This window comes from Schistocerca piceifrons, chromosome 2, assembly GCF_021461385.2.
Source record: "Schistocerca piceifrons isolate TAMUIC-IGC-003096 chromosome 2, iqSchPice1.1, whole genome shotgun sequence".
Lineage (NCBI taxonomy): Eukaryota > Metazoa > Arthropoda > Insecta > Orthoptera > Acrididae > Schistocerca > Schistocerca piceifrons.
In genome coordinates this window covers 53,094,868-53,166,956 of record NC_060139.1, presented here as the reverse complement: position 1 = coordinate 53,166,956, position 72,089 = coordinate 53,094,868, and positions in this window count along the sequence as shown.

Sequence of the window (72,089 nt, the reverse complement as noted above, 5' to 3'; positions counted from 1 at the left end):
ATTGCTGACAAAAAATACTCAGGTGTGCAAAAGTTAAGGACAGAAGTAACTTCAGTATGATAGGCCACTAACAAGTAACATAGCTCGACGAAACTTGCACCCTGCTGCTTTAAGTACCGTGAGGGATGGAAACAGGTAATGCACCCAGGAAGACTGTTGAACATGTTCGCTTTGGTGATCGAGGTGACACGGCTGTGTTCAGGCATAATGTTGCATGGCGTACTGACCTCCAAATCTTTTAACACTGTACACCCAAACGTCACCGTTAATGTGGCTGTGTAAGCCTTCCCCATGTAAGTCTTTCCTGGGCTGTATTCGAGCCGGACTCATTTTTCGTGGATGATATTGCGAGACTGCAGGGGAGTTCTTGGAAGAAGAGGATATTCGGCGAATGGACTAGCCTGTCTGTTCCACGACTTCAGTCGCACCTGCCACGTGTGGTATGCGTGGGGGGGGACGTAACGCAGCACGTCGACATGCAACAACCATCTTACAGCGGCTGTAAAAGCGCTGGTGGAGGAATGGACGCCCTGCCACAAAACTCATCAGGAGTGCTTGTGGCCAGCATGGAAGCCACGTTGCCGAACATGTATTGCTGTCCGTGGTGATCACAAAGTATTTGTTAGTTTAGCCAATTAAAGGAATGCAGAAAGCTGTACCTATCAATTCAACCAGTGTAGTCCGTGGACATTATTCTGACTGGGGACAAACCACGTATGGGGGTCCACAAAGCTCAATATTATCTCCACTACTGTTCAGCATACACGTAAACTCTCTTGCGTGTAATAAATAGTACAGATTTAGTTCTTTTCGTTGATGAGTTGGAATCGATCCAAGCATGCATACAGCAACAAAACAAATAGTAAACATTGTTCTTAAAAGTGCCATTGACTGGTTTTCTGGCAATGGTCTTGCCCTCAATTTTAAGAAGACACAGCGTATTCAGTTCTGTACATCTATGGTACGACACTAAAGATAAGTGCAACACAAGGCGAGGAAAATAGTAAGCAAGGTGCCAGAATTCTTAGGTGTTCTTAGTTGTTCACATTAATGAGAACGTAAACCGAAAAAAAAAACACATTTTGATCTCCGAAACTAACTTATTTCAGCCACATTTGCACTTATAATCATTCAAAATCATGGGGAGAGACCAATCAGTAAGCTAAATATTTTACATACTTTCATTCAATAGTGTTACATCGAATTACGTTCTGCAATAACTCATCTTTAAGAAAGTAAGTCTTCAGAAACGTGCTGTATAGGTAATACGTGGTGCATACCCACGATCGCCTTATAGACATCTCATTAAGCAGTTGGGCATTCTGGTTACTGCTTCACAGTATATTTATTCCCGCATGAAGTTTGTTGTAAATAATTACAATACCAGAAAGAGAAATGATGTTGATTAATCAAATAGGGGTAATGCAGGAGTAGGTTTAATAATGAATAAATAAATAGGAATGCTGGTAAGCTACTACAAACAGCATAGTGAACGCATTATTGTGGTCAAGATAGATAAGAAGCCCACGACTACCACAGCAGTACGAATTTATATGGCGACTAGCTCCGCAGATGAAGATTAGATGGGTAGATCACAAAACTAATGAGGAGGTATTGAACAGAATTGGGCAGAACAGAAATCTGTGGCACAACTTGAGGAGAAGAAGGGATCGGTTGGTAGGACATATTCTGAGGCATCATGGGATCACCAATGTAGTATTGGAGGGCAGTGTGGAGGGTAAAAGTCGTAGAGGGAGACCAAGAGATGAATACACTGAGCAAATTCAGAAGGATGTAGGTTGCAGCAGGTACTGGGAAATGAAGAAGCTTGTTGAGGATTGTGTAGCATGGAGATCTGCATCAAACCAGTCTCTGGACTGAAGACCACAACAGCAACAACAACAACAACAACAGTCACATTAAGGTTGTCTTCAGCATAAAAAGGGGTGTATAATGCTGCAACAAAAATTTTGATAACTTACCTAGTGATATACAAAGTATGACAGATGGGAAAGTAAAATTTGGAAACGAACTAAAAAAGTTTCTCCTTGACAACTCGTTCTGTAATGTAGAAGAATTTCTATAACAGTAATGAGTAAAAGATTATGGATAGGAATTACTAACTCACATCTGTAGATATTAAAAAATAAATAAAAATAAAAAGTTATATTCGTATTCGGCAGGTAGCCATATTAAACGATTATGCTGCCATGTGTATGCGAAATGATTCGTTCCACATCATTCCGATTTACAGTCCACAAATACCGTGGAACAGAAAACTATCTAACTAGTGCATTTGTGCTTGTCGAGTGTTGATACTATCACAATGGCGTTGTGGTGAGATGAATGGTGCAGTTGGAAAAATTACAGGCAGTTGAATAGGTCCCATTAAGATTTTTGTACATCGAGGTTTTTCCACTATATTACGAAACGGTTCTTCATACACCACAAGAACCAACTCCTGGCAAATTCTATATGCTTTAAGCAAAAAACGTACACGCTAGGCTCTAAGAGAAAGCGATAATTAAAACTAAATTTGCTGTAATTGAAATTAGTTTGAAGCTTAACGAACGCTGTCACATCTGAGATTAAGTGAATGAGGTCAAGCATAGAACACTTGCCGTAAGCGAAATGCACTTTAATTAAAATAAGCTGTCACTTGCATCTTTCGCCTTGTGAATTTATCGCTAGAATCACTTATGGTGTACCAAATTTAGAAAGCGCACATCGTAAGGGGTCGGACTAAGACTGTAAACTATTTAAGTCAATAAGATCAATAAGTTGACTCACCTGAGGACTACGCTTAATCGTTGCGATTTACATTTATAATTTTTTGATTGGGTAGACAATGAGGATGAACATTGGTTCTCCATCTTTTTATATATTAATATCTCTTAAATATAAATAGTGTGCCTCTGCCTTCGCAACATCCAGTCAAGTTCCGTTACGCTCAGTTCAGTTATCCTGTTCGTACTCCATTGATATCATGGTAACATTTATCGGTTAAAAGATCTGCATCACAATTACTGCCCCTGTAAATTTTCACTTGACGATTCAGCTAAGTTTGTACCTACAAATTGAGCCATCAATCTTCTGACTAGTCCGACGTAGCCGACCAAGAATTCTTCCCGTGTGACAACCCTTTCATCCCACAGTAGCACTTGCAACTTACGTCCTCAGTTGTTTGGTGGGAATATTCCAATCACTGTCTTCTCCTAAAGTTTTTACCCTCTACAGCTGTATTTAGTACTATGGACATTATTCGCTGATGTCTTAAAAAGTCTGCCATCATTCCGGCCCTCCATATAATCAACGTTTCTCATATATTCCTTTATTCTCCCATTCTGCAGAGAACCTACTAATTCCTTATCTTATCAGTCCATATTCCTTTCAACATTCTTTCGTAGCACCACAATTAAAATTCTTCTATTCTTTTCAGTTCCGATTTTCCGGCAGGCCACATTTCACTACCATGCAATAGTGTCTTTCAAACTATATTGTCAGAAATTTCTTCCTCAAATCGATTCCTATGTTTGATATTACACGAACGTTTTTTCAGGTCGACAAATCTGATGAATATGTCTTGATTTTTCTTCAGTCTCGCTTCTATTATCAACCGCAAAGTAATAACTGCCTCTGTGATGCCTTTATCTTTCCTATAGCCAAACGGATCGTCACGTAACTGATATAAATCATGTTGTTGTTGTTGTGGTCTTCAGTGCTGAGACTGGTTTGATGCAGCTCTCCATGCTACTATATCCTGTGCAAGCTTCTTCATCTCCCAGTACCTACTGCAACCTACATCCTTCTGAATCTGCTTAGTGTATTCATCTCCTGGTCTCCCTCTACGATTTGTACCCTCCACGGTGCCCTCCAATGCTAAATTTGTGATCCCTTGATGCCTCAAAACATGTCCTACCAACCGATCCCTTCTCCTAGTCAAGTTGTGCCAGAAACTTCTCTTCTCCCCAATCCTATTCAATACCTCCTCATAAGTTACGTGATCTACCCACCATATCTTCAGCATTCTTCTGTAGCACCACATTTCGGAAGCTTCTATTCTCTTCTTGTCCAAACTAGTTATCGTCCATGTTTCACTTCCATACATGGCTACACTCCATACTAATACTTTCAGAAACAACTTCCTGACACTTAAATCTATACTCGATGTTAACAAATTTCTCTTCTTGAGAAACGCTTTCCTTGCCATTGCCAGTCTACATTTTATATCCTCTCTACTTCGACCATCATCAGTTATATTACTCCCTAAATAGCAAAACTCCTTTACTACTTTAAGTGTCTCATTTCCTAATCTAATTCCCTCAGCATCACCCGACTTAATTTGACTACATGCCATTATCCTCGTTTTGCTTCTGTTGATGTTCATCTTATATCCTCCTTTCAAGACACTATCCATTCCGTTCAACTGCTCTTCAAAGTCCTTTGCTGTCTCTGACAGAATTACAATGTCATCGGCGAACCTCAAAGTTTTTACTCCTTCTCCATGAATTTTAATACCTACTCCGAATTTTTCTTTTGTTTCCTTTACTGCTTGCTCAATATACAGATTGAATAACATCGGGGAGAGGCTACAACCCTGTCTCACCTCTTTCCCAACCACTGCTTCCCTTGGTGGTGGTGGTGGTGGTGGTTAGTGTTTAACGTCCCGTCAACAACGAGGTCATTAGAGACGGAGCGCAAGCTCGGGTTAGGGAAGGATTGGGAAGGAAATCGGCCGTGCCCTTTCAAAGAAACCATCCCGGTATTTGCCTGAAACGATTTAGGGATATCACGGAAAACCTAAATGTGGATGCCCGGAGACGGGATTGAACCGTCGTCCTCCCGCATCATAGGCTGTGCATAATGGCTGGTAGTCTCATTAGTGATTGCGCACTTTTATACGGCTCTTACAGATTTCGCACGCGGCACAAGTGACGATGCAGCTGTGCAACGACCATAAAGACGTGTCATGACGAGCTGCCATGTCTTAACAGAAGGCACTTAAAAAGCCTGCCACTGATGAAGTATAATCTATACGAAGCAATCACGACCATTACGAGGGCACAGTGCATACAGAAGAAATACTACGAGTGAATTTTCCCGAATTAATCGTCTTTTTGTAGCTGTACCAAGTCGTTAAATATACCGCGCTAGTAAAAATGGAACAATTTAAAGTAAAAGTCAGCGAGTAGCACCAACTGAAGGAGCAAAAAGTGCCACTCTATACGAAGAACATTTTATAAGTTGAGAGGCCATGAAACGTGTAAATTGCAACGCTACTGGGGAGTCGTTAACAATTTGTGACGCGACATAATTGCCAGTCAGCATTAATTCGTCGCCACATAACGACCAGAAGGCAAATACACGAACTTAAACAGAGGTTCGGCTATGTATTGTTGCTTAAGCCCTTGTACAAGCCAGGATTTATCATGAGGTGCCTTCATTTAGCACAGTGATCTAAACAAACAAATAGATAAGCGGACTGAGAACGTCAAAGCTAAAACTGTTGACAATATGATCCCAAAGGATAGTAGTACGCGTTAGAAGCGAAGGACTAATCCTGACTTGGTTTATTCAAGTCCGAAACAAATTTATTTCGAATGGTGGCCTCATAAAAGTTGTTACTGAATAGAATACAAAACAAAAAATCAAAATGACTAACCCTGCCGAGCAAGCAGAGCGTTCGCAGGTGGCAACGAATGTAAGCTACAGTCGTGCAGCCGTGTATTAAATCACTTGAACTGTATGCGAATCCTAAAGTTCCACAAGTCCGTGCGAATTTTTATACGACGAAACCTGCTATGCCAATCTATTTAAAATCTAGGTAGTTTAAACCACTGCTTCACTCAGTGCAGCGACTTAGAATACAAACTTCGTTCGTAAGACTACGTAACTTGTAATGTGTACATTTTTCCAACATATATGACCCATACTTTTGGCTGATTAGCAGTCTCATGATACATTTTCCAATGTTGTACGTATCTAAATATCTGCTTTATTTGAATATTATACAGCACAAACGCTACTGCTGGAACTAATGAAGTTGAGGACTTCATTCAGCTTGACATTGCTGTTCGATGTTACTCAGTTCACATGCTTACAAACATTATGTTACAAAAAGTCACATTAAATTACATCAGGGTAATGGGATAATGGGACAAACAACTAATGTTGACGATTATCGTAAGTGTATATGTGAAGAAATCTTTGTTTCGGTGTTATTCCATGAATTGTTAAAAATAAATTATGTACAACAACGTGTATGTGTTTAACACAAATATAAATATTGTCGTTCTCAAGTTGACATGATGCGCTGACCAACTAAGGGTGGTAAACATACACTGTGTACCTTTATCATTTGGTACTAACCTTATATATAACGTATAAACAGTACTTTAATATAAATAATAATAACATAGTTATTAATGACTATGTCTAATTTCTAATAATTTTGGTGAACTCGTCTAGCTATCGCGAACTCAATACAATGATAAAATTTTCCATAGTATGTGAGGAAGTAGTCTTCGTGTTTTCAGAGAATAAACAGTACTGAATTTCACTTTCAGCGTATTCCGTTTCAGGTGATACTGCTTCACTTCTTTACTCATGTGATGCCACCTATTCCTCCATCACCTGTAGGTTTTCCAAGTCGCTAGCCATGCAGCTCAACAGCTTCATTCACAGCTCACTGAAATAATTCACGTACGCTGCCAACAGCCGGCTGATTTAATTGGCCCTGACTCTGGACGGCAACTTGCCAGCGACACATCGCTCAGTTACACACACTGTTTTTGCATACAGATGCATAACAGACTTGCCATCCGAAGTGTCACAAAATGTATTACTCGACAAAGTGAACAGCTGCGGAAACTGGTTTGGTCACGAAACTAGGTACACCCACTTTCCTGTTCCAAGCAATGCGAGCTGATACCTCGCAGGGAGTATCCTGGTGTGCGTAGGCCCCTGCAGCTTCCTGCCAACATAAAATGTATTGACGATTAGAAGGAGAAAGCAGTGACAGTGCTGACGGACAAGGTTATAAAATGCATCATGTTAAAGTTGAGTAGGTCCATAGTGTTTAACTACGACAGGTGGGACACGATTCTGAGTGAAATAGTGTTCAGATATCGACTCCAAACGGGAAGAAAGATATGTATACCACAAATATTCCAATGAAACGTAGGTAAATTGGTTTTTACGCATCAGTTTCTGCAATATTATGAATCCACAGAAATACTAACTTCGTAAAATATTCATGCTTTCGTCGCACAGATCTGGAGTTTAAGACTTGCAATGAACCGGGGAGAAAGACAGCGATTTAGGCTACTCAGTCATTTACACCTAAACACGAAAGGTGTGTCAGTTAGGTTCAATAAGATTAAGTCCATAATTTTATGTTTGTGTCAGGTTTCAATAAAGAAGACTGATATACAAAACAAAATTCGCTTGCGTACTTCAGCCATATTGGAATATGTCGTGTAAACGTTGGTGATATTCTTTGACCTGGCACTTGAAATCCAGGATGTTACTTGCACTTCAGCTGCTGACGTGGCTGGCAGTGCTTGATTGTGTACCACGTTTCATATTAACTGTGTCTGATAGTGGATCCAAGGGAAAATATTTTTCTTGAAATGGACTATTTTACTATTTCATTTGATTGTATAAATTTGATTTCCGAAAGCATACTGCAACCTGTTGCTGCTACACATACAAATTAGACCAAAGATGAACTAGACACATTATTTGGGTGTTTCAGTCCAATTTCAGTACCCAATTTTCCCACTTGGGTGTAGCAAAGTGGTATACAGCAACAAATAACACTTTTGTAGACAACGCTTAGTCTTAAACAATCAGTGGGCTATACAGTCACAATGCACAATAAATGGAAATAAAAAATATGGTAACTTACAGGCTTGGGAAGACAGGTTCATAGAAAGATTATTAATGAAAACAAGATACAGTGTTTTAAGAGTAAGTAAAAATGGGTGGTACAGGATAAGGTATATACGGCAGAGGTGTTAATTTAAGCTGTTCCATAGTAAAGTCGCGTCAATATTTTAAACTCACTTTCTCCAACATAATCCACAAAAGCCATTAAAACCAAGTAAACCAAAGATAACTAAGTAAATTAATATCTCATGTAAGAGTGAGAGGGGAGATTTATACAGCTTCAGAGTAAACCAAGATCAGGCATTATGTGCATACAAAAAAGTATAGTATTTTAAGGTAAGTCATTAAAATGACCAGAAGTACGCACCTCCCAACAGAAATGAATAACACAAGTAGTAAGATTAAAATTATATGAGGGACAGAAGATTCAGACAGCGTACAAGATATCACTACAGTTAAACTAAGTGACAGAGTTGCGGCTGATAATCGACAAGTTGCAACTATTTTTAACAACCACATTCCAAATGTAGCAGCAAAAATAGTACACTACGTGATCAAAAGCATCTGGACACTTGGCTGAAAATGATTTGCAAGTTCATGCCGCCCTCCATGGGTAATGCTGGAATCCAGTATGGTGTTGGCCCAACCTTAACTTTCATGAGAGCTTCTACTCTCGCAGGCATACTTTCAGTTAGGTGCTGGAAAGTTCCTTGGTGAATGGCAGCACATTCTTCACGGAGTGCTGCACTGAAGGGAGGTATCGATGTCGCTCAGTGAGGCCTGGCACGCTGTCAGCGTTCCAAAACGTCTTAACGGTGTTCTATAGGATAAAGGTCAGGACTCTTTGTAGGCCAGTTCATTACAGGGATGTTCTTGTCGTGTAACCACTCCACCACAGGCCGTGCATTATGAACAGGTGCTCGATCGTGTTGAAAGATGCACTCGCCATCCCCGAATTGCTTTTCAACAGTGGAAAGCAAGAAGGTGCTTAAAACATCAATGTAGGCCTGTTTGTGATAGCGCCACGCAAACCAACAAGGGGCTCTAGCCACTCCATGAAAAACACCACCACACCATAACAACACCGCCTTAGAGTTTTACTTTTGGCACAACACACGCTGGAGATGACGTTCACCGGACATTCGCCATAACCACACCATGCCCTCGGATCGCCATATTGCGTACCGTGATTCGTCACACCACACAACGTTTCTCCACTGTTCAATTGTCCAATGTTTACGCTCCTTACACCAAGCGAGGCGTCATTAAGTATTTACAGGCGTGATGTGTGGCTTGTGAGCAGCCACTCGACCATGAAATCCAAGTTTTCTCACCTCCAGCCTAACTGTTATAGTACCTGCAGTGTATCCTGATGCAGTCTGTAAATCTTGTGTGATGGTCTGGACAGACGTCTGCCTATTACACATTACGACCTTCTTCGACTGTCGGCGGTCTCTGTCGATCAACAAAGGAGGTCGGCCTGTACGCTTTTGTGCTGCACGTGTCCCTTCACGTCTCCACCTCACTATCACACTGGACGTAGGGATGTTTAGGAGTGTGGAAATCTCGCGTACAGACGTCCAGACGTATGACACAAGTGACATCCGGTCACCTGACCACTTTAGAGGTCCATGAGTTCCACGGAGTGCTCCATTCTGCGCTCTCACTATGTCTACAGAGGTCGCTGATAAGGAGTACATGGCAGTAAGTGGCAGCACAATACACCTAATATGAAAATCTATGTTTTACGCGGTGTCCGGATACATTCGATCACATAGTGTATCAAATGATTCAGTCGAAGAAGCAACATACTATATAAAATATTTCATTCCACAAAACGTTAAGGATGTACAATTAGCACCAACATCATCCACTGAAATCAATGGAATTACAATAATTCTTATAAACCAAAGCCCAGGTTGTGTTGATGGAATGTCAAACAGAATTCTGAAAAGTCATTGTAAGTTGGTAAGCAATATCCTTATTGATATACACTGAAGAGCCAAATAAACTGGTATACCTGCCCAATATCGTGTACTGCCTCCACGACCACTCATAAGTACCGCAAGAAGACGTGGCGTGGACTCGAATAACATCTGAAGTAGTGCTGAAGGGAACTGACACCATGAATCCTACAGAGCTGCCCATAAATCCGTAAGAGTACAAGGGGTTGGAGATCTCTTCTAAACAGCACTTTCCAAGGCATCCCAAATATGAAGCTTTCTGGCAGATTAAAACTGTATGCCGGGCCGAGAGTCGAACTCGGGACCTTTGCCTTTCGCGGGCAAGTGCTCTACCATCTGAGCTACCCAAGCACGACTCACGCCCCAAACTCACAGCTTCATTTCTGAAACCTGTGAGGTAGCTCTGTTGGCAGAGCACTTGCCCGCGAAAGGCAAAGGTTCCGAGTCCGAGTCTCGGTCCCGCGCACAGTTTTAATCTGCCAGAAAGTTTCATATCAGCGCACACTCCGCTGCAGAGTGAAAATCTCATTCTGGAATCATCCCAAATATGATCAAAAATGTTCACGTCTGGGACGTTTGGTGGCAAGCGGAAGTGTTTATACTCAGAAGGTTATTCCTGGAGCCACTCTGGGTGTGTGGGATTTCTCATTGGCCTCCTGGAAGGTCCAAGTCTATCAGAGTGCACAACGGACATGAATGGATGCAGGTGATTACACAGCACGTTTACGTACGTTTCATCTGTCAGATTTCTATCTAGATGTATCAGAGGTGCTATATCACTTCCATTGCACACGCCCCACATCATAGTGTCCTGCGGACATGCAGGGTCCATGGATTCATGAGGTTATCTCCATAAACATATACGCCCATCCGCTCGATACAATCTGAAACAAGATTCCTCCGATCTGGCAACATACACTCCTGGGAATGGAAAAAAGAACACATTGACACCGGTGTGTCAGACCCACCATACTTGCTCCGGACACTGCGAGAGGGCTGTACAAGCAATGATCACACGCACGGCACAGCGGACACACCAGGAACCGCGGCGTTGGCTGTCGAATGGCGCTAGCTGCGCAGCATTTGTGCACCGCCGCCGTCAGTGTCAGCCAGTTTGCCGTGGCATACGGAGCTCCATCGCAGTCTTTAACACTGGTAGCATGCCGCGACAGCGTGGACGTGAACCGTATGTGCAGTTGACGGACTTTGAGCGAGGGCGTATAGTGGGCATGCTGGAGGCCGGGTGGACGTACCGCCGAATTGCTCAACACGTGGGGCGTGAGGTCTCCACAGTACATCGATGTTGTCGCCAGTGGTCGGCGGAAGGTGCACGTGCCCGTCGACCTGGGACCGGACCGCAGCGACGCACGGATGCACGCCAAGACCGTAGGATCCTACGCAGTGCCGTAGGGGACCGCACCGCCACTTCCCAGCAAATTAGGGACACTGTTGCTCCTGGGGTATCGGCGAGGACCATTCGCAACCGTCTCCATGAAGCTGGGCTACGGTCCCGCACACCGTTAGGCCGTCTTCCGCTCACGCCCCAACATCGTGCAGCCCGCCTCCAGTGGTGTCGCGACAGGCGTGAATGGAGGGACGAATGGAGGCGTGTCGTCTTCAGCGATGAGAGTCGCTTCTGCCTTGGTGCCAATGATGGTCGTATGCGTGTTTGGCGCCGTGCAGGTGAGCGCCACAATCAGGACTGCATACGACCGAGGCACACAGGGCCAACACCCGGCATCATGGTGTGGGGAGCGATCTCCTACACTGGCCGTACACCACTGGTGATCGTCGAGGGGACACTGAATAGTGCACGGTACATCCAAACCGTCATCGAACCCATCGTTCTACCATTCCTAGACCGGCAAGGGAACTTGCTGTTCCAACAGGACAATGCACGTCCGCATGTATCCCGTGCCACCCAACGTGCTCTAGAAGGTGTAAGTCAACTACCCTGGCCAGCAAGATCTCCGGATCTGTCCCCCATTGAGCATGTTTGGGACTGGATGAAGCGTCGTCTCACGCGGTCTGCACGTCCAGCACGAACGCTGGTCCAACTGAGGCGCCAGGTGGAAATGGCATGGCAAGCCGTTCCACAGGACTGCATCCAGCATCTCTACGATCGTCTCCATGGGTGAATAGCAGCCTGCATTGCTGCGAAAGGTGGATATACACTGTACTAGTGCCGACATTGTGCATGCTCTGTTGCCTGTGCCTATGTGCCTGTGGTTCTGTCAGTGTGATCATGTGATGTATCTGACCCCAGGAATGCGTCAATGAAGTTTCCCCTTCCTGGGACAATGAATTCACGGTGTTCTTATTTCAATTTCCAGGAGTGTATTTCCAGTTATCAACAGTGCAGTGTTGACGGGCCCACGCGATGCGTGACGCTTAGCGTCGTGCAATCATCAAGGGTACACGAGTGGGCCTTCTGCTCCGAAAGCCCACATCAATGATGTTTCGATGAATGATTCGCACACTGACACCTGTTGAAGGCTCAGCATTGAAATCTGCAACAATTTGAGGGAAGGGTTGCACTTCTGTCAAGTTGAACGTTTTTCTTCATTTGTCATTAGTTCCATCCTTGCAGGATCTTCTTCCGGTGGCCGCCTTGTGAGAGATTTGATGTTTTACATGATTCCTGATATTCACGGTACATTTGCGAAATGGTCGTAGGGGAAAATCGCCACTTCATCACTACCTCGGAGATGCCGTGTCCCATCGCTCGTGCGCCGACTATGACACATCGTTCAAACTGACTTAAATCTTAACCTGCTACTGTAGAAGCAGTAACCGACCTGACAACTGCGCTAGACACTTGTGTTCTTTTATAGGCGTTTCCGACCGCAGTGCCGTATTCTGCCTGTTAACGTGTCTCTTTATTCGAATACGCATGCAGTTTGTTTGGCGCTTCAGTTTATTGGCGAGTCTTTAGTAATAATGTATCGCTAGTTGGTGCTTTTTGTGATCTGTCCAAGACCTATGAATCACGTTTTATGGAACTGATACGATTACACTCATATCATACTTAACGCAGAGAATACAATATGTTCTGCTGAATAAATCAGAGAACGTTGGAAGGGTAGTAAATTTTACTGACTTGGGAGAAATCGCAATGGGAGTCCCAGAGCGAGTAATTCTGGGTCCACTCCTTCTTTTATTTGTGGATGACCTTCCACTTAACACTGAACAAGCAGACTTGTTATTTTTTGCAGATTGTACTAGTGTTATGGTATATCCCATTAAAAAGGTAGCAGCAGATGGAAAGGCTAATGATATTTTTCTAAGAAACATAATGTGGTTCTCAGTAAAGGGACTCTCCCTAAATTTGGAAAAAATTCACTATACTTGGTTCTGTACAACAGAGTCCTACGAACAACTAATGTAGGACATGAGCAGGAGTTAGTGAATATGGTAAAATACTCCAAATGTTTGTGTAGGTATTGATGAAAACTTGAACTGAAGAAGTACATTACTGAGCTTATCACCCAGTTATGATGAGCTACCTCCATTGCTAATCTTGAAAACAAACGAATCAGTCCCCTGACACATTTTGCATATAATTTTTTGGGGTGTCTCATCATTTAGAAATGAAGTACCGATTGCAAAAAAGCGAGGAGTGGAAATAATAGGTGGTGCCCACCCATAAACGTCACGTAGGTACCTCTTCAAGGAGCAAGGTATGTTAACTGTGTCATCACGATCCATATGTTCCCTAATGAAATTCACCATAGATAATCCATCACAATTTGAGAACAGCGATGTCAATACCTACAACATTAGAGGGAGCTGTCAGTGGCTCAAAAAGAGTTCAATATGTAGCAACAATACTTTTTAATCAATCTCCCAGTAACATAAAATGTCTAACAGAGCAAGCTCTATATCTTCTTACAATCATTTCTTCAGGACAAGTTCCGTAATTCCACCGACGAATTTCTGCTTAAGAAGTGGTGGGAAAGAACTCGTTTTTAAGTGAAGTTGCATGAGTAGAACTAAAAATATGTGTTCACTAATGTTAACGCTAATCATATATAAGAATCGTAGAAGTGATTTGTGGATCATGTACTTAACTTGTTAACGAAGTATAGTTTCCCGTTCGGTACTTTATATTCTGAATTTGTCAGTGATTTTATCTGGTGTCATTTTGGTTTTAGTTTAAGGCAGAACAATCTTATTTTTGGAGACTAGTTCTGACTTCTGGACGCTTACACTTTTATAGAGCCAAATAAGCAACCTGAACTCTCACTCACTTCCTTCAATTCAAAAAACTGACTGCTCTAAACGAACCTTTTAAAATCGTTTCGCACCTTCTTTTCTTTTACCATCGCACTTGCTGTTGGTGTAATGCAGAATAATGTTTAGTAGTCCACATAGCTTCTCATATCGATTTTCGTGGCTGCCGCCGTACGAACGAAGCTATCTGAAAGCGCAAGAGCCGGTCCATCACGGCTGGCGACACAGCCGTATCCTGTTGCTCCGTAATTAGAAGTCATGCCTGATTAATTATCTGGCCAGTGCTCTTCATTAATATGAGAAGCATACTCCACAGTGACTTACTTGGTAGGCGTTCAGATGGAAACAGCGGTATCATTCACCAGTGTTTGCCAGATAACTTCATTTCACGCCCTCCACCTAAAGTGTCATGACGCATGATGTCGTGCGTGAGGTCATCAGTAGTCTGCAGCTGACAAGCAACATTCGGCTGTGGTACACTGACAACTGTCCTATCTACCAGTGAACTGACGTGACGCTACAGTAAAACATAACACGCTATCTACGTCCTTGTCGCTCGAACGCTGCAGGCTCTACATTTCACCGCAATTCACTTTCGTGGCTGATGCATGCTAGGCAAATTTAGCTTTTACAAGCATTTTTCTGGAAATAATTACTAAAGGAGGGGAGATCTCAGTATTAATATTAGTCTTATGACTCTTGTTGTGATACACATGTTTACAGACAACTGACAGAAACAACGAGGCATAGGAGATGTTAGGTGACCCTTGCAAATAATTCGCTCTATATCCTGATCAGTCACCTAGATGGCAATATAGTATTGGAAGCATAAGCAAATGCTTGTATTTATTAATAAAATATATTGTACTTCGAGAGATAGTAATAAGTATTACTCTAACTGTAAAAATTCAACATCGTTATGTACAATATAGTTAATTGTAAAACTTAAAAAGCAGATATTTTCTTATTCAGGTATATTGTATTTTTCAAAACTTCTTTACTTGAAAAAACTTGTCTGTAAAGAAAGCTAGGAGCTATAATGTGGACCTCATTTACTCTTGGCCTGTGTATGTCTTTGGCACAAACGTAAATATCAGTGAGTGAGAGAACTCGGGAAAAAGCTACACATAACTTAAACGCTAAGAAACTGGTTCTGATAAATTAAATCCTACCCTTTGAAATGTTTGGCCTTATGTCTTACTAATGGTTACAGTGAACGCTAGTTTTACAAAGAATTGTTATCTTATCATTTGGAAAAGCATTAGTGTATCAGAAGGTGTGAGATTAACACGGGTGGGCACAGTTTTATGGGACTCAATGAATTCAGTGGTGACGATTTGCTCTCCTAACTGAGTTGCTACTAGTCTTACAACATCAACTAATGCCGGATTGGCGTTTGTATTTCATATTAACATAATAAAAGGATTTTCTTTAAAAATATCTGATGAGGTGGTAAACCGGACGTATCTGAAGAGTTCAAAATTTCTATGGGGTACAACTGAACGTTTTTCATTTAGACAAGTTGGAGAGAATCAGAACCGAGGTAAACCGTTGCCTTTACAGGTAACAAACGGAAAATGACATATTATTTAACTGTTCTAGTCTCGTCATTGTTTGAACATAGAAGCGCCGTTGAATAAAATTCCGAAGCCTTTTGCTCATGGATATCTGTGGCTTTGATTTTGGTGATAACAAAACAATCGCAATTTCAGTAACAATGTTTAGGAGTTTTGATGCAGATTAATGGTACTGATGATCCGTAAAGCGACGTTGCAAACGCTGCGAAATAATGGCGAATTAAGTTAGAGAAATTAGTATGTAGATTAATAGTACTGAGGTTAGGGGAAGTGTAACGTAGCATTGAAAACGATGTAAATCAAAAATGAATTAGAAGGTAAAGAAACTAAGTTAAAAATTAAGTTGCAAAAGTAAACAGTAATTACCTGTGATGATGAACGTTTATGTAATTCAGTTCACTTTCATAGAACACAACCATTGCTTAAAGAAAGCAAACTACTCCATTCGGTGTTGTGCGTATTAGCGAAATTAGTTTGTCAATAGTTGGCGCCAAATTCCAGTGATAAACTACGAATGCATAAAGAATTTAAACGACTGTAAAATCTGTCGTGCATTTTAGTTAAACAGCTTATGATCTTCAACAACGGCTTTATAAAAATGTTTTCAAAGTGATGTTTTTAACTAAATAAATAACTTTAAACTAAGTGAGTGTTTTTTTGCCATTAGTGGTAAACGAAATCATGAAAATGACTCTTAATTGTTATTGAAAAATAAAGGAGATCTGACGTACTTAGACAAAACACCGTTGAGAAATAACATGCAAAACTTTCGCTTTATCTGATGCCTCAGCCGACGGTAAACTGATAAAGGAAGGCCTGACAAAGTATACTACTACATCTGAATAAGCTCTTCTTCGTTGATTACAACGTATAAACCTAGGTACACCTCGCAGGGAAATATTCAGATTTCTATATTTCATTAACTCGTCTTCCATGGGTTGTTACTCCTTCCCCTACACCACCCTGTCCCCTCTCCCAACTCCACCAGTATTCATTAGTACGTGTCGGCAATTCACTCATTTTATTTTGTACTATGAAAGGCTTAAACACTTGTACATGTATATCTGAAGTATAGTCTGCACATCTGGATAAGTCAACAACCGGAATGACGCAGTGGATAACAAATTGGATTTATGACCGACAGGTGAGGGATGCCAATCTCAATCCTGGTATCAAAATACACGCTTTAATTGGTACTTCCAAACAACTGAAGGTGAATGTGTGATGATTCTTTCGAAAGGACACTGTAAATTGGCATCGATATTCTTATCCAAATCATGGTATTTCTCTTAATGAACTCGTCGATCATTTTTCAGCGCACAGCACGGCTGGAGGTTACAGAGTTCAGAAAGTACTTTCCTCAAGCTGTTGATAATACGAGCTACTACCCTTCTGTGTTCCACTTACGGGCTCCTAATGTTCGTATCAGAAAATCAAGTGCAGCATCAATTCTGTTGAATGGCGTTATAGCGGACTGACATACATCAGTTTCACCAGAAGGATCTCCATTTTTAATGCCATTTAGGGCCAACGTAATTCCTTTCATCACATACTGCAAGAGTTAAACATGGCTTGTATCTGTACTACAGACTGTTTATACCTGTTGTAATTACTAGCACGTATGCTATCTGAAGACGGAGACGGTGTGTAGTAGACTTTAGGTTCTTTCAGTGTTTTCGACTGCGAGAACTCAGATGACCAGTTTTACTTTTTAAAAAAGTTACATGCTTTGATTATTCCGAAATACTTGTATAACACTCGTGTGGAATTTCAGAGATATATTTATTACTAAAACAAACTACGAATTAATAACTACGTGTTTAGGTATCACGACGAAGTCGACATATAAATTGCAAACAAAATTATCAATGTGGTGTTCTCGGAAACGATAAATTAGTGAATAGCTTGTGGTATTTAAAGAAAATCCGGGAAAAAATTTGTAGATTTAGAGAGTGAGCTGATATTTCGAGGAACCATAATCAGTTGTCCTCATACATACCAAATAGCGACAGCCGTAAACATTCCATTGGTTGGTGACTAAATCTGTAAAATATTTAACATTGCATCAGTTTTCCCTGTACCTGAGAACCTCTTTTCCTCACATATACTTACGCAGTGGAAAACGACGTTTTTCTTTAGCAATACGTGTCTCACAGAATTTCATTTTAATCAGTGTACAAGAAATTCGTAGTATTCACCATGTTTGGATTTACTTTACTGAAGTCTACTGATATAAAAAACTCTTTCTTGTATCCCTGAAACACTACCTTCCAAGGCGTATGAAGTTGGCTCGACAGACAATTGTTTCTGCTGTTTCCAGAGTCAGCGTTCAAGATATAAAACATCCATCATGCACAAATTTATTTACTTAGTCTTGATGGTTTATACTCCATTGCTATTTCTCCTCTCATACGTCAATTTTCCTTTATTTACTACACCTTCAAATGTCGATTGATTACACTGTGCACATTGTAAGCTGTTAAATATATACATCTGTTTCGATACTCCATAGGCTTCAAAGTACTGTCAATTGAATGGCAAAGGTAACTTCCCATAGCATCATGTATCTAATCTTAGTTTTCTCCCGTTCCATTCGCACATGATGGAAGTTTACCTGCTTTTTTAATCCGTATATGACATAGAAATATAACAGAAAATACACTTTCCTGAACGTGAAACTTATCCAACGAAATATTAGAAATCTAATCATTACCGTGTGCATTCTCAGAAGTCCATTAGTATCAAGAGTCCTACATATAAAATGTATAGTTCTAAATGAAATCAGAGTTACTATCTAACGGAACGAAAGCTGCTTCCTCAATCGTCATTCAACCTAACTCACAAAATATTTTTGCACGTGAAGGTATCCGAGCTCTTTTGTGCAGAGAGAGTGTAGCAGAGAGACTGCGAAGGTGGAAAGTAGAGGAGGCTGCACGGGTGGGACAGGAAGAGAGAAGAGACAGTGGTAGTTGGAGAGAGGAAGTGGCAGCGAAGAGATAAAGACAGTAGCAGTGGGAGCCAATGAGAGAGGCTGTATTGATGGTCAGTGAGAGACATTGACAGTAAAAGAGAAAGAGTAATGGATGGCAATAGGAGCAGTGGGATCAAAAGAGCGAGGAGACAATGTAAATGAAAAACCGATGAGTAGAGACAATATATAGGCTGGAAGGAGGGGGGGTTCTGCACCCTCCCGGTTCGCTGAACGTTAACACCAAGATATAGGGGAGCGTGCATTCTGGACCGAAATTTTAAGCAAGTGAATGTGGTAGAAAGAACAGTTCGCATCCCCCAGCAATTTTGATGTCCCGAAGCATCGTGGAGAGAGTGCCAGTGGGAGAGAATGACAAAAGAAGACCGTATGGGAGAGGAGACAGTGTCAGTGGGATACACAGTAAACCTGTGGGAGAAAAGAATGCCAAAATTTTTGGTGAGGAACGCGGAATGTGAGCTGAAGCATTTGGTTCTCCACTTTTCTGTAAGTCTTTTAAAGAGGAATATTCTCTTGTTATTTGTGAATCGACAGGAGCATTCATCTGAGGCTGCTGTAGCTATTCGGCTAATCCGCAGTCTTTAGAACTGCAACACTCGTGAAAGAACAGCGACCGCCACCTGAAATGAGGGCTACTGCCATGGATGTGTACTATACTCCATTCATCATAAGAACAAACCTGATGTAAACAAACATAAATGCGATGATTGGCCACAAGCCATAGGACACGTACACTGGTACTGTTACGCTCTTAGAGGTAGGTCCCACTTATTTATTGGATATTTTTTCATTATATTACTTCAAATGAAACTTTAAGATATTCAAATGTATTAAGAGCCATCAACGCTTTTCTTAATCGTGCTTAGGTTACTTTGTTTTTATTTCAAAAGTCGTGTATAGTCACAGCGTCTGCACTGTTGTGCACTGATTGTGGCGCTGTTAATACACAGTATGAAAATGACTGAGGCCGCTTCCTGTTCCGTAGTGAAACACGCGTGTGGAAGACGGTTAAAAAGTGCCTAGAAATAGGTTATTCTTAACGTTTGTCATAAATTTACGGAGATAATCGGCTTTGAAGTTTTCAGAGGGCAATACTAGATACAGTCGCAACGCAAATGCAAGTTAACGTACAGTGGATGCGGTAGAGTAATTGATTGTTCGTGTATTGTAGCACATGGTTTGCTGGTTCAAGTCTTGCCCGACTCTATTTTTTGTTCAATTTGAATTACCTATATTTCGTAATTGTAAAAGTCATCATCGTTTTATATGAATAATGCAACACTTCTCGTTTTTAATGACATATTGCACGCGAAATTCCTTTTTTCATTTCAAATATAAATACTAAATTATAGATATTTTAGGTACGACTTAACAAAAGATAGGTTAAATTAAGCAAACATAACAGTTCAACATTTTAGGCAAAAATTAAAAGCTAAGTACTCATTGTTTGGACCTATGCCCATTGTTTTATACCACAGATGTGTCGTAGAAACGTGAAAAACAACCATTTTTACAGCATCAAGCACACCATACAACTGCTGCATTTTTACATTTGCCACTGTACCGTTACATTACGAACCCAACAGAACGGATTCGGAGCCAAGTTAACTTGGCTGTGACCCAAGAAATGGCAAGACTGTTAAGCTGCCGGATGTACTGGATCTAATGCACGCAGCTTTTCCATGTCAGTGCCGAACGTTGGCGGGATATAGAGTGACACGTCATAAAAGAAGAGGAGAAAATGCGGCGCCTGGGTGGAAGGTGGATTCTGTGGTCGGTCGACTCGTTATCAACGTAGCAGATGACTGTTCCAGTAATGAAATGTATTTCTCGGATTCGGATAAGGATGGAGCTATGAGACTATCAGACGACTGACTCTAATGAATACCTTCAGTGGCTTCAGTATTCAACACTACGGTGAAACCCCTCCAATATGCTGTTGCATCACACATGGATCGCTCAGAAGAATTACGCTGTGCTTCATTTAGGAATTTTCGTCGCTCTTGTTTGTGACTATAGTACAATACTATGTCAAGTGAGAAAGAGAGCATTTTATGCTTTCCGCTGGTCGCCTAAGACGTACGTGGTAGTGCTGGAGTTTTTCCGAATGTTATTTCATTCTCTTTAAAAATTAAATGTCATTCGAAGCTACACTACTGGCCATTAAAATTGCTACACCAATAATAAATGCAGATGATAAACGGGTATTCACTGGACAAATATATTATACTAGAAATGACATTTGATTACATTTTCATGCGATTTGGTTGCATGGATCCTGAGAAATCATTACCCAGAACAACCAACTTTGGCCGTAATAGCTGCCTTGATACGCATTGAGTCAAACAGTGCTTGGATGGCGTGTACAGGTACAGCTGCCCATGCAGCTTCAACACGATACCACAGTTCATCAAGAGTAGTGACTTGCGTACTGTGACGAGCCAGTTGCTCGGCCACCATTGACCAGACGTTTTCAGTTGGTGAGAGATCTGGAGAATGTGCTGGCCAGGGCAGCAGTCGAACATTTTCTGTATCCTGCAACATGTGCTCGTGCATAATCCTGCTGAAATGTAGGGTTTCGCAGGTATCGAATGAAGGGTAGAGCCACGGGTCGAAACACATTTCAAATGTAGCGTCCACTGTTCAAAGTGGGGTCAATGCGAACAAGAGGTGACCGAGACGTGTAACCAATGGCACCCCATACCATCACGCCGGGTGATTCTTCAGTATGATGATGACGAATACACGCTTCGAATGTGTGTTCACCGCGATGTCGCCAAACTCGGATGCGACCATCATGATGCTGTAAACAGAACCTGGATGAATCCGAAAAAATGACGTTTTGCCATTCGTGCACCCAGGTTCGTCGTCGAGTACACCATTCCAAGCGCTCCTGTCTGTGATGCAGCGGCGTGAGTAACCGCAGCCATGGTCTTCGAGCTGATAGTCCATGCTTCTGCAAACGTCGTCGAACTGTTGGTGCAGATGATTGTTGTCTTGCAAGCGTCCCCATCTATTCACTCAGGGATGGAGACGTGGCTGCACGGTCCGTGACAGCCTTGCGGATAATACGCTTGTCGTCTCGACTGCTAGTGATACGAGGCCGTTGGGATCCAGCACGGCGTTCCGTATTACCCTCCTGACCCACAGAATCCATATTCTGCCAACAGTCATTGGATCTCGACCAACGCGAGCAGCAATGTCGTCATACGATAAACCGCAATCGCGACAGGCTACAATCCGACCATTATCAAAGTCGGAAACGTGATGGCAAGCATTTCTCCTCCTTACACGAGGCATCACAACAATGTTTCACCAGGCAACGCCGGTCAACTGCTGTTTGTGTATGAGAAATCGGTCGGAAACTTTCCTCATGTCAGCATGTTGTAGGTGTCGCCACCGGCGCCAACCTTGTGTGAATGGTTTGAAAAGCTAATCATTTGCATATCACAGCATATTCTTCCTGTCGGTTAAATTTCGCGTCTGTAGCACGTCATGTTCGTGGTGTAGCAATTTTAATAGCCAGTAGTGTATGTAGTTCCTTGAACGCCTTTTCTACGTCTGAACTGCAACTGCTCACATCATTGCAGGCTGGTTGGACCGTTGGTTGGCCAGGTTGCCCAAGTTTAATGCGCCGGTAAAACCGTTGTCCCGCACATTGTCGCTGAATCTGTGTGCGTGTAACACAACATTAAACGTATCTATATGATTGTACTTGACTGTACCGGTCACAACTTGGCTTCCGCTCCACGTGAAACAAAGTCCAATGAGATTCAAGCAAACGCGAAAGAATACATAGCGTCATGTTTACATCAGGTTTATTCTTATGATGATCAGAGTATATTTACTGGGACGTGCAATGAACTATCCAGTTCTCTTCTCCATTAAAACGCACCCAATGTCACGAAATGGCATTTACGCTGACACAAAGGGGGAATTTTTTTTATTGATTGATAAACGGGATTATGAAGGAGACGTGGAACAGCCAAGAGCGACGGATATTATATAATGGCAATATGTTCAATAGTTCAGCCACAACATTTGAACAGAGTAAGTTCACAAAATGATTACTGTGAATAAATGAGAACAGTACACAATTACGCTCACTGCTGGATCTTATCGCCACCGGGACACCTGGACGGCCCTGAGATATCATTGCGCCAGAGGTAGATGAAACCATCAAAAATGCTCATCGATAGTTCTGTTATTCTGAGGTAAACCTAGGCTAGTTTGGAAACAGCAACGGTTCTTCCGTATAATTCTCCGCCCCCCCCCTCCCCCCAAAGCACAAATACGCATATCGGCTAAGAAGGATTGACGGAAACGCTGTCTACAAGTCACAGGGCGCACAAAATACACTTCCACTATTTCTCCTCGTCTCTAAAATATTTAAAATAAGTATTGGGTTCATTATGAAAACGCCACTATTACGGACGTGGAATGCAGTAGCCACATATTTCAAAGACCATGTGAATCCACGCAGAGCAACTCGGCCAGCTACCACACGAAAGGAGAGGGGGGGGGGGGGGGAGACTTATTATTACTGTTGCGGCTTGTTTGGGCATGTGACACTATTTTTCTGTGTTTGCATTTTACGGTGTACAGTTGAATGTGCTTCGACACTGAAAAATAGTACATAAGAACTAAATTAAAACTGTGACTTGTTTGCACTTTGCACGCAAGTGTAAATTCCATTCATGATGGATAACCCGCTATAGTCCAGACTTCATCACTTCCTTCCAAATCGGCACTTACGTTCAACAGATGAAATTAATTATCTTAGAATCCTGCTGCAGACTGATTTTCGAACCGTGCGATGGAGCTAAATGATTCGCGTATCTCTACCTCTAAAGGATTTCTAGAACCATCTACGATTATTTGAACGGCGAAGGAGTTGAACGATTCTACAGATTTTTCCATTTTTCCTTTCACCTTTGTTTTTCTTTCTTTCCGTCGTTCTCTTTATCCTGCTGGGTACCGGGACTTCACAACAGATCAGTTGAGTCCTATTATTTCTGCTGGGTAGTTACTTTAATCAAGTGTGATAAGAGGATACGTCGGCGCCTCATAATGTTTCAAATGGCTCTGAGCACTATGGGACTTAACTACTGTGGTCATCAGTCCCCTAGAACTTAGAACTACTTAAACCTAACTAACCTAAGGACATCACACACACCCATGCCCGAGGCAGGATTCGAACCTGCGACCGTAGAAGTCGCGCGGTTCCGGACTGCGCGCCTAGAACCGCTAGACCACCGCGGCCGGGCGGCGCCTCATAGAACACCCATAAAGTACTAAGTGTAGGGGTTGGACTTTGGGAGAGGGAGAAGTTTATTCACCTTTCGTTGAACACAAAGCTTTATTCATGTAAACAATTAGTTCAGATAACACTTATAATGAAAAGTATTTGCCAAATGAGTGGTTACCAGATATCTAACCAGCCACGAGTTTTTTCCTGAGACAACAATTTTGATACAGATACGATCAGTAAAAGAAGCAAACTAGGATTGAATAAGAATTCTTTAAACAGCTTGTCGTTACAGTGATTACTAGTTACACTTCAGACCACAGCAGCCGAATTACGCTAGTGCAACTTTCATGGGATTATTGTATAATATTAACAGTAGAATGATAGTGATCAATCGTTACAGATCAAACGACAGAACCCAATTAACGTTAATGCAAATATTACGGGATTATAGTAATGCGATTACAATAAAATACTTTCGGCGTGCCGGCCGCGGTGGCCGAGCGGTTCTAGGTGCTTAAGTCCGGAACCGTGCGACTGCTACGGGCGCAGGTTTGAATCGTGCCTCTGGCATGGATGTGTGTGATGTCCTTTGGTTAGATAGGTTTAAGTAGTTCTAAGTTCTAGGGGACTGATGACCTGAGATGTTGAGTCCCATAGTGCTCAGAGTCATTTCAAACATTTTGAACTTTCGGCGTTAAGTATCGCGAGGACTAGACTGGAGACAAACTGAACAAAGACAAAATTGACTTACAGATAGTAAATGACACGCTCAGCAAATGCATTAATAACTGAAGAAATAGAATAAGCAAGTTCAAACATGCAACTCTTTCGTCTGATACATAACTTAGCCAACGCCTGAAAAAGACAGGCAATAATTATATATACAAAAATTACTTCTAATTTTATGAATCTTGGACCAGTAAACGACAATTATCTTACAAATACATCTTGTCTGCAAGCGCCAACCAGGTACAGACACGAACGCCGTGCAAAACAGGCGACGTGGAAGCTGACCATTTGTCCCGCTCGACCACCAATTGTGGGCCCGTCCAGTACTGTGATGTATACAAGTCTCAGATCGACCTTGTTTCACACATATCCCTCAAACAGTATTAACATCAAAAGTTGGAAACTGTTATTGAATGTACCTGGAGCATAAACGGAACGTTAGTCTGCTAAATACGAAAGACATGCAAGGGACCGAAGGCTTAGGTCAAACCTGCAGTCCCACCTCAGTGACAATACAAATCTTAATAAATTACGATCCAATAAATAACGCGTCCCAATGCGATCACGATCACGCTACACCATAAACTCCTTAAATAGATAACCCTAGCCTAATAAACACAAGGTAGTGCACTTAGAGTAATAATAAGGGAAACAACATCAACTAGTACTGTAACACATTAAACAAATTGTCACAGCCTCCAACCAGTAACGAAATCACACTAAAACCCCAAGTATTTTAAAGAAGCAATTCAAATCAAACTAACATAAGATTACCTCAAGGAAAGGCATAAAGTGATAAATTAGCCTTACAATTATTACACATCTTTCATGGGCCCAACATTCAAGACTCGGCAGAAAGATGTGGTGGAATGACCGTACAATGGTGCATCGGTCTTTTTAGTGACATATAGTGGTTTCTGAATAAGGCTAAACACTAAGATTAAGAAATAAGACACAGTAAGACCCAAGTTTCAAGTGGTAAACCAGAATATCGACGTAATTAGAGGCCAACACAAAATACTACAGGCAGAATGCCACAAGTTTTGTAGGGGCGAACCACAAGATAAATTATGAACAGAGTTTCGTGACTGTGACTCAACCAGTAATCTGTGTCATGCCCATGACGCTTGCAACACGGAAGGAAGAAAATGTGTCTCCAACAAATGACGTATATACACTGATATCATCTTATATCCGTGTCCAACAACGTCGGGAAGGTAGGTGAGAGCTAGAATCGGCTAACGACCACCAAACTTCTTCGTTACGCAGTCCATCCCAGACGCGCCTAATAGAGCCGGCGCCGACATGAATGGACGTTATCATAGCGACAGTATTCGCCGCCAAGGTAGCATCTCGGACACGTTATAAACCACACGCCGTTACTAACTGCTCCTCACTCAGCACGTTCGCTCGGCCGATCCTCTCCCGTGCGCGACACCTCTCGACCGCGTCACGAACCCCGAAACGGTAGAATATCAGGAGGGGAATCGATAGGACGAAAGCGGGCACGGTTCAAAGTGGTCATTTGCTGCGCTTCACCTAAGAATAACCAAAAAAATGTGACGTGCCTCTTTTATCAATGAGTTTCTGCAGCGGTCCGCAACGTTGCCTAGTATCGGTTTGAGACGAGATGAGCAACACGAATGTATCCTTTGACGGTCAGCGGAATATGAAGAAAACCTTAAAATACAGAAAGAGCTCGGAGTAACGACATGTCAGAAGGTAAACTGTCAACAGAAATTTTGGGTCAATTCCAGTGTCCGATACCACCCATCGGCTTTGACCAATGACGTAATGTGTGATGTTATTTTGTTTGTGCCGCAGATTGCTGTCGATGAACGTTAAATGATTTCTCTGGATTTCTTCGTTACGCTCGTATATTAAAAATGCGATGTAGATTGTTTTGTTCTCATATCGTAATTTGTTTTCGGCATCTTTTGTTAGTGGAAGTAGTCGTGATTTATAAGTAGTTGTGATTTATAAGGTCTGGATTACTCACGCTGTTCGTTATGGACGAGTCAGTTGTTTTTACTGCGAAAATTCTGCTTCAGAAGAAGAGTGACCGTAAACCAACTAAAAAATTTTTGCAGTCATTGGGCGTCATTGCTGGGAAAGAGAAGGATTTCAGTGTTGCAAGGCCATTTAGATGAATACTGTTGCAGGAAGAGTATTCCTAAAGGTTGTTGTTCATTTCCTGCATTTATGAAAGTAGTCAGCAAAATGTACATGCCTCGTTTTGTTAGTTGTGTGTTGGTGGGTCTGATGCTTTTTTCTTGTTTTATGTTGCGTTTTTTTATGTTACTGTATTATGCGAGTGCTACTTTTTTGGTTTCTCTGGAGGGAGATTTTTCTGTCTTTTTAATATTTTCTGGTTACAATTGTGGGCCGAGGGGTATTGCTATGTCTTTGTCGGATGATTTTTTTTCTTATTTTTTTTCATTAGATATTCTGGATTTTGCTTCTTTCGCTACAGTTTGACCTTCTAACATTATTATTTCTTGTTATGTTCTTGTTTCGTTCTTGTCAGCCTCGATCTTGCGGTAAGTTTCCTTTTATGTAGCCACTATTATGTTTACCTTTTTGATGTTTTTGCTACACTTGTCTTATTTTTACTGTCACTCCTGGTGTATCGATTCTACTGAGCGTTATTTGGAGCCACTGCAGCAGGTGTGACTTTCGTGTAGTATAGTTATCGGTTGCAATGCTTGGTGTTTTTTGAATTTTATTTCTTTACGTGTGCAGTAATGTGTGTAAAGATTTTCATTTTTTGAAAGTCTAGTCGTGTTCTGTAGTTCACTAACAAGATCATTTTTTACTCACGTTTCTGATATAAGATTTTTGCGCAACAAGCAGTAATATTGGAATCGGTAACTAGAAATGACCTCCTACATAGTTTGCTCCTAGTTACCGATTCCAACTATTCGACGAGTCATTATTCAGATCGTTTTTGCAGTACGTGTGGAAAATATAATAGAACAGGCTCTGCTGACGGTATACTACGCCTTCCACATCGCTGGCAACAGGTTCTACACAACGCTGTTCTATTATATTACATAATATATGCACTCGTAATTTCTCTCGTGTTTTTACTTATTTCAGTCATCTTCAACTCGTTTAAATGAAATTCGCGCGTAAAAAATAGCCGCATATAATGTATTATTTTATGGCATACTACATTCATTTGTTTACGAGTATGATCCGTTCCATTCGTAGATTGTCCATTGCAGCTTCTTTGACTTACGTGTGACGTCATTGGTCAAAGCCGACGGGTGGTATCCAACACTAGAATTTATCCGAAATTTTAGCTTTGTCAATCTGTGGCACGCAGAACACAGCGTCAAATCGATTGCAACTTTCTGAGAGACGTACGAACTCTGTAGTGAATATGGAGATTTTCGTCACTGTAGCTATATTCAGAGCACTTTTTGCGAGCCAGTCATCCATACTGCGTATCACGGATTGTCTGTAGCAGTGGGCGCTGGGGAAGCATGAAATTGCTTCTTGTTTTTGTTGTGGTCTTCAGTCCTGAGACTGGTTTGATGCAGCTCTCCATGCTACTCTATCGTGTGCAAGCAGCTTCATCTCCCAGTACGTACTGCAGCCTACATCTTTCTGAATCTGCTTAGTATACTCACCTCTTGGACTCCCTCTACGATGTTTACCCTCCACGCTGCCCTCCAATGTTAAATTTGTGATCCCTTGATGCCTTAGGACATGTCCTGCCAACTGATCCCTTCTTCTAGTCAAGTTGTGCCACAAACTTCTCTTCTCCCCATTCCTATTCAATACCTCCTCAATAGTCACGTGACCTACCCACCTAATCCTCAACATTCTTCTGTAGCACCATATTTAGAAAGCTTCTATTCTCTTCTTGTCTAAATTAATTATCGACCATGTTTCACTTCCATACATGGCTACACTCCATACAAATACTTTCAGAAACGACTTCCTGACACTTAAATCTATACTCGATGTTAACAAATTTTTCTTCTTTAGAAACGCTTTTCCTTGCCATTGCCAGTCTATATTTTATATCCTCTCTACTTCGACCATCATCAGCTATTTTGCTCCCCAAATAGCAAAACTCCTTTACTCCTTTAGGTGTCTCATTTCCTAATTTAACTCCCTCAGCATCACCTGACTTAATTCGACTACATTCCATTATCCTCGTTTTGCTTTTGTTGATGTTCATCTTATATCCTCCTTTCAAGACACTATCCATTCCGTTCAACTGCTCTTCCAGGTCCTTTGCAGTTTCTGACAGAATTACAATGTCATCGGCGAACCTCAAAGCTTTTATTTCTTCTCCATGGATTTTAATGCCTACTCCGAATTTTTCTTTTCTTTCCTTCACTGCTTGCTCAATATACAGATTAAATAACATCGGGGAGAGGCTACAATCCTGTCTCACTCCCTTCCCAACCACTGCTTCCCTTTCATGCCCCTCGGCTCTTCTAACTGCTATCTGGTTTCTGTACAAATTATAAGTAGCCTTTCGCTCCCTGTATTTTACCCCTGCCACCTTCAGAATTTGAAAGAGAGTATTCCAGTTAACATTTTTAAAAGCTTTCTCTAAGTCTTCAAATGCTAGAAACGTAGGTTTGCCTTTTCTGATTCTAGCTTCTAAGATAAGTCGTAGGTTCAGTATTGCGTCATGTGTTCCAATATTTCTACGGAATCCAAACTGATCTTCCCCGAGGTCGACGTCAGTTTTTCCATTTGGTTGTAAAGAATTCGCGTTAGTATTTTGCAGCCGTAACTTGTCAAACTGATATTTCGGTAATTTTTACATCTGTCAACAACTGCTTTCTTTGGGATTGGAATCTTTATATTCTGTATTTACTTCTACAGACCTCGTATTTACAGGAAAATCGGATTACTACAAATTATATCCAAATTATCCTACAAAGTTTCTGTGCCAAGTGGACGTCTGCATTCGCTCATCGAGCTGCTATTCACCACGTCGAGTCCATTAGTCTGCTGTCTTAAAACACGTTTTCTGTACATTCACAATTAAAATATGTAACGCATTGCAGTCGGATTTCATACAAAGAGCTGTTTCTTCTTCGTTAATTTGGCATTTCAGTCACACGTGTCTTACAAACTGTAGAAATTAACGCAATGATGTACGATTTGAAATTGTTATTTCTGACGACGTATAATACAATTCAGTGACACAGTTTCATCGTACTTGTGCCCTGCTCTTCGTATCTCCAGCCCAAGCACAGTGCCCCCACATACACTTGGAGTCTATTCTCCACGGTACTGAATCGGTAGACGACAGCCGGCCGAAGTGGCCGCGCGGTTCTGGCGCTGCAGTCTGGAACCGCGAGACCGCTACGGTCGCAGGTTCGAAACCTGCCTCGGGCATGGATGTGTGTAATGTCCTTAGGTTAGTTAGGTTTAACTAGTTCTAAGTTCTAGGGGACTAATGACCTCAGCAGTTGACTCCCATAGTGCTCAAAGCCATTTGAACCGGTAGACGACAACGGAATTCGAGCTCCTTATACACTATGTGATCAAAAGTATCGGGACACCTGGCTGAAAATGAGATATAACTTCGTGGCGCCCTTTATCGACAAGGCTACAATTCATTCGCCATACCCATACCGTGCCATCGGGTCGCCACATTGTGTACCGTGATTCGTCACTCCATACAACGTTTCTCCACTGTTCATTCGTCCAATGTTTACGCTCCTTACACCAAGCGAGGCGTTGTTTGTGCATTTACCGGCGTCATGTGTGGCTTATGGACAGCCTCTGAACCATAAAATCCAAGTTTCTTCACCTCGTGTCTAGGTATCTTGGTGTTTGCAGTGGATCCTGATGCAGTTTGGAATTCATGTCTGATGGTCTGGATAGATGTTTGCCTATTACACATTACGAGCATCTTCAACAGTCGGCGGTCTCTGTTAGTCAACAGACGAGGTCGGCCTGTACGCTTTTGTGCTTCACGTGTCCCTTCACCTTTCCAATTCACTATCACATCGGAAGCAGTGGATCTAGGGATGTTTAGGAGTATGGAAATCTCGCGTACTGACTTATGACACAAGTGACACCCAATCACCTGACCACATTCGAAGTCTATGAGTTCCTCGGAGCCCCTAATTCTGCTCTCTCACGATGTATAATAACTTCTGAGGTCGCTGATATGGAGTACCTGGCAGTAGGCGGCAACACAATGCACCTAAAATGAAAAAAGTATGCTTTCCGGAGAGCCCGGGTAGTTTTGATTACATTGTGTATTCGGTTCGCCTCTTTGCCAGCTATGGTGATCAAACGATACTGTGCATAAGACTTGACTATAAAGTCATCACTGTCCAATACTGTGATTAATTTCGAAAAAAAATATTTATAGCAGTAAGTATCACTGGTATGTGATGTTATACGACCTTGCGTTCCTGGTCTGATACATAATCTATCGCCGGCCGGCGTGGCCGTGCGGTTCTAGGCGTTTCAGTTTGGAACCGCGTGACCGCTACGGTTGCAGGTCCGAATCCTGCCTCGGGCATGGATGTGGGTGATGTCCTTAGGTTAGTTAGGTTTAAGTAGTTCTAAGTTCTAGGGGACTGTTGACCTCAGATGTTGAGTCCCATAGTGCTCAGAGCCATTTGAATCATAATCTATCTATTAAATAAGATTTCACACCGAAGGTAGGTGCTAGCTAGACAACAAAAACTTACTGAAAATGCTACAGTTGTAGGATCATCTATGATCAGAAAATAATTTACCTATAATTAGTTTTTCCCATTATTTTCCCCATCATTCTGATTCCTTCTTCCTGACTCGTTTTTTACTATGTTAACTGTCGACTAATAGCTGGAAATATTTCATTTTTTATTTTTGATTATACATGCGGTAGAAACACTCGGGATTTCGATTGAGGAAGTCGGTAGGTAAGATCTTCGAGCGTCCACCCAGACTTAGGTTTCTGTAATTTTCCTATTATCGCTTTAGGTGATTCATTCTCACATTGACCGTAGCAGTCTGAACCCTTTAATCCCACAAATCTACCATTTTCACTTTATTTTTCTTTTCCTTCTTTACCTTACTTCCTATGGGCGCCAGAGAACCCTTTAACACAGAAGGCTCGGTTTTTGCCACAGTTGCCGCAGCCTATTTACGCCTATGATCCTAACACACTTCCAGTGGGGCGTCTGAAGTTACTTCAGTAACTATTGTTGACTGTCCATCCAGTGTAACATTGTGCGTCCTCACTAACAACAAAACCATAGTCGAGTAACAGTAAGTGGAGTCACGCTTGGTAGTCTATATGTTCGTACTTTCAATAATACGTCTTGCTGTGGGACTGAATCGAATGCTTGATAAGGATACAGAGTGTATCCTTCAGACTGCTTTGAAGCATTTCTCTCAGGATGTTTTATGTGGGAAGAGGAAATGAAGAAGCATAAGCCTTATTCGTCAGCATCCACACGCAAGTTCCCGTAGCCATTATACCGAACAAAACAAAGAAATGGCAGGATTGTTTTAAATTTTACCAGTTTGAACGAAACCAATTTAACACAGCTAATTTAAAAATCTATATTTCAAGCTGACAAATCTAACCAACGTAACACAATCGAAATTCCATTGAAATGAAAATTATCTTTGGGCTAGGCCAACCCTTTAACGTAGAACACCTTCGATGATGCCAGGTATAATACAATGAACGAATTCAAAAAGAAATAAACTCTGATCAGGTCCCATTGGCTACGTTTCATGACGTAGACATTGATAAAGGAAAATTCGCAAAATTAACCTAATACTGTAGCCTGTAGCTCGAAGATGGAAGTACGTATTAAATTTTACAGTAACGAGCCACAGTTTATTAAGACTATCAGACATGCTACAAAGGAAATAGCTTACAATACTTTAGTTCGTCCCGTCTTGGAGTGTTATTAGTCTGTATGGGTCCCTTACCAGTTGGGTCTGTTTCAAGAGATTGAGAAGGTACAAAGAAGAGCGGCAAGATTCGTGACTGGTACATTTAGCCATTGCGACAGCGTTACCAATCTCATAGAAAGTTTGAAGTGGGACACAGTTGAATATAGACGGCGCGCTAAACAGAAGGGGCTGCTCACTAAACTTCGAAATCCGACCTTCACCGAGGATGTAGAGCATATATTATTACATCCAACTTTGAAATCACGCAATGATCACGACTTAAAGATAAGGGGAATAAGAGCTCTTACTGAGGCGTTCAGGCAGTCGTTTTTCCCTCGCGCGATCCGGGAGTGGAAAAGAGGGGGGGAAATACGACTTTGGGGCGAATTGTGCCCTCCGCCACACTCCGCTTGGTGGCTAGCGGAGTATATATGTAGATGCAGAAGTGGTGATGCGACATAATCAGATACAGGAGAAAAGGACAGGATGTAGCTGTAACCTGATCACATCTCCTAGTACGAAAGGAAACTGTCATTTGGGGAAGTAAGACGAAGAAGTGCTTTCGGTTCTACCATCAGGTGCGAGTAAGAGGAAAAGTTAGGAAAAGTTAAATGGGGAACTGAGGAGGAATACAACGAGGCGGAAGTACCTGATGCGATGGAAAGATAAGGAGAGAAAGTGAAGACAAAGAATTCAAAGAAAAAAAACTACAGAAGAAAATGTGATAAAAACACACTATGTAGCGATTTCACCATCCCCCTCCACCTACACCCAGTCCACAGCCAGATTCTGTTCTTCCGTACTTCCACGGTATACTACTCATTCACCCAGATCACCAATTCAATCACAGCACAAATGCAGGGGCCATTATTTAATTTACTTGTTTATTTATTTCTGCATTTATTTTACCTGGCAAGATTACACCTAACCAGGCATACTCAGATTGAACGAATTTCAGTTTGTACAGAACATTAAGGACATATAACGTGTTATACAGTATTAATGTTAAAGAAAAAAATATAGATTATAACAGTAGTGCAAAGATAATTATAACAATCAAAAAATAATTATAACAATCAAGAATAATAATAACAATAATAGTAATGACTATGTACATGAAAGTAAACATATTTTTCTTTTATGAATGTCAGTCCTATTGCTAGTTGGGAATTTTTTCGTTATGTTCTTGCTGCTTGTGAGTTATTCTCATCGAGCAGAGACATAAGACGATAGAATGGGGTGAAAGAGATATAGAAGAGGTAGATAGGTTAGAGGAAGAGCAATAGAATGGTAAAATTCGAAGCTATGATGGAGAGGAGAAAGAAAGAGATGAGAGGGGCACAAAAATGGTGGCTATAACGTCCCTAATGTGCACGTTTAGAGTTCCCTCTTGAATGTTGAGTGGCTCTGGATAAGACGCAGATCACAGGGGAGCGCGATCCATAGTAGTACGGCTGAGATGGAGAATGACACAGAGAAAGATTCTACATCTACATCTACATTCATACTCCGCAAGCCACCCAACGGTGTGTGGCGGAGGGCACTTTACGTGCCACTGTCATTACCTCCCTTTCCTGTTCCAGTCGCGTATGGTTCGCGGGATGAACGACTGTCTGAAAGCCTCCGTGCGCTCTCTAATCTCTCTAATTTTACATTCGTGATCTTTTGGGTTATGTAAAGGTACAGCCAAGATGCTAGACGTATCCGATCTGGTATTGCGGTTGTGTAATGGTGATTGGTGTTTACACTAGTCTTGCCTAATCTTTACTACTGTGATGTAGTTCAACACGGCACAAATAGTGAAAATTCGAGATGCCTCGAGCTAGTGATGAATGCTTGCGTTAGATACGTGTGCAATATACGCTTGTATTATCGTATCAGTCCTTCATACTCCCAGCTAGGTTGGATACGCCCACATAAGGCACGCGATCTCCACACGATGTGCTTACTTCATCGATTTCTTAGCCACTGGTGCCCCCAATACTTATCTTCTCACATTAAACACCTATCATCATGCCATTACGTTGGTACCTTTAGTTTTATTTGAGTCTCACCTTGGTAGCCCACGTGCAGACTGTCGACATTACATCCCTATCACCAACATGTACCATAATCAATAAGTCAACCTACAATCTACCAAAGAGTTGACGTTTTGGAGACTTGGTACCCTTGCACTATGTTTCACCAGTACTGTGCCTAATAAGCTTGCTTTACCGAAAAGGATTAATAAAGTCTACATTATTTGGGATAAAAGTAAGTACGTTGCTCTCTATTCAGCTGGTGTAGAGTCTGTTGAAAAACAGAGTATCGTTTCCCCTACCGATGTCGGTGAAACGTTGATTGGATGGTCTGTGTTGGAGGGCAGACGAATGCGCCAGACGAATGCCTTTCATCTGCTAATACCGGTGCGGAGACTTGTGGGCTCCGCCAGAGTGGCATGGTGTGTACGACGCGCCGTCATCCCGTAATGCCAGCTAACCACGAGTTAATTGCCCGCCCCCGCGTCCGGCTGATGGGCGGAGCGCGGCCCGTTATCTGCGCTGTGGCTGCAAATCCCTGGATCACCCTGCTACGTGCGCCATCTAATCCACGCCGTGATGAAACTTCCGCCACTGTTCCGTTGTCCTTGTATCGCATAGAGCCAAATCGAACAGGGGTGGAGGGGGGGGGGCGGAATGATGAATTAAACTTTGCAACAGACCATGTGTATTTACGGTTGCAGAGACTACAAGACTAATTATCAAGCTGACACCCACTGAATACCACGATGTGATCAGGAAATGTACTGAAATTAGTTTCAAAACCATGTGTATTTAGTAAAACGTAATTGCCTCCGTACTATGATCTCGAAACACGTACCAACACAACCAATTCTCCTATTGCAAAGTACAAGTTAAAAAATACTCGGTACGTAGTTATTTGTGGGAGAAGCCCATTGGTTTCTGGTTCACGTAATAGTAAAGGAACAAGTACAAATAAACCCGAGAAACAAATAAAACGTGTACTGCAGTTGTAAATAGTAACTTTATCTCTGTATTTGGTACTAACAACAGTCCGCATATAACCATCCGAAAAAGTAAGTAAATTGTAATCTTAGAACCACTGATTTATCCGGCAAACTGATTTAATGGAGGCGGATAAAATGACATTATGTAGTTTCAACAAATTCAATCACATAAAAAGAAATTAAAGTAAGATAAATATCATTTTCAGTTTCAGACTGACTTAAAAGTTGTGCGTTTATAATAAATATAATAAGAGCTATTTCTAGATAGCTGTTCGAAATGTATTGGTTGGTATCTACTTGTCTCAACTGCAAACATCAACACATAAAGAAATGCCTCTCATCAAGAGCACAAGGCTCGAAAAGAAGTGTTTATGAAAACTGTATTTTTGTTCACGCAGTTCCATCCAGTTAACTGCGATATTTCTACTCATCATTTATGTTTTGAAATTTGTGGGGATATAGAGATATACCTACATTATACATACTGCTAAGTTTCCTTTATGTAGCATACACTGGTGTTATGAGAAAACATGACACTAAGTTACAATATATAAATCGTTACTTTAACTTTTCGTTTTGTTTTGATAATGAGTTCCGTTAGGAAAAATATAGAATTAGAAACTGCACTGTCCTTCAGCCAGTTATGTTTTATCCAAAGCAACTGACGAAAAGGAATGTCTACTTCCTCAAAGACTCATTGACTATTTAACAGTCTCTCTTACACAATGGATACAGATGTGTTCTGTGCTTTTGACACTGTTTTGAGGTACCAGATGAGGATTAATGGTGGCCTTTAACGTAACCTGAATGTGTTTATAATCCTCTACCCATATGGCAAAAACATTACCAGACTTACATCAACTATTAACAATTTTCTACAGTACGTTTTTGAGCGCAACGTATGAACCCTTTGAACTACATGTCATATTGTCATACGGAAATGTGTGTGAGTAGACTAATATAACCTGCATCATGTAACAATCTTTATAGATACTTCAGATAACTCTAGTGCCGCACAATATATTGACCGATGAAATACCGGAATGGATGTGGACTTTAACACTGCCAGTGACAAATATTCTCAAGAAAAGAATGTTACTGAGGGGCGGTCACCGACCATTTGTAACTCACATTATACAAAACGGGTAGGGAGGAGGTGGAAGCAGATGTATTTTATCTTTTTTAAGAATTGAAAAATTTGTTCGCGTAGCAGTCTTTCGAATCTTAATTGTTTAGAAGTCAGAAAAAGCCACAGTGACTTACCGCAGTAATCGAACAGGAAAATTATAAGTGAATCATGTAAATCACGATGTATTTCAATGACTAATTCTGCTAACTGCTTTTCTGGTCGTCAAGCTCCAAGTTCTTTTGCGAGCAGATAAGTTTGGTAACGGCAAACCAAGTTTGTATTAAATGCAATGCAACTAATAATTTTGCATTACATTGAATAACTAAGATCAGACTTTGTATAGCGCATATAGATTGCGAGCGTTCTACTTTTCTGTGTTGTGTAATTCTGAATATAGTGTGGTTGGTGTGCAATCAAGAAGCCACCAAACTGATTCCCTTACAACCTCAATTACATTGTATTACAGAAACTTTTTAAACCAATAGTGACAAGGACGACGACAGAGCACTTTAAGTGAAACATGGACAAAAGTAGAAGTTACTGTTATTACTATCCAGCTTCTTAGATGTAATTACAGTGATGCTTACATGCGAACCTCCTGCAAGGGACAAGGCCAAACGAGAAGTGACAAAAGATAGAAGGCAAATCGTGCCTCTCTTATTTACAACAGAGTGTAGTAATTCACATCAGTGATTGCTATAGCAATGTAAAGACATTATGTTAGCTTTACTTTGTTATCGAAGTATTCACTTACAAGTCGTAAATGATTGTTACCGCGAATACTATCCCAGAAACCCATAAAATGCGAAATAAAGTAAAGTCCTTTGTCACATCCAAGCTGATCCTGTCACCGGCAGATGGCTGCTCTGTAGAAAACGAGCGTTCCTGTCACCAGCAAGTGGGTGAACTTAAGAGAACGAACTATCTCCCATGTTTGGAATATGATTTCGTTAAAAATATTACTGCTACCAGCAGATGACTACAATGTGCAATTCTGGATAGTTCCTTTTTGGGAGCAGGGGTAGTAGTTCTCACTCTTACCAACAAATGGCTCCACTATTAAAGATACAAGAGAGTCGTAAATTAATTATTATCCACATCATTTCCAGATAATGGAACATTATAGGATTCTGGAAAATATGTAGGCAGCACTAAAAGTTCAATATTTACGCCAAATATGGAGAACCTATTTGACATTAAAACATACAAAAACGCTGTATGAAACAATTCAACCTATGTGATGTCACAATATGGCAAAAAAACAGAAATGTAGAAAACGCTCAGGTTAATGTTCACATATTCGCCAAATTAGTACCAAAAATACCAAAGTATGCTAATTTTCCATGCCCAAGAATTGTTGAAATATTAGAAGTTATGCCTACGAATTTGATGTAGTAAAACTGTACTAAGCAGGCTTATACATCTACATCTACGTTATTACTCTTCTATTCACAATAAACTGCCTGGCAGAGGGTTCAGCTGTCTATCTACCGTTCCACTCACGAACGGCACGCGCGAAAACTATGTTAAATAATTATCCATATTAGAGCTTTAGATTGTCTGTGGGACTTTCGTCATATGCCGATAACATACAGACGCATAAGCCAGTATAAAATGTCAGTTCTGTTAGTGGAAATTGCAGAGACAAAATACCTAAGAACCTCGTCTTCTGGAACGTTTAGTTCGTGGAGTTCACAGTCTGGTTCTGTCATAATTTCAGTTTCAAATAAGATGGACAAGGCATCCCTTTGTTAAACAGGCAATGGCACAACTGCAAATATCTACGCAGTAAGATCTCAGGTCCTCCATCCAGCCCTACACACTTGTGCCGTTGCATAATTAAGATGCTTCTTTATATCTGATCATCACTTTCATGCTAAATTTTATGACAATCACTAATTCCGAAACCCAGTATCCAACCACGAAACCCTTCGTGGGATCGTCATCTAAAAATCACTGCCCTCTTTTCATTTCATCCTTTCTTAGTAAAAGAACAGTTATAAATTGACGAAGAGAGTGAGGGTGAAAGAGGTAGATATAATGTCCATCCATGCAAGTTATATGAGGTATTGTACATAGACTGACATGGTTTAGGTGCAAAGTTTCAATGGGATCAGTTTGTTGCTGATCCCTAACAATACTGCAGCCTCACCTTCCAGCTACAGCCACATTGTTTACAGCACGTGAGGAAAGGATGACAGATGGTGAATGAGTGGGGAAAGAATTATAGATGGTTAATGATGATGCTCTAGTTAATACAGCAATGAAAAGTCACTCAACTGTAGTAGGTTCCACTTACTTTATTTGGATACCCAGTCTGATACAGTGTCTCCTACACTCATATCCTGTGACTCTGTCACCTCTGATAGCAGTCTATAGGAAGCCCCTTGGACTACCATGGTTCCGCCAATACTGTCTTGTATTGGAAAGGGTAGAGAGCTGAAAGGATTTCCGCTACTCATTGCCAGTTGCTTTCATGTGTTGTCAATTAGCGAATAATTTACAAAGCAATCGCTGTGTGGCGTTTAACCGCGCTTCTGCTGTTTGTCTACTGGTACACAGATGGAGCATTAACAATATGTCATCTGCATATAGCCATAATGAACTGCAATCCCTCTGAAAAATACGGGACAGGAATGCTATATTAAAACAGGAGGGGGTGGGGGTGGGGGTGGGGGGATATATCTCCACAGAACCATCAGCTGCACAGACTCTCCACAGTGTAGTGGCACCACAGATTAAGATAGGAAAGTTAGATTCGGTGCAACATTTCTGAGCGCACAAGTTACAGTCAGGCACAGGCCTGTTGACAGTAAGTTATGCTGACCGGTGTTTGCGAAGCATAATGGAAGCCACATGGCCATCGAACAACTGAAAAGCGTAAACGCAGTGGTTTGCATGGCGCAAGTGACCGGTAGAAGGGGCCCAATGGCGCAACGTAGGTGTTGTGAGTACGTGACTTGGAATGGCGCATTAGCAAAAGAGAGGCACACAGCCACATATAAATAGGTGCAGGTTTCTAACGAGATTCATTCAAGTGTGGCAGCTCTCCTGGATGGTGAGTCGTGTCACAACACCAGCTACACGCATCAGCAGATGGGGCGCCAGCGTTCCAGTCCACGGCTGGTTCGACCCTCTGAGGCCAACGCAGGGTCCGTAGCCAGTGGTGGGCCACTCTTCGGCCCGCTACAGCAGGCAGTTGTCTTGCCTCCCAACGCATGCTGTAGGCCTTCTGGGGTCGTAAGCACAGATTCGGACGCAAGATCGTGGGCACTTGTGGTCGCCGCGATCTCAGCTATGCCAGCGAGGGAGGAAGCAGCATTCCCCTCGGCGACTCCCAGCGGAGCGGCGCAGAGTCAACGGGGAAGAAGACCGTTGAGTTGGCTGCCGCCGCAGCCGTGACAACGCGGCCCTACAAGGCCGACACACAGCAGCGCGTTGCACTGGGTCGCTGGGTCGGTGGCCGCAGTTTGCGGGACCCTGTGATGCAGATCGAGGTGAACGGGACACTGTAGTGGAAACACATAAATCATTTGGAGAACTCGGGCGAGTCTTAATACGGTGCCTTCTACCTCTTCCCGCTACATTTGGTCATCCTGATACAATAGCAATATGACACTCTGTCACAGACAAATTGCAGAATATACCATTAAATACACCCATTACGCTATTATTCACCGACAAATTACTTTGGGATACGCTACAACAACATTACCTTATACACAGTGTGTGGAGGGTTCACATATCATTCTGCCTCAAGAAACTATGCTAGATGAGGCTTTAGGCTTTGATAAAGAACATGGTGTTACAAGACAAAAGACCACTGAGAATGTACTGTGTGCTTGATATCTATGCAAGGCTGTTTTGGTATCTATAATCTATAATAACGCACTGCAATATTTATTTAGCATATAATAATGGAGGTTAGTCATACATCTTACTTTAGGCATTAGACTCGTTGTGCTTGCAAGTGTGCGAACTCTAATCTTCATAGAACTCTTGCTTGTACTACGCTAATTTTGCATTTTGCAGTTATACAGTTATAAGACAGTTTACTTGCAGAAATATTTAATTTTTATAGCTTCACTGAGCTCAAATTGTCAGAGACGTTCCACACTGAATGGTAAGTGATTTTTTTGTTTCCGAGACATCGTGTGTCTACAAACTGTTCCTTTGTTCAGCAGGTTAAGTGATATATTGCAATGAAGCATCTTATTCCTTCCTTAGCTAATAACGTAACTGTGTTGTGCATGTGATGATGGTGGTGGCGCAGCAGAGTATAGATTATTTTATTATTTTCACGAGCGATAGTTTCCCAAAATGCAACTGCACAAGTTAAATAAGCACTATCCGTATATGGATTCTACAGCAACGTAAATTTGGCATTTTTCAAAGAATATTGTGCCATGATATTGTGACATCGCATTTGTGGAAATTAATAAGTTCTATAGATCTTTTAGAGAACCTTGGCATGATAATTATGACTGTAAACTGCAGTTATTGTACTCATACATAGATTTCGGTAAGCATGAATAGTTTTAATGATAGCAATAATTGGCAGTCAACAGAATCTTTTATACACTGACGAAAAAAATTTCCAATACCATAAAATTATTAATATACGGTAATGAAATTTCTGGTATACATATGACTAGGTAACATTAATAAAGAAAGTGTAAGATAAACCACTGGAAATGTTAAATTCTGTCACATCAGTAACCTGTCTAACCTCCAGAATGTTCAATGCAAGCCAGAAAACGCGTATGCGTTGTAATGTACAGGTGCCGGATGTCAGTTGTGAGATTGAGTCCCATTCCTGTTGACCTTGGTTGGTCAATACAGGGACGATTAATGCTTGTGGTGGGTGATGATGGACCTGTCGTATGGTGGTGTCCCATATGTTCTCGATTGGAGCAGATCTAATGATCTAGAAGGCCCAGGTAACACGTCGACATCATGTGGAGCATGCTGGGCTACAACAGCTATATGTACGCTAGCGTTGTCCTGTTGGGTAACAGTTCCTGGAACGATGTCCATTAATGGCAAAGCGACAGGTCCAGACACCGGATTGAAATGGAAATTTGCAGCCACGGTGTGTGGGATGACCACGGGAGTGATCCTCCTATCATACAAAATCGCACCCAAGATTGGAACTCTAGGTGTAGATCCAGTGTGTCTACCACACAGACGTGTTTGTTCCAGGCACTCAATTAGCCCGTTTCTAACCAACACATAGCCATCACTGGCACCAATGCATCAATAGCTTTCATCAGAAAACACTGCAGACCTCCACCCTGATCTCCAATGAGCTGTCGCTGGGAGCCAAAACGTCATAAATGGCGGTGGTTCGAGGTGATCCGACTGCACGCTACAGGGCGTCTGGCCCGGACTTGTCCCTGAAGTAATCGATTGTAACAGTTCCTGGTGTCACTGTGGTGCCAACTGATGCTTAAATTGATGCTGCAGATGCAGTGGGAAGCGGAAGAGCCATACACCGAACACAGTGGGTTTCCCTCTCAGTAGTGCCATGTGGCTCTCTGGAGCCCGGTCCTCTTGCGACCGTATATTCTCGTGACCTCTGCTGCTATAGTTCAATTCTTTTATCTTGGCGGCTCGCGCATGCTCGCCCAGACGCGGGAGATTGCTGCGTTGCCAGTTGCACACGACGCACGCGCCAATAGAAGCAGCGCCATAGTATAGCATAGTTCGCAAGCTTACGTTTAGGGGGGAGCACGCAGTTCATGAAGTAAAGCCACCACGGCCGCATTAACCCTTTCGCTGCTACAAAGACGTGCTCCCTGCATTCCGCGCTGTGCGCGATTTTGTCACTGCACTGCTCGCCTGTGCAGACACATCGTGTTCCGACTGCTTTGATTGATTCCACAAAAACAATTTGGCCCAACAATTAGATTTTTACACATCTTCTTGACTGATACCGTCTCCCCATAAATGACGTAATTTTGTTTCGATGTTCAACGCAGTTATTATGCAGCATTAAATATAGTAAACCATTGCACGAAATTTTGAAGAGTTCGCAGAGGTAAATGTCCATAGAATATACAGTAAATTTTATATGAAATTTAGGTATCTTGTCCACATTTCACTCTCAACATTGTGGCAACTAAAATCGACCATACGGAAAGTATACGCTGTGGACTTCTACCTATGCAAACTCTTCAAAATTTCGTGCAATGGTTTACTATATTTAATGCTGCATAATAACTGCGTTGAACATCGAAACAAAATTAAGTCATTTATGGGGGGAAGGTATCAGTCAAGAAGATGTGTAAAAATCTAATTTTTGGGCCAAATAGTTTTTGTGGAATCGAATGATAAGAGCGTCAAAGCAGTCGGAACACCATGTGTCTGCACAGGTGAGCAGTGCAGTGACAAAATCGCGCACAGCGCGGAATGCGACGAGCACGTGTCTGCAGCAGCTAAAGGGTTAATAAATAGACAAAGTACTAGAAATTTCAAAAAATTGCATTCAAACGAATATAATTCGTGAAGTAAAGCACTTCGATATTGTTTTTAAATAATGAAAATATTAAGCACTGCACAAGGTTTGAACTCATAACCTTTCGGTTATCAGCCCAACACATTAACCGTTACACTAAGACAGCTCGTCTTACTACATAACGCCATGAGTGAGTACATAACGCAATGAGGACTATAATACGTCACGCAAAATATTGACAAACACTGTTGGTATGACTATGAATTACTCACGCTTCGTCGAAGTACAATAGGAAATATACAATTACCGCTGTTCTTTATTGCGAAAAAGCAGTTCGTGAGTGTGATACAAACACCTTTCCTTACTATCTCCTGAATTAGGAGTCTTATTGCTTGTTTGGTTTAATTAATTAATAGAATATGAAGCAGTTGGTATAAAGAATGCTTTTTCCAAACTTTCTATAAAAGAATGTCTGCTGTCAAGACATTGCTTTTGTTCTATTACTTTATTTATGACTGAACGTTTCTAAAACTGAAGACACTCGTCCATGCTCTGCACTGCAGTCGAGATGTGGCAACGTCGTTCTCTGTTCATTGGCTGACTGTGTTTTGTGACGTCAGATGCGCAGAACGAACCTAAACTAGGCCGCCAACATAAATGACGCGCACTTTAGCAGTCATGTAGAGAAGCTACACTCTTATCAAGTCTCCCTACAATATCGCAGAAGGAACGTCCAGCTTCCTATTGCTCTATTACACTATCTCGTTCAAACTCATAGAGGTGTTGATAATGGCAGCTTTGTCACCTTAAAGGCATTCTTGACCACCTTTAATTCATCCTGCCCAGCATCAAAGGTAACTAACACTCACAACCGTTACAGTGTGTACTTAAAGCAAACCAAAATGTGCATCCCCATAGTGGCGTTACTGGCGCAACTCGTACGCAAGTATTGTGAAATTCTAATAGACACTATCAATCAGGTGTAGAAACCTGCTCATCGAGCTTCATTTATGTCACACAACTCCTTCTGGGGCTGTGACCTGTTTCCGTCAGTGCATTATCTTTGCCCCTCCTAAAATAGTGCTTCATAACAATTTAAATGAGCAAATATTAAATTTGAAGGTGTGCTGTATGTTACATCAATAGAAGACCTAATTAGTTACTTTCAGATCTCTCTCTTTGCTAGCGTGCTTGACTGCTTAGTGTAAAAAATGGTTCAAATGGCTCTGAGCATTATGGGACTTAGCGTCTAAGGTCGTCAGTCGCCTAGAACTTAGAACCACTTAAACATAACTAACCTAAGGACATCACACACATCCATGCCCGATGCAGGATTCGAACCTGCGACTGTAGTGGTCGCTCGGTTCCAGACTGAAGCGCCTACAACCGCTCGACCACAGCGGCCGGCCACTGCTTAATGTAGTGTTTCATCTAAAACATAGTTTTTTTCAGTAAGAAGCCTGGTAAGGTTAGTTTCACTATTTCGATTTCTTCGGCCTAACTACTAATATGTCAACATTTATTATGCATGGGAAGATGGGAAGCTAGTACTGGAAAATATACCTTCGTACTTTTGAAACTAATTCGCTGAGCATGTGTGTATGTGGGCATTAACTTGATCTTTTATTTTACTTTGGAGACATATTTTTGCAATATTGTGATATCACATTAATTGGTTTGTTTCATTCAGCGTTTCTTTAATGTATTAACCTCAACTAGGTTCTGGATAGTTGGTGTTAATATCGAACTTTTGCGCTGCCTATGTATTTTGCAGCTATTGTTGAATGTTTCAGCATCGGCAAATGATGTAGAAAACAATTAATTTTCAACCCTCTTTTATTTTTAACAATGGAGCTGTGCTCCAAAAAAGCAAACGACGAATTAGCCAAATTTATACAGTGCAGCCATCAACTATTGGCAGTAAAGTACTCAAAGAAATCGTAGTACAAAGATCGAACATAGTTCATTCTCTGAAGTGCAGCCATCCGCAGGTGACAGGAAACCACGTTTTGAGCAGTGTAGCCATCTGCTGTTGACAGGAGCAACTGGATTGTGAAACAAACATGATTTTATATCCCGTTTTCAGGCTTTGTGGCATCGCATTTGCGATAAAACTCGTTTAAGCCAATATGATTACCTCATTCATTATTTAAATTTTTTATGTTAATCTTGGTTTTTAAATATTTATAGACAGTTACGCTGTGTACTCATTCAAGGTTTCCATGGAAGATGTTTTATAGCATCAAATGAAATTTTTCAACGTAATTGGTATCCCAGTCTTTAAACTAATGTTTCTAATTAAGTAACGGAAGACATGATTCCTAGAATGGATTTGGAGATGAAGAAGGGCTGCTGCTACTGTCTGCAAAAGTAACATTCGCAATTGTCACAGCATTAATATGACACCACAGAGAAGTAAACGCTGATGCTAATGTCAACGAATTCCTGTTTGTATGCCCATTGAGCTATTACTAGTATGTTCTAAGTTCTACAGCAAACTGATATTACTGATTTTTTGGAGTTATCTGTTTTGTGACTGGTTTGAGACGTCCTGTCACTAATTCCTGTGCTGTGCCGACCTCTCTGAGTAGCACTTGAAAACTACATCCTTAAGTGTTTGCTGGATGTACCCCACTCTTTGTCTTCCTCTACAATTTACCTTCTTCAGCTCTCTCCAGTACGATGGAAGTTATTCCCTGATGTCGTAACTAATGTTCTACCATACTGTCTCCCATTCTTGTCAACATTTGCTGAATATTCCTTTCCTCGCTGATTCTGCAGAGCACCTCCTAATTCCGTCCTTATCAGTCCATCTAATTTCCAACATTCCTGTATATCACCACATCCATAATTCTTAGAGTGTCTGCCGATATTCCCACAATTCATGCTTCACTACCATATAATGTTGTGCTCGAAACGCACATTCTGGGAAATGTCTTCTTGAAATTACGGTCTATGTTTGAAACTAGTAGACTTCTCCGGAATGCCCTTTTTCCAGCACTACTATACTTTTTATGTCCTTTTGTTGCCTACGTGGAAAATTCCTTTTATATCGTGTTCATCAATTGGGGAGTTTATGTTCTCACTGTTCTCCTTTCTGCTATTTCTCATTACTTTCGTCTTTCTTCCGTTTACTCTCAGTCTATGTTTTGTATTTATTAGACCGTATTTCCATTCAGAAGATCCCATAATTCTTCTTCACTTTTACTAAGGGTAGCATTGTCATCAGCGAATGTTATCGCTGATACCCTTTCAGCTTGAACTTCAATACCACTCTTGAACCTGTCTTATATTTCCGCCATTGCGTCTTCCACGTATGGATTGAACAGTACGGCTGAAAATCTACATCGATATCTTACTCCCTTTTAATCCAAGTAGTCTTATTATTATCTCTTGATTCTTATACATATTATATATTACCTGTCTTTCCCTATATCTTACCCCTAGCTCTCTCAGAACATCGAATTTCTTGCACCATATTACATTATTGACATCATTTTCTAGTTGGACAAATATTATGAGCCCGCCTAGATTTTTCTTTAGTCTTGCTTTGATTGTCAACTGCAACATCAGAATGGCCTCTCTGTGTCCTTATCTTTGATAAAGCCTAATTGAGTGTCATATAACACATCTCCAATCCTCTTTTCCATTCTTTTGTATATTATTGTTGGCAGTAACTTGTGTGCATGAGCCGTTAAGCTGAATGTGCGATAATTTTCTCACTTGTCAGCTCTTGCAGTAATCAGACTTTTGCAGGTGTTTTTTTTCCGGAAGTCAGATGGTATATCGCCAGACTCACACATTCTGCACACCAACGTGAATAGTCATTTTGTTGCCACTTGCCCCATAGATTTTAGAAATTCTGTTGGAATGTTATCTATTTCTTCTTCATTTCTGGTAGCGTTTCGAACCTCACGAGTGATTCCTTCTGTTGACGCTACGCAATATTCTACAGCCCCTCTCCGCAACGTTCAACAGTCCCTCTCCGTCAGTATATCCGATCCGACTGATCTTGATTTAGTTGTGGTTGCTCCTTCGCGATTTCACTTCTCAATCTGATCACCAACAGTTGGCATGAACACCTTGTGAAAGATTTAAAGGTCACAATGCATTTCTTACTCAGGTGTCATCCGATGATTAGTCAACAGTCGAAGTCTCTGTGCTCAATTGACTGGCACGTTCTGCTGCAATTGCGGCTCTACTGACAACAGAGTACTTCTGGCTTCCATTTACACTGTTCAACCTATAGTGACATCCACATTATATACGCGTACCCATTTACTTTTAATCAGATTGTGCACGATATAATAAAAATTAGAAGCGACTCTTACCAGCTAAGTGAAACTATAGTGGTAGTAAACGGAAAAGTGACAAATCGTCAAGAAACGTGTGCACAAATTTTCGTTAATTGTTTCTTGTCCGTTTTTCTTCTTATGGCTGCTACCAGAGAATGGTGATACAGGAAACAATAGTAATCTACATCGGGAACCGACAGAGCTAAAATGAAAATCGCGGTTAAATATCTTCATGGAACTTTTGGTGTACAGAGGGTGAAAATTTTACTCTATGATTTATTGCTTCCAATTAACAGAAATCGAAAAAGGTTGTCGACATTAAGAATTATTTGCACATAGGAATAGGAATATTGCAAAGTAATTACTAAAGACATAAAAGAGAAGATGCTATCCCTTACCTTCAATAGCTTGAAATGCAGTCAACCATCTGAAAAACAAAGAAAAATCTCTCTCATAATCATAACTAAATTAGACTCTTCGATATCATTTAAACGAGTTTTTGTTAGAATAAATTTTTGGGTGTTCTCTTCTGAATGTATTTTTCATGTGATAAGATAATTTATGCAGTGGTGAAGTAACAGTCCAGGTAGTTTTCTGTATTTAAGTGACGATATTATGTGAGGACTTTGGTATCCTTGACCATTATGGATAATGAGGAAGGCATAGTGATTTTTCAATGGAGATGATTAATGATATAGTGTGAAGTAATACGAAACATGATTTTCTGATGGTCATGTCATTACCATGTGCTGTTGTAGATTTCCATACATTTGTTTTGTTCATTAATAAGTTCTCAGCCTTTTTTGTATAAGTGTCACCTCTGGTTTGAAGAAAATGTGATGTTACTTCTAGTGAGCATTTTTAGTTTAATATTATGGAAGTTATTTGAGTATTGATTGAAGTAGTGAGATTATATACTATATTGTAAGGTTCTCTGTATGGTGAGAAGGGTGGGTAGACATGATTTAAAATGTGTGAAAGATTTTTATTTGCAGTTTTCGGCCGGCCGGGGTGGCCGAGCGGCTGTAGGCGCTTCAGTCTGGAACCGCGCGACAGTGACAGTCGCAGGTTCGAATCCTGCCTCGGGCATGGATGTGTGTGATGTCCTTAGGTTAGTTCTAAGTTCTAGGGGACTGATGACCTCAGAAGTTAAGTCCCATTGTGCTCAGAGGCATTTTTTTTTTTTGCAGGTTTCAGTTATGAATGTTTGGTTATTCAATTGTCTGGATGGTTCTACCTCTTGATCTGCCAGACATGTGTACGTGTGCCTGTTGCATCATTAATGAATCATTGTGAGGTATCATAATTTACTGGGAGACAACTTGAAAGTGAACAAAGGGATTATTGAAACAAAAAGTATAAAGAGAATTTTCCCTCCTAAGCTTTAGTTTGGTAGTAGTCACTAATTTGAAAATTATGTGTGAACATCGGAATCAACGGATGAGATTCTTTAAGCTACGTTTTTCTTGAAAGTGCGATTTTTTTATAATTGTCAGTGGTACAAAGGATGCATGAGATGAACCACGTGAGGAGTGAGATCTTCCAGGATCTGAATAATTTTCATTTCCCCTCTCCCCATCGCGTATATACGATCTGACGAACGATCATTTCAGTGTGTGTATAATTGTTTTTTTTCTTCAGTAGTAAAGTGAATGCCACTATGTGTTATGTCTGATAATGATGTAATAATGTTACTCCCTTAGTTGAGCTGACTTTTGAATCCCAATTGTAGGTCCTTTTCTTAAATGTGTGATTTGCTTTTCTTTCCAGAGGAGTTGTCTTCGATAACTGATATATAATGAATGGTTTCTTACGTGCTCTTCATGGTCATGCCTTTATACTGTCACTCTCTTTGTCTGTTCCTGGGAACATCTTCTCTTATTTAGGTGACATTTGTTGTAGCCCATGTGGCTATGGACTTTTTTTTCTTTTATTCATTACAAGTAGGTCTGAAACTTAGGAATATTTACACTACCACCCACCCACACACACACACACACACACACACACACACACACACACACACACATAGCAGAGTATGTAGTCTGTTGGTTCTAAAGTACCCCTGCCGTAGTGTCATCCATGGTGTAGTGTAATGACTTGGTATCAGCCAGTACTCAGGCTGAAATAGAATATAGGATAGTGTGCGTTGTACTTGATTGAAAGATGCAATATCTTGTGGCATGACATTAAACAAGTTCCATGAACCCCACGTGAGCAGAAACAAACATCCTGGGGTTTATAAAATTAAATGCACTGAAATGAATTTAAACATGTATTTTACGTTTGATTCGAATCTATTTCTTATCATTACTGGTATTGTATGCCATTTACTGCATTCTAATGAAACTGGCCACTTATCACACACCTCAGTTTGCAGAATGGCTCAATGACAATTGACGCTGGAAGCATTAACCAGCCATTGTCAGGTGCTAGCCTGAGCTGAAACGTTCTGCTACAAAGGGCGTGGTATCTGTGTGTCCATCCAGTGCAACCAACATTCTGTCGTATGGGGAGATCTTTTATTGGACTACTACCACCATAGCCGCGACTTAATGCATCCAACAGTACCAGCCGTAATCATCTGTCAGTGGCGCAACATTCACAGTTTACCATCCACAATGTCATGTCAAAAACGTTACTGGAGACATTTTAGAATCACATTCGTGGGACCGTGGGACCACAAACCAGTTATCCTCATGTCACCATATAAATACATCTAATAAGAATTACTTTTATCAGTGATTGAAAAGTTTAGGGAATAATGTCCTCATAAATAATAAATCAACTTGTAATTCGAGGAACCGAGGGTTTCCGTACAACCTGATTGAACTTTTTGTGAATGCTTTAGTGTTTTCATTTCTGAATTTCTGTTTAATATAATTTTATGTTCTAATACAGATCTGCCTTGTTATCAATTTTGCATTCCATCGTTTAGCTATTAGATCAAATTGTTGTGTCAAGATGTTAACTTTCTTCATTTTTCTAATCTCGAATTTTGTGGCTGCATTACTTCGGCAGCTTGGGCTGCCGATGTAAAAGGGTTACTTCATTTTGTCCTTTGTCATTATTTTGTATCTGAATCCAGGAATGGTCATCTGATTTTGTACACAGAGTCTTTTGAATGAGCATGGGGGCCGTTGTAACCGTTTCTTTCATATACTACGTTTGTGAACATAATTTTATACTCAAACTAACTCATGTTACTGGAATTTGTACATCTTATACCGCTATACGGCAACAATGTGGAGAAACTATGAATAGAAATTACACTGATGACTTGTTTAAGGACTTAATAAGTAGAATGAAAATTGCGTATTATCACCACTTTTGGAACGATTATCAATAACCGTAATGATAAACAATATCGTTTAAATGTGTCGATCTCTGCGAGGAAGTGGCAGCTGACTCATAAATAGGTATCAGGAGAATTATGGAGCAGAAACAACAGAAGAATCACCATCTATGTCAAGTATTTGGGTAAGGAAAACACCTGGTTCCCAACTGTGTCATACAGACTAATTGAAGAGGAAAAGGTGTCTTTAACATAAATTCGTTGGCACATGTGAGTGAGATCAGTATTTTTATTGTCGTCTCACGGTACAAGCTCAATACGGAGTAGGGAAGCAACAAAGTTCTTTGGAGTGAAAATCTATCTTTATCACGTTCTGACAAAACGTGTGAATTCAAGTACTGGATCAATTACTAACAGCTTCTAGCAGATTTATGAAAGTTTTCTTAAGTATATTCAATGATTAATTTCCATATTCATTTTTATTTGTGTTATGGAGCCATTAAGCTATCTATGTAGACCTACCTAGCAAATCTCTCTGTCAAATGATATGAATGCTAGCCGTTAACGTTACGTCGACGAATGTGCATCAGCCAACAAGCCCAAGAGCCCTGCGAGCTATAGTTACGTGCTGTATTTACACTACACACTTAGAGCAAGTCTTCCATTTTACACTAGTCTTTCATTTTTCGTCTAGGATATGTAGTCTCAGAATTAAATTAAAAGTAGCTCCGATTCTACGGTTGTGTGCAATGTGGCAGGAAATTCCCTAGGATGTAAGGCAAAACTGAAGCTAGCATCCTATTTCGCTGGAAAGTTTTTCACTCTGCATGGATCATTTCCATTCTACAAAACGAAAAAAAAATCGACAGCATTATTTCAGATAAACGGCGTGAGACCATACATGAGATAGGTTTGCATAATGACCTAATAATTCGGTAGTGCGATGACGTTACGTAGATTTATATGAGATAGCGTATTCCACTAGTGCTTACATGTCCCACTGTGACAAGTTACACTTTCCATACACTCTCTCCCCTTGAGTTCTTACATGCCTTATACTGTCAATATGTTATTCTTTCTTCTGCCCTAGTAATTCTGAGTTTCGGAACATTCAACTCAGAAGCAGTTGTCTCTTGCAGTGGGTGTGCTCTATTTTGTAAATTCCCTGGCGGATTAAAACTGTGTCCTATACAAAGCACCAAAACCCGAACATTCCCTTTGAGGAGCAGTGATCTTACGGAGTTAACTGTCGAAGCTATCCAGCTTTACATCCAACACTAACTCTATTCTACCTTCCAAAAAGCTTCACACGAGCTCTGCTGTACAAATTGCTGGACTATCACTCTCGGAAGATAGTTGTAGTTGTTTTCACTATAATTCGAACGCTAGAGTGACCTGTGCATTGGCTAAATCGTTAGTCAGGGAATATTGACTGTAAGTTAGTTAAAGTTATTTTAATACTACGGAAGAATAAGTACTTTAAATGAAGAAGGCTCTTAAGTTCATTGTGAAACTTAATGCAACGTAAGAATGTTAACGAAGGTTAGGTTTAAAAATGATAATAAATTTAAGGTTGTTAAACGTGAATCACTACTAGCCCTCTGAAAGACCTTATGCCCTCGGAACAGAAGTATTCGGACTACTTTTAATGGATATTAGTGTGGGTGGGGAGGGGGGAGTGTGCACCTTCATTTTTGTAACAGCTTAAGCTCTGCTGTGGACACTTTCAATGAGGAATCTGCATGCCTGAGAAGGAATGGCAGCCCATTCTTCTCCAATAGCCGAAATCAGAGAAGGTAGTGATGTTGGAAGCCATCTGGGATCTGTGGCGAACTCGACGTTCTAACTCATGACAAAGATGTTTCATTGGGTTCAGATCGGACTATGGGTGGGCCACTTTATTTCAAGAATATTAGTCTCCACAAACGGTTGCGTCATAGACGCTACTTTAGGATAGGATGCATTGTTATGCAGATATAGTCATTGTCTCCGAACAGTTCCTCTACGTTTGCAGTTAACAATGAGGCGAAATGTATTCATAACCCTAGAGATTTTGCTTTTCTGAAGTGCATTAAGGGGTCCACACATTAACCACGAAGAGCAAGCCATGCTTTAATACTCTCCTCTCCGTTTTTAGTTGCTGACACTACAAATTATGGCACGTAGCGTTCTCCAGACGTTCGCATAACACAAATACTTCCATTCTTTCTTTTCGTACTTCCATCTACAAATGAATAGTGGGACAGCAACTGAGGAAAATATGTGAAACGGAAACGAATTCCACTTACTAATCTTGTTTAATGAGGTAACTGAAAACACAAACAGTGGAAAATCCAGGATGGAATGTAACAATATTATAAAAAGGAAAGTTGGTACTCACCATGTAGTGAAGATACTGAGTCGCAGACAGGTACAACAAAGAGACTGTCACGAGTAAGGATTTCGGCCATTAAGGCGTTTGTCTACAACAGACGACAGACACAAACAAACACGTGAGTGTGTGTTTTAATGGCCGAAAGCTTTATTTGTGACTGTCTCTTTGGTGTACCTGTCTGCAACTCAGCACCTCCGCTATATGATGACTGGCAACTTTCCTTTTCGTAAAATGGTATTTAAGGTAACATTCGCAGACTAAAAAAGAGATCCTTCGGTACAATAAATAATACATGATATACCTGCCTTTGTGGCTGAGGTTACTAACGCACGCTTGTGTGGTGGTGCTCGATCCGGGAATAAGGTGTTCGAATCCTGTTGGTGGAAAAAGCCTTCACTACCAGTATTTGGTCGGAAAGGGACGAGAGATGATGGCTTAAACTTCCTGGTCACCCAACTTTGCACCATTGTCATGGTCTAAATTTCAAACCTCTCCATAGCGCCTCGTGAAGTGAGGGTATGTGACACTGTTGATGGCTATCCATCCATCAGATGAGGACGTTAAATTTGGCGTCCCCCCTGGTGCTATTCGAGAGAAGTAGCCTACATGACAACTCCGGGTTTCACACTGTCCATTCCCTCATCATCATTGTTGTGTCTAGCAAGACAGCCTAGACACAATGCGAGGAAGCCGAAAGGCACGCGCTTAAACTCACGCAGAATGGCGTGAGGTCTGAAACAGGATACGTAATGAATGCTATAAAGAAAAGTACGCAGCTTCTGGAATACTTAACTTCAATCCATCCTTGGTACATCGCTATTGACGATACAAGTGAGACTCTATAGTTTCAGACAGTATACTGTTAATGGCGCCTTGCTAGGTCGTAGCCATTGACTTAGCTGAAGGCTATTCTAACTATCTGCTCTGCAAATGAGCGAGGCTTCGTCAGTGTGCATCGCTAGCTACGTCGTCCGTACAACTGGGGCGAGTGCTAATACGTCTCTCTAGACCTGCCGTGTGGTGGCGCTCGGTCTGCTATCACTGAAAGTGGCGACACGCAGGTCCGACATGTACTAATGGACCGCGGCCGATTTAAAGCTACCACCTAGCAAGTGTGGTGTCTGGCGGTGACACCACAATCATCATCTAAATCTACATTTGTAGTAATCCAATTTTCCTGTAAATAGGAGGTCTGTCCAAGTAAATTCATGCTTCCCCAGAGCACACTGCTACAGACAATCCGTGATATAAAGTATGGATGACTGGCTTGCAAAAAATTACTCTGAATATAGCTGCAGTGACGAAAATTTCCATATTCATTTACATCTACATCTACATTTATACTCCGCAAGCCACCTAATGGTGTGTGGCGGAGGGTACCTTACGTGCCACTGTCATTACCTCCCTTTCCTGTTCCAGTCGCGTGTGGTTCGCGGGAAGAACGACTGCCGGAAAGCCTCCGTGCGCGCTCGAATCTCTCTAATTTTACATTCGTGATCTCCTCGGGAGGTATAAGTAGGGGAAAGCAATATATTCGATACCTCATCCAGAAACGCACCCTCTCGAAACATGGGCGGCAATCTACACCGCGATGCAGAGCGCCTCTCTTGCAGAGTCTGCCACTTGAGTTTGCTAAACATCTCCGTAACGCTATCACGCTTACCAAATAACACTGTGACGAAACGCGCCGCTCTTCTTTGGATCTTCTCTATCTCCTGTGTCAACCCGACCTGGTACGGATCCCACACTAATGAGCAATACTCAAGTATAGGTCGAACGAGTGTTTTGTAAGCCACGTCCTTTGGTGATGGACTACATTTTCTAAGGACTCTCCCAATGAATCTCACCCTGGCACCCACCTTAACAGCAATCAATTATATATGATCATTTCACTTCAACTCGTTCCGTAGGCATACACCCAGATATTTTACAGAAGTAACTGTTACCAGTGTTTGTTCCGCTATCATATAATCATACAATAAAGGATCCTTCTTTCTATGTATTCGCAATACATTACATTTGTCTATGTTAAGGGTAAGTTACGACTCCCTGCACCATGTGCCTATCCGCTGCAGATCTTCCTGCATTTCGCTGCAATTTTCTAATCCTGCAACTTCCCTGTATACTACAGCATCATCTGCGAAAAGCCGCGTGGAACTTCTGACACTACACATCATACAACACAAACAGTACACTACACTCCTCACACACACACACGCACGCACACACACACACACACACACACACACACACACACACACACACACACAGACACACAAAATACATATAGGGATGAGTGATAAAATTCTCTTTTGAAACATGTAGCCTTTGAAGAAATTAAACGATATTTCAAATATTTCTGTTTGGAATATTTCCGTTGTATGAGGTACCGTCCGCTACGCGCTGTATGTTGGATTGCGGAGTATATATGCAGATGTAGATGTAAATGAGTGACATTTCTCTACGTGAAAACCTGCATAAACCTAAACACGAAAGCTGCTGTGACATCTCTGCAGTGTCTACTGTGAAAGAAGAAAACTGTCAGACACGAGGACTGAAGCACTGAAGAACAAGGCGAATGCATGCTAGGCTGCGCAGAGGTCTGGATAGGCAGTCCCTACCATAACGATGAAAACGCACGGTTTGGTGGACTCTCCGTGGCGAGTGTGGAAGTTACTGGAGCGTAATTCTGCTGCCTCTGGAGTGGAAAGCAACGACTGAGGAGCGTCTTTCAGTCGCCTTGCCTGGTCGCGAGATTTTCGATTTCGCGCTGCAGACTGCCTGATGCTTTCAGAGGGGGAGGAGGGAGGGGGAGGGAGAAGGAGTTAAGCTGATGTCTATTGGAGCGATCATTTCAGCTACGGGGAAGCGAGAACACTTTGAAACACACAGCTCGCCTCGTCGTGCCAGCTGCAAGGATTTCACGTACGAGCCACAGCGAATGAATGGGTGGCACTCCAATGACAATGTGCACTGTGAAGTGTTCAGTGCAAGTGACAGTAACAACTTTTACTGAAATTCGGTTTCCAGGTGTGACTTTTCGTACAAACAGAATCATGTGGTCTATCGATCGATCAGTTCCAAAATCGATTTTAAATGTCTCGGTTATATGTTGCACAAAAACTCCAGAACGACAGGCACAAGAACTTCCATACTTTTTTCTGACAATGTCTTAGAAGCTCTAATAAACTAAATGCAAGGGAAGGTACTTTGCACTTGACAAGATCATTCCCCTGCTACAAGATATATGATGATAAATGAGGAACGAACTAAGTACCGTAATAAAAAATCACAGAAGTAACATGATTTCTAATTTGTGGATGCGTAAATTCTTCAGAGTGATAGGAACAATATGTATTTACAGTTCAGTTGTAATGTGCAAGGGGAAATATTTGTAAAAATACCGTGGATTATGGCTTCTAAGACATTTTGGTTTGCTGGTGAGTTTACAGCGTGTTGTACGTATGTTAAAGCAGTAGGCTAAGAAGCGCAAAACATTTGGTTGATGCCGAGGTGAAGATTTGCCCTCTCTATAACTGCACTTCAACTGTTCTGACTTCGTTTTGTAATATTTGTCAGTCTCTGAACTGATTTTTAGCAACCTACAACACTTCCTACTCCACGGCAGAACTTTGATTTCTGCATTCTTATTAGGCCAAATGTACGAGCATACTGTCTATATATTTCAGTGTCCTAAAATATTTCACTTAATGTATCACTAACCTATAATCCCACCATTGAAGGTTTTTCATTCAGTATAGTATCTGAACAATCTTCTAACGCCCATTCATCTCTTTCCTTATCTGTCAAAATAATTTTTAAGATCGTTTTGCATCGCAGTCCACACACGCATTAGATTTTTCTGTCCGGTGTCCCCCGTTTCATCTTTTTCGTCTGCACAATGAAGTTGTCCAAAGGTACATTCTATGATGTAAACTAACTAACTCTATGTCAATAATTTATGTACACGCTCTCTTTCACCGTGACAGCTTGTTTCATTCGTCCCACTTTGCCTTAAACATAACCCACCCTTCAGCGATCTTGTGCAATTATGTGTTTCATAATTTTGTTGTTCCGCTAGCTACAATGAAGGTGACGAGGTATTTCCGCGGCAGCGTCAATCATAACCTCTGTATAACATCCTTCAAGAAACAGGATAATTTCTTATAAGTAAAATTGCACATTATAGGCTTTTCCACTGTTCTGAACCACTATTTACGAAAACAGGAGAAAGCGGGTTAACAAATTGAATTAATTATTTTCACATTATCACTCCATAACGAGCCACAAGATGTAACAATTTCCCCACATCAAAATACTGAGAAAATATACCATAAAAAACTTCCTATACCGGTCACTCTGTAAACATGCTAGCATATGCGAACGTATTTGTTCTTTCCTTCTTGTGGGCGGGAAAGGCGGCTGTTCCCCCGCCCCGCTTTCCCTGGAGACTTCCAGCCGGCCCCTGGGCTTACCTGCGCTATCGCTGCTCCGATCCCTCTTCTGTGGTCAGTGATCCAACGCAAGGTCCATCGACCGAACGAGCTGCTGCAGTCGTTAAGGCGCAGGACTCTCTTTCGGGAGCAACGGGGAAGAAATTCCCTTTCGCTCATTCAGATTTACGTGGTCCCCTCCTTCACGCAAAGCTCTTGCGGCAGAATTCGGTACATTGATAAAGTAAGGAAACAATTCTACGCCCGTTCTTATCAGTGTCTACTCATTCGCCGTCCCTAATGACACAACAGTCGTCAGGACATTCACAACTAGTCTTTCTTTGCTGGTAGACTTTGGAGTATCGACAGAACCAACACCAGTTATCACAAAGAAATTTTTAAGATCATCGTATGTGTGCAGGTGGTCTTATTTATACAGTGAAGAACCAAATAAACTGGTACACTTGCATAATAGCGTGTAGGGGTCAAAGAACACGCAGAAGTGCCGCAAAACGACGTGACACGGGCTTGACTGATGTCTGAAGTAATGCTGGAGGGAATTCACACCATGAATCCTGCAAGGCCGTCCATAAATCCGTAAGAGTACAACGAGGTGGGGACCTCCTCTGAACAGCAGGTTGCAAGGCATCCCTGATATGCTCAATAATGTTCACATCTGGGGAGTTTGACGGGCAGCGGAAGTGTTTAAGCACAGAAGAGTGTTCCTGGGGCCACACTGTTGCAATTCTGCATGAGCGGGATGTCGCATTGTCCTGGAATTACTAAAGTCCTTTGGAATGCAAAATGGACGTTAAGGGATGGAGGTGATCAGACAGGATTCTTACGTACGTATCATGTGTCATAATCGTATCTAGACGTTTCAGGGATTCCATATCACGCCAACTGCACATGGCCCACACCATTACAGAGCCTCCAGCAGTTTCAACAGTCCCATGCTGACTTGCAGGGTCCATAGATTCATGAGGTGGTCTCCACACCCGTACACGTCCATAGGCTCAGTATAGTTTGAAACTAGACTCTTCTGACCAGCAACGTGTTTCCAGTCATCAACAGTCCAATATCGACCCTGACGGTCCCAGGTGGGTCGTTAAGCCTTGTGTCGTGCGATCATTATGGGTACACGAGTGGACCTCCGACTCCAAAAGCCCATATCGATGATGTTTCATTGAATGGTTCCCACGCTGATACTTGTTGGTGGTGCAGCACTGAAATCTGCAGCAATTTGCGGAAGTGTTGCACTTCTGTCACGCTGAACGATTCTGTTGAAACGTCGTTGATCCCGTTCTTGCAGGATCTCTTGCCGGACGCAGTGATGTAGGAGATCTGATGTTTTACCGCATTCATGATATTCACGGTACAATCGTGAAATGGTCGTACGGAAAATCCCCTCTTCATCGCTACCTCGGAGATGCTGTGCCCCATCGCTCGTGCGCCGACTATAACACTACGTTGAAACTCACCTAAATCTTGATAACCTCCCAGTGTAGCAGCAGTAACCGATCTAACAACTGTGCCACACACATTTGGTCTTATATAGGCGTTGACGACCGCAGCACTGTATTCTGGCTGTTTACGTATCTCTGTATTTGAATACACATGCCTGTACCATTTTCTTTGGCTCTTCGGTGAATTAGCTAAAACTTTCACCGCAAATATTGAGGAAAGGAAAGTGTTATTGATGTGCGGTTTTCACAGAATGCGTTAGTAGTCGGGGGCTGCTCCTGTTAGCTACTACACAGATTGTAATAATACTTTGAAAGCGTTTTTCTTTTTTTTTAATAACACGCAGTTGAAGGAAATACTGGCAAGTAGAGGCAAGCTCCTTCAACGCATATTCTTTTACTGGTATCGAACCCATCCTCATGAATATTACTAAGTCCTTTGGATTTCTACCCACCGTATCATCAGAACACCAGACTTTATAATCAGCGCAGCACTTAGAACCATATAAATATTTGAAGAGTCACTAGAGTACCGAGCAAGGTGGCCGAGTGGTGAGCACACTGGACTCGCAATCCGGTGGACGACGGTTCAAACCTTCGTACGGCTATCCTGATTTAGGTTTTTCATAATTTCACCAAATCGCATCAAGCAAATGCCTGGATGTTTCCTTTGAAAGGCCACGGGAGATTTCCCTCCTCATCCTTCCATAAACAGAGCTTGTACTCCGTTTCTACTGACATCTTTGTCAACGGGACGTTAAACACTAATTTCCTCCTAAAATAACGAGAGCAACGTTAACTACCCATTAACAAACACCAAAGTCGTTAGTATCAAGGGAAAGTATGCAAGCACAACAAAACTTCACCAACATTGACAAATTCCTAGACCATGCTCGTATTTCCTTAACAACAGTTTATACCAGCAGAAAACCACAATATTATTGTACATGCAAATCGGGGTAATCAACACTCTCTAAATACGTAATTCTTTAATGGAAATAGACCGAAAACAAAGATCAGAAACGCGATGCCGTTCTTAGAAACGTTCAGAGACGAAAAAATGGTTACCTCCGACCGCACACACCACCACAAAGGCTCCGTCCGACTCAGCCGGCAGCGGCGCTCCCGAGGCTAATGCTAGAGGGCGTTGCTGGCTTACCGAGAACGCAACAGTTTTCTTAATTAACATGCACCCCGCCGCTGTCTAAGGCAAAATAAAAACTCGCGGGGAGTGCCTCTGGCATACCGTTTGCGCTTCTTGCAGCAAACGAGCCCAAGATACGTGACGTGGCTGTAGCATCCTCTACACCTAGGCGGAAGGTACGTCTGTTCACGCGGTCTTCACTAGCGTGGGGCTGTTGATAAATTGCTCAGCGCGATCCTTCTGAACCCCCCCCCCCCCCCGTGTCCTTTCGTATTCCCCTCCTCTGCCTTTCCCCACTCCCTGTCGCGTCTGCACAGCCCCCCACCCCCTCTTATCGGTCGTCATCCTCCATCGGCTCCTTTCCCCCCTCCCCCCCTTCGTTTTTCCACTCCTTCTCCCCCCGCCCCTCCTTTTTCTTTCCCAGCGTCTGTCCAGGATCCCCCCGTGTGCCCTCGGCTATGGTACGTCATATTTGCCTAGTTTTTAGTGCCATGTTGAAGTGAATGTTCAGTGTTGTTCGTCTTTCCAAACCGTTGCGAACAGAAACCATGCTGTCGCTGGGTGTGAATTTTATGAATCTTGCGAACATAAACCTGACTGTCGACGTGTTTTTTAATTGTCTGTCTATTATTTTACCTGTCTGCTTTATATGTATTTTATTAGCATCATCATCCGTTTGTTCTATGTTTTAAGATTCCACGATTTTCTGCCACGTTACCATTTAAGTCTCCGATTTTATCGCCTGTTTTTATTATTTATTATCTTCATCTTTTTAAAACAAATTCTATAGGTTGAAGAGCGGCATACTAAGCTGCTGCCAGCCCGCCCCCTTCGGGGGGAATCGAAACTCAATAAAGAAATAAAAATGTCCTTCTGAAAGCATCGACTCTATTCCATGAATGTGGGGGAAAGGGACACGTCAGAAGGGAAAGATACCAGGCTTTCAGGTAGTTGATTCGGTTCGATGGGCAATGGAGCCAGCATTTTCAGTGCGAAAGCACAATGACGTTCGATTCCCTACGGGAATATCAAGTAGCGAGAAAGGGGTACTGCGGGTAGATGGTATTGTGGGTCGGCCGAGGGGCGTACCGAGGTGGTCCGCATAGCTGCAGTAAACACTGTCTCCGTGTGGCATAGTGGTTAATGCATTTGCCTAGTATGCAGAATCTCTTGGTCTGGTACATATTTTCATTCGTTACTGCTAACTCGTCGTAAAGCTCCGATTCAGCTGACATCAAGAATTCCTTCCCTTTCCTGTTCCCCTCCCCCCTCCACCATCAATTAACATCGACCCCCTACTCGCATAGCAGTCACGGGATCCCGACCAGGGCGAACAGCAGTGCCGCAGAATGACGTACCGTATTTTCCATCGGCCAAGGGCCCACAGCTGTCGCGTTCCGGTAAGTGCTGGTATACGTTTCTCCCACACAGACAAGGCGTAATACAATCTTTGCACAGCTAACCAACATTCTAATGCGATACATGAATGTGAGAACGAAAAACTGTTGCGTAATATATCCTTATATGCACGAAGCGAAGGTAGTTCGGGTTTATTCAGTGCTCCAGTACAATATTCCACACACTTTTGGCTACAAAAGCCTATTTGTTTTCGTAATCTCCGTTCAGTGCGTCGGCTTTATGCCAGTTAAAGGGAGGGTCTGTATTCCCGTATAGTACCACTCTACTGGTCGACTTTGGAGCCCATGTCTTGCTGCATCGGTAATTTCCTCATCATCCACATACTGCTTCCCGTAGAGTTATACTTCATCGGAGAAGACTCGTTACTCTCTTGGGCTTCTTTCATACGGCGATGAACCCAGCGGGCACACACCTTTGAGTACCACAACTGTTGGACACCAACTGGTGGACGAGTGTGTCAGCATTACCAACAGAGATGTACAATTGAGTAGCGACGTGTTTGATTGTAATCGGCAGATTACCTCGAATGACGTTCCAACACTGCACGAGTCACAGCAGTGAGCGGTCGGCCGAACAAAGGGAATTCGGACAGGTTTGCGTGACCTTGTTGTAATGATGTCAGACGCCTCGCCCAACGACTCATCGTGCTTTTGTTCATTTCCTGGTCTCAGTAGACATTCTTCAAACGCCCTTGAATATCAGCGATACTCTAGTTTTCCCCTAAAAGAAGCTCTCTGGTTGGGACGCACCTCTGTTACAGACGCCATTTTGAAGGCTACGCATAGCAACGGAACTTCCTGAAACTGTAGGCACCGAAGCAGGAATATCTTAAGATGCTACACAAAAAATTCGGCATGTTTTCAACCAAAATTTGCCGAGAAACTAAATGTGTTGAATTACTTACTGAACGTCATTCGCAGATCAAGTTACTGGTATCTACTTTGTGCAGGTGTTCTGAAATATTAATAACTAGCAGAGTACCCGGTATTTCCCGGGTACGTATTCATTCCATTTACGTTAGGTCATCTCCTGCTTCCCTTCTCTCGCCATCTCCTCAGCTTTCCTCTCTCTCCATCTTCTCCTTCTCCTCATCTTTCTCCACCCACCTCCCCCACCGCCACTGCCTATGTGCTTCTATCCCTTTCGCTGCCCATGTGTTCCTCCCAACATTCCCTCAGTGCTTATCTGCTTCTCCCCCCCCCCCCTGCCATTTGCTCCTTCCCCCACCATAACTGAGTCTTTCTCCTCCTCATCCTCTCTCTTTCTATCTCCTTCTCTTTCATTCCTCTGTTCATCTGATCCTCTTCTCTTTGTCCATTTCCCCCTTCCCCTAAGTTTGTTCATCTGTTCTCCTCCCTCGTATCTGTATCTATATACTGCCCTGCCATCGCTCTCTTCATCTCTTCCGCTCCCTTTCTCACTCCATGTTACCACTCCCACCACGATAAGAGTTCCATGGTTCTTACTCCCACTATTTCTTTCCATATAGTAATACGTGCACCACATTTAGTAGAAATCGATCCTGAGGCTTAGGAACAGTACCCACGTGTCATTTCACTTATATTTGTACATATATTTCAGCTTAAACGTTAGAGAATTTCGTCCTGCAGTTTATATATCACGCAGCTCAATTTCTATGACGTCATATCTCCGTAACAATGTGTCATTCAGGGATATAATTTTGCAGGTATATTCAGTGGTATATTTCTGCACAGTCTGTGAAATGCGATGCGAATAGAGTTAGTAGTAAAGGTATTATATATTAAAACGACATGAATGATGCTGCAGCTTTTCAAGTATCTCACAAGGAACCGCTTCAATTGTATTGACTTCGATGCAACCACAGTATTGGCTGGTAATGGCAACAGGGAACGGGACTGGGGGTGTACAGTGGTGAGCACAGCATGAGCCTACGTAGCGTAGTTGAACTGCTTAATAGACTAGTAACTCACAACAATACTACACTGATATGGTGGTGATATAAAGCGGAGCAATGGCAATGATAAACAAAGCAGACGTAGCATTAAATTTCCCTCACTCCACGTCTACGGTCACAGATTTTTATATCATCAGATTACTCGTTTCCGTCTATAGTGACCCAAGGAATATCGCAGATTGAGAAAGAAGTGGCAGATGAAATAGTAGCATCTCTGCTAGATGAGATAGTGGAATGCATGGTGTCTTATACACTCGACTGCAAGGGCAATGTACTTGAGCAGTACAATGATGACGATACGTGCTTAACAAGTGTACGTGATACTGAAACAGGTATCGAGCTATGTAGTTCATCAGCCTTGTCGGAACAGGGAGCCACAAATCCCGTCGCCAGTGAGACCTAGTAAAAGACAATCACTGTACAAGGAGCTGGTATTAAACATAATTACGTACATTGAAGATAATCTGGTGCATATATAAAAAATTATGAACAGATTTTGAATAAGTCCTCTGCAATATGACTGCATAGTGCAAAAGAAAAAGCACGGATATTCAATGGAGGACAAGGCGCACTTGTTGAAGAAACTGGTGTTTGCGCGATTCAAGGATCCTCGATAAAATATACAGGATGTGCATGATAACGACCGACTATGTTATGCACATTAAATTGCGAGCTACACAGATTACAGTAATTTCAAAGGAACCAGCGGATGGTTGTGTAGCTTCAGGCAGTGCTACAGAATTTGGAGACATAAGACGACGGAATTTTAAAAAAAGAGCATCAACTTCAACATGCACAGAAAACTGAGGAACCGGCTCGAAATTTGTGGATGAGATAAACAAAGTTATCTCATCAGTAAGGAATCTGTTATGAACGCTGACCAACTGGGATTTGAAGAGGAAATGCATATGAAGGGAACCTGGGAATTAGTGGTACCAAGAGAGTTGCATCACGATCAAATGAGACCAATGCCTTAACGCATTCATGTACAATTACGTCGACAGTTAACCTGCATGGTCTTTCTTTTCTTTCTTTTCCGTGTCCAGATCAAATTTTATTTTTCCAATAGTTAGCCACCGTTACGGCTTTGTCGTTGGCTTGTAGCAGGTCACTAAAACTGCAGGTCTCCGGCAGTAGTCGGCACATGAGCAGATGTGCCTCGTCTTGTACCTCTCCGTATCCGCAAAGACCGTCGTCATCATTAGTCAGCAGTCCCCACTTGCACAGATTAGTTTTGCATCTGCGTATACCAGCCCTCAGCGTATTTAGTGTTCTCCACACTGTATAAGGAAGTTTGTTTCCAGGTTCCATTTGCTCTTTTGGTATTATCTGCAGTGCGGTTTGTTCATTCTCCCATTTACGAACTCTGTTATCTTCCTGTGATCCGTCAAGGATCTTGGTTCTTGCAATAAAGCTATTTCTAGACTTAACCCTCCGAGCCTGAGTGACGTGCCCATTCAGTGGGTGTAGAGAGTCTGTTTCTTTCTTTGTTCTCTCAGCGTCTGCTGCCACTTGCCTTCTGATCTTGGATGGGGCAATTCCAGCGAGTAGGTACAAATTACCCGTTGGTGTGGGGCTGAGACAGCCAGTAACAATTCGCATTGTCTCATTTACACTTACATCAACCTGTTTAGCATGTACAGATGCTTCCCATACTGGCGCTCCATAGTCTGCTGCAGAAACACACAGAGCAAGTGCTGATGTTCTCAGTACTGATGGTTGAGCTCCCCAGTCTGTCAGCCTGCGGATGATGTTATTCCGGGAGCAGTCTTTAGCCTTGGTGTTTTGGCAATGCTGCTTGAAGGAAAGCGTTCTGTCAAGTACAACCCCAAGGTATTTAGGTGTTGGACAGTGCTTTAGCTTCTTACCTTGTCATGTAGTATTGAGTTCAGCTCCAGCATCTCTATTGCGCAGATGGAAAGCACATACTTGGGTTTTGTCAGGGTTTCGATTGAGGTAATTGGCGTCGTAGTATTGAGCCAGTTCTTCAAGCGCTCTAGAGAGATTTCCAGATGTTGCATCAAAATCGGACCCCTGGACCACCACAGCTGTGTCATCCGTATATACGAACAGAACACCAGATCAAGTTAAAGTCCAAAACCTGCATGGTGAATTGGCTGGAAAGTTATTTATTGTGCTGCGAGAAGTTGGAAGTGGTCCGACCCCTACTATTATTTCTCGCTTGGATGGTCTTGCAACGACAGTAGGGAATAATTACGCCACAACAAGGAAGAGTGGGAAAATGGGCGTAAGAGAACTACAACAACGGCCAATATCTGGTAAATATATCTCGCCGGCCGCGGTGGTCTAGCGGTTCTGGCGCTGCAGTCCGGAACCGCAGGACTGCTACGGTCGCAGGTTCGAATCCTGCCTCGGGCATGGGTGTGTGTGATGTCCTTAGGTTAGTTAGGTTTGAGTAGTTCTAAGTTCTAGGGGACTTATGACCTAAGATGTTGAGTCCCATAGTGCTCAGAGCCATTTGAACCATTTAAATATATCTCGATTTTGTTTGGCTTCTGGTCTGCGTATAAAAATCATACTCTTTGAGACTAAAATATCCCTCCTGAAAATAGTGTGGTACTGTAATTCATATGAAATGGAACCTCTGGACAAATTCATCCTATGGATGTTTGTATTTTCAGTGCCTATAAAACATAACATCGCACATCTGCGGGCTCGGGACTTAACATCTGTGGTCAGCAGTCCCCTAGAACTTAGAACTACTTAAACCTAACTAACCTAAGGACATCACACACATCGATGCCCGAGGCAGGATTCGAACCTGCGACCGTAGCGGTCACGCGGTTCCAGACTGAAGCGCCTAGAACCGCACGTCCACAACGACCGACGCACATCTGCGGCTACGCCTCAAAGGATAACCAGTTTCACGACAAGCTCCGCGACTGACTGTTCCCATCTGTTTGCATGCCATCACATTCCATCATTTCTCATCAACCCGTTACACTAATATGATTCTGTAACCATTCTTTAAGAGTGGGTAGATAGCTGAACGTCAGCACGATTTTTAAATCCGCATCTTCGAACTTGATTGTGTGAACCTTTGTGATGAATGTAGCACGCCGTTTTTAATTAAGTATTAATGGTGCATGTTAATTGTTTGTTTCGAACTTTTCTTGAACGTCTATTATGTCCATTTTGTAAGGTGTAGTACGTACATCCAACAGGAGGTTAACGTCTGCTCTTTCGGGGCATTCATTTTCTGTCACCCTCCTGATGTATATGGTGAGTCATTAGCAGCTAATAATTTTCCTGTGACTATAGTTAACACAACTATTTCAGATGAGCCTCACTAGTGATGGAACTTGGCGACCTCGCACTGAAGGGATTCATTGTCAGTGTTTATGACGTCATACCTCCTCAACTACGACTAGTAAAAGAATATAATTTTGCAGGTTGATTCAGTGGTACAGGCCAATACTGTCTGTGAAATGTGTCGTGAATACGTTAACTAGTAAATAAATAATAAGTTAAAACGTCATTTCTGGTGTGGTAGTTTTATTGCATGAGCAGCGAAAACGTAGTAAGTGAGAAAGAGTTTTCCTTTTATCATTTTGTGCAACCTGGCAGCGAGAAAATGTTTCGTAAGAGTTTGAAATTGTGTGTTAGGTCGGTTGGAAGTTACTAACTGCTCCCATGCTGACGTACTACATATGAAGTAGAAACTGCACTGAGGTGAGAAAAGCCACGTGATAGTGATACGAGCACATATAGATGGCCGTAGTATCGCATTCACAAGGTAGAAAAGGGTATTGCATTAACAGAGCTGTCAGTTGTACTCACGTGATTCATGTGAAAGGGTTTCCTGCGTGGTCATGGCCGTACGACGGGAATTAACAGACTTTGAACGGGGTGGTATGATCATGGCCGTGCGACAGGAATTAACAGACATTGAACGGGATGGTATGGTCATGGCCGTACGACGACAATTAAGAGACTTTGAACGGGATGGTGTGGTCATGGCCGTACGACGGGAATTAAGAGACTTTGAACGGGATGGTATAGTCATGGCCGTACGACGGGAATTAACAGACTTTGAACGGGATGGTATGGTCATGGCCGTACGACGGGAATTAACAGACTTTGAACGGGATGGTATGGTCATGGCCGTACGACGGGAATTAACAGACTTTGAACGGAATGGTATGGTCATGGCCGTACGACGACAATTAACAGACTGTGAACGGGATGGTATGGTCATGGCCGTACGACGACAATTAACAGACTTTGAACGGGATGGAATAGTCATGGCCATACGACGTGAATCAAGAGACTTTGAACGGGATGGTATTTGGAGCTAGATGCATGGAACATCCCAATTGGGGATTGTTAGGAATTTCAATATAGCCCGAACTACACTGTCAAAAGTTTGTCGTCGATACCAAATATCAGGCATTACCTCTCACCATGAAGAACGAAATGGCCGAAAGCCTTTACTTGAAGACCGAGAACCGTGGCGTTTGGGTTGACTAGTCAGTGGTAACAGACAAACCAAACTGCGTGAAATAAGCGCTGAATTCACTGTGGGTTCTACGAACAACTTATCCGTTAGGATAGTATGGCGAAATTTGGCGAATACATTCTTTCTGCTTTCCACGTACATGTCTCATAGAATTCGTTACGATGCGCTATTAGAGTTTAACGCGTTTTTCACGGCATACAGATCTTTTTCCTTACTTCATAGATGATTAGCCTTTTTCTTCTTCTTCTTCGCTCCATGTGTTATAGAAACTGCCTGTTATGGTACCCATCTTTTGCATGGTAAGACTGGTGAAGGGACCACCCACCATCTGTGAGCTTTACCAGCCACATATCGTAACTAATATGAACGTTCTGATCAGTAACTTCTTAACAAGATCATTAGCATATGGTTGCAAATGCGAATCAACAGTAGCTTACTCTTTCTGATGATGTTTATATAAGACACAGAATTCAGACCGAAAATAAGTTCAGAAAAAGCTAAAAGTGACAGAAGGATTAGCATTTTAGGTGAAGAACATAAATTCACTACTAAGTTGTAGGTATGTTTTATGCTACTGGGCTTAACACTTATACGGAATTAATATTATTAACACAAGTACATTCCAATTAGAAATAGCAAAATGCTTAGTTAGAGCTTTTTTACGAGAGCAGTATAGTGATAAATGATAAATAAATATTAATTATGTGTTATATGATCTATAAATCCCTACAACTGGCGTCGTCTTCAAAAAAATTCAGTTTGGTGTGGCCAAAGGACATTTGATCATATGAGAGAGAACCGCGGGAAAACAGCAGTTTAACAGAGGAGGGACATGTGTTGTTAGCAACATAGGAATCAAATTTATTTGCGATGAAATTTGGAAATGTGCCTTAAATTAATAAATTGGCGACTACAAGTCGGTAGCTACTATATTTTAATCCATTCCCTCCAGAAAATATAGCGGACGCAGTAAAAAGACTAGCTAGGAGTTTCACGCAAAAGAAGAGTCTATCCCAAAATGAAAAATGCCATTCCTTATGTTAACGACCTTGCAGAATTTTAATCTACATTTATATGCTGAAAACGCCTCTCCTCTCGTCTCTGCTCAATCATTGGTTTACCGCTATGACACCTCACTCGGCCATGTTTTCCTCCTGCTCAGTTATTCTGCGCTTCACCTCAATATTTATTCAACTTGCACAATGGCCAAAATACGCTAATTTTGGTGTGTAGTACCTTTTACTATGCATTACGCGATGGCTTGCCACGTCTTTATGCAGATGAAGCCGGAGAAGGCGCAGCTTCTCCGTCTTCAGTTGCTTCTTGCTTTTAGGGGAGGCTTTTTGCGAATGCTCTGTGAACACTCCACAATGGCGCCTCTGATCTTTCAGTGCGGGACAGTCTGCTAGTTCTCAGCCCACTGTGATATCGAAGCGTGCAGAAGAAGCTTCTGCGAAAAGTGGCGCTCTGTTTGTTATAAAACTGCTGCCAGTCCGTACAAACGTCTCTTTTTTTTTCCTTTTTTTGCATTTTTAAGAGGAATATTTAGGGTTTCCCTTGATAACTAATTGCCGCCATACACTCCTCTTAAGTAATACTTGTCGTAGAAAGGACTCATTTCTTGCTTTTACAGTTCTAGGCGTTCCATTCATGATATTTCTCTAATTCTGGTGTTCCTGTGTTCGTGATGAGATAACGTATTTCACACATGTTTTTAGTGTTATCTTCAGAGTATTGATTAATTTCATGAAGAGAAGTAAGCAAATCTAACTGGACAATCTAAAGTGGCATAACGACTTCATGCAAAACAACTTAGAAACTGAAAGAAAAAATAGATCATCGTCGTTATTTTCTACAATTCATAGTGAACTATAACTGGATTTATGTTTGGTAAATAGAGAGATTATAAAGACCCATTGCATTATTTACTGCCCAATATCACCTTCATTGGTATAGAAAAGTAATACTTTCGGGTCACGTACGTTTCTTTTTTCCATATTTGGAGCTGGCTGGAATACTCTCTGTGAAATTCTGTAGGTAAAAGGGAGAAAATATACACATTGAAAGGGTATCTACAACTTTTACTGAAGTCATGTTGTAGGTATACGATGCGAAGAATGTGAAAGGTGAGTCAGTAACTATAAAGTAAGCGAGACAGGGCTGTAGTCTAACCCCGACGCTATTCAAGCTGTATATTGATAAAGCAGTAAGGAAAACCTAGGACCAATGCAGGAACTGAATTAAAGATAAGGCAGGTCGTATAAGATGTTTATTGCCGTTGACACTGAAACTCTGTAAGAACAGGCAAATAACATGGAATATCACTTGAATCAAATGAAAGTGTGAAAGTGGTCGTCAGGTGAACATAAACAAAATCGGTGACGCTGAGTGAATTAGCTTACAGAAAGATACCATAAAGGCCCAGGGACTTGCAGAAAAGTAATGCTTCCAAAATTTTTTATGTGGAAACTCTTAAGTCATTTTAAATAAAACAAATGTTTTTAACATTCTACATTTTTATTCTTAATTTTTACGTATTTGGAGCCATATGCCACTAGACGTCTACGAATTGTAGCGTGTAACAAGGCGTGTTCAACGTAATTATGTGGGTGCGTGCTACAATCGAATTCCGAAACTTAATGAACACCTTAGAGAACTTCACTTTCATAGTGAAGAACGGGTTCAAACGTATCTGCGGTTGTGGATCCATCAAAAAAGTCAAACATTCTAAGAGGTGTATTACAAAAATCAGATCTGGTGATCAACATTTAAGTGAATCTTGAGTTTCTGAAATCCATCGTTAGTTAGCCCCATTCTATGAACTTGAAATAATGAGAGACAAATTAGTTCGAAAACATTGTAGAAAATTTCAAAATGGCCTCACGAATGTTTACGATGAACAGAGTGTTCGGACCGACGAAATTGTTGATTAAGGAAACCAAAATATTCAAAGTAATTGGAGATGTAGAATTAGTGGCCTTGATAATGAATTCCAAAATGTTGCACGAACCTCAGTTTACAGAATTATCAATGGGCAGCTTGCATAATACAAAGTGTGTGTGACATTGGTTCCAAAAATGATCAAAGCAAGGACAAAGAATGATTAATGCACGACTGTTTTCGAATTTCTATAGACAAGATGGAGATGATCTGTTTTCCCACATTATTACGGGCAACTTGAAGTGGATGTCGTAAATCAATGCAGAATTGAAACTACAGTTAATGCAGTGCCGCCGTCAAGTCCACCCAAACAAAAGATGTTTAAACTATCCCCGTTCTCAAATCGAAAAATGAAAGCTGTCGTTTCTTGGGACGAAAAGTGCGTCCTTCTGATAGATGTCATTGACAGTGCGTCAACAGTTACAACTAACGTATACTGTGAGACGCTAACCACCGCCAGGTATTGACGTCTGCCATAATCCTCCTCCACGACAACAAACGCCATCAAACAGTTGCCAATACCAAGGAGAGGATTCCAGATTTCCGTTGGGGTATTTTTGAGCACCCTCGGTACAATCCGACCATGGACCAAGCGACTATTTTTTCTTCTTGCAGCTGAAAACGTGGCTGGGTAGACAACTACTTCAATACGACAATAAATTCAAGACTGGCGTTACCAACTGGTTCACGTCCCGGACGGTAGACTTATATGCAGGGTGGTTAAAGAAGCTGGTACAGTGTTACAGAAAGTGTATAAATGTGAAAGGGGATAATGAGGAAAAGTAAAGTAGATAAGTAGTAAAATAGTACATAAAATAATTTTTTTTAATCATCAACTTAGTTTTTGTGACCAAATGGACCTTACTTTTAAATATGGACCTTAGTTTTAAATACGGTCCGTACAGTGACGGTATCAACAAACTGGCCACTCGTTCTGAGAAATGTATTCGTCGACAGGATGACTATGTTGAGAAATAAATACGTAGCCTTTTCGAATAATGATATAGAATGTTAATAACGTTTGTTTTATTTAAAAAGTTTTAACATTTTTCACATTATAAATTCGGAGGCGTTACTTTTCAGAAAGCCCTTGTAGTAGTTACGCTAATTGTGTGGCAAAACCAACAAAGTAACTAACGAAAGACGAGTTAGACAGAATACAAAACAGAGCATGGCGACAGCAAGAGCAGCGTCCCTTGT